Raw genomic sequence first — 72,089 nt, 5'->3', positions numbered from 1 at the left:
TATTGTGGCCGGGTTTGCTGCTATGGGGTATTCTGCTTGCACTATGTTGTTCAAGGGCCTGAGGTCCTGGATGAAACGCCAAGACCCTCCTTTAGCTTTGCGCACTGGATATACAGCTGTGTTACATGGTGATTCTGATGGTACCAATATGCCATTGTTTATAAGGGCCGTTATTGTTTCATATATGCCCTCATCTGCCTCTTTTGATAGTGGGTATTACTTCACTCTATTGCACCTTTTTTCAATTTTATTCTTACTCCCCCTATACTCTTTATGCACCCCACATCATAGGGACTAGTAGTCCATAATGATGTTGGGACTTTTGCCATATCCTCCTCAAAGAAGGCAACTGGGGTGGATGTGGGTGTTTCAAGTGCCATTGCAATTTTCTGTGCCACTTGTTTGTATGTCACTCTTAGCCATATTTCTACACTCATCATAAATACCATTTCATCTTCTCCCTTTTCTTCTGAAAAGAGCTCCTCGTCTGACACCTGGGTGAGCCTGCATCCCTCAGCTAGGGCTATCACTGCCCTCCATGCTCTTCCTTCCCTGTCTTGGGCATGTACTGCGATATAATCAGCAGTTGCTATAATGCTCTCCATGCTCACTGAAATCACCTTTCCTTCTGGTTCATTGGCTGGTGTTTCTGGTCTAAACAAATAGGCTGTTGGCCTCCTCCAGATCTTTCCTTCTATTCCTGGCATCCATGCGAATGCCATGTCTGTTCCGTACTGGAATAGTTCGCCATCTACTGGCTCAGCCCTAATCACTGTCTGTCCACAATATGCTTGCATGATTTGTCGTGCAGTGAGCATGTTTATTCCAATAGTGGAGCAAATTATGCCGTCCTCCGTAAAGGAGATCGTCATATTCAACCTTCTCATTATGTCTCTCCCGAGTATGTTTACTGGTGAGGCCCTAGAATATAAAAGCGGGACGGACATGCCATAATCCCCTATTGATAAGGGAATGTTATCAGTAAAGGGAACCAACCCCCTAACCCCAGAGAATCCTTGGGTGTTCATGGCTTCACCTGACATCTTAAATTTACCTTCCCTTATGCAAGACCGGGTCGCCCCGGTGTCAACAAGGAATGACAATTTTTTGTCATCTATCGTTACCTCTATGCGTGGTTCCTCCGCACTATTAGGTGTTACTGACAGGATGGGACACACCAAGGCCGTCTGTGGGCTGTCCTATTGTGGGTATAATGATTGACCACTTCCTGTGTAAGGGTTGTGTCCCAGGACCGTCACCCTTCCCAGTTGTGTTTGCTGTAGTTGTGTATTGGTAGTGGTTATGTTATGGTCTTGAATTTGGGCAGTTTGCTGTACTTGCTGCACTTGACGTTGTTGTGTTATTGCTACCTGTTGTTGTGGTAGTGAATATGCCTGTGGCTGTTGTTGTGTTACTAGTTGTTGCTGCACATTTCCCGGTTGCAGTGCCTGCTGTTGTTGGGTGTCCTGCTGTTCCCTTGTAGGTCCTTGTTGTCCCTGTTCTCCCCATGATGGTGTGCCTGGTCTCATTCTACATGTGCGTGACATGTGCCCTAGTAACCCACAAATCCAACATACCAGTGGTTCCCTGTTCTGCCATGGAAAACTCCCTGAATTGTCCTGGTATACTGGTTGCCCGGTGGGGTAGAAATTTCTGAATCCTCCCCCTTGCTGTTGTGTGTTATAGCCGTATCCCCTCCCCCTCATCATTCCTCCCCTTCCCCTGTTATAATTATAATATCCAGCTCCTGGCGTTGAGTATCCTCCTCCCATGTTAGTCGTGTATGGTTGGGGTGGTGGCAGTTGTTGTGCTACAATCTGTGATGATTGTATTTGGGAGGGATCTTGTGCAGCCACTACTTGTGTGGGGTTTTGAATCATTGTTGCAGGTGTAGTTATTAGTGCACCTTCCATCGTGTATTTAGTAAGTTTTTTCTGTACCAATTTAGCCTCTTCCGCTTTTCTATCCTCTTCCTTTTGTTTCATCTTTTCTTGCCATGTCCTACAATGATGTACTATCGTCAGTTGTATTTCTGGCCATGCTTTTGCTTCCATCCCCACTACCTTCTTCAGTTGTTTCTGAACTGCTTCTGGGAGCCCTTGTATTAGTATATGATAGAATATTGCTGGTGTTTTGTCCCATTGTTCTCTAGTTTCCATACGCCACTTCTCTTGAATTTCCTGGATATAATCAACAGGATCTTCGTTGTCACGCATCTTGCGTGAGGTAATTGCTCCTATGTCTGATGTGTCTGGGTACTGTACCCTCAGCGCTTGCCATAATGCATGTCTACAGTTTGCGAATGGTGCCCCATTGTGTGATGTGTTTGTTATTGTGACCCCGGGGAAGCCTGCTCTCTTCCAGATGTCATCTGCTGCATCCCCCAATATTGATATTAGGAGGCCCTTTTACATCCCCCACTGCCAGTTTCTGTCCTGCGGTGTGTTTTTCCATTTCATATATCCATTTTCCCGCACCTCCACTTAATGATGGGAGCCTGCACTTTATATTTTCCTTGTCTGCATGCTTCCAAGGGACGTATTGTGGTCTAACCCCTCCCCTCTCCAGAAGTGGCATTAAGTTGTGTCCTGTTTGACCCCCTGGGTTCCACAAAATCGAGTCTGTGCACCCCTCCTCTTCTTCCGTGTCTTCTACATCATCAATTGCGTCCATATTTCCCCTGCTCGTAACTGTTTCTCCTCCATCTCTTCCCCTTCTTTTATCATTTCCTTTATTTAATGTGGGCGTGTGTATTCGTTCTCCCTGCCTGCGTCCAGGGAGGTCTCTAACCATGCCTGCATAGGGTGTCAGTTCGTGGGGGAAGGGTGCGAGTTTAGGTGGGCATGTTGCACGTAATGAGTGTGGGGTGGTGGAGCATGTTGGACGGGATGATGAGGTTGTAGCTGCACGTGTCTGCCTTCCCGCCATTCCTTGCTCTTCCCCCTCACTTCCCTCCAGTTCTTCCTTTCTCCTGCAGGCCCATGGTGATTCTCTATTTGTCCGGGTAATGTATAATTTATCTAGGCTTTCCCTTTCACTATTTCTTCCTTCCTTCTCCATTCCTTCCTCTTCCTCACTACAAAAACCATCCAGGAATGGCAACCCCCAATCTGTCCTTTTCCCCTTAATCGTTACTGTTTTTAAGTCTATTAGATCCGTTCCTCCCGTTTCTTCTTTACCAATTGCTCCCCTTTGTGCTGATGTTGTTGCTACTTCTGTGTCTCCGTGTACATACCTCCTTACTTCACTCTCCCCTCTCCTATCTTCTCTTTCCCCTTCATTTTTCTCTGCTATTTCTCTACCAATTTCCTCTCTTTTCTTTTTCAATTCCTCCATTACTTCACTACTCATCTTTTCCAATATCCTTTCCTCTTCTCTCTTCCTTTCCCATCTCGCTCTTTCCCGTTCTAATATACTCTCTATCATCCTCCCTTCTTCGTATTTCCTTGTTGTTTCTGATAGTAATCTCCTCTTCCATATTTCCATTTCTTTTTCTTTCTCTTCTTCCTCTCTTTTCCTGTCACGCAGTGCTGCTCTGGATACCCTTTCTGCTACTGCCTTTACCCTTTCGGCTTCTCTCTTTTGTTCCTCAGTTCGTTCCCTCATTATTTCCAACTCATTCTTACTTTCTTTCCTTTCCCGTGCTCTCTCTCTTTCCTCTCTCTCGAGCTGCTTGATCAGTGCATTCTGCTCATCCCTTAATTCTGCTAATCGTTCCTCCAAAATCTCTTCCTTTTGTCGTAACAGCTCTTACTCCTTTCTTTTCCCCTCTTCCCCTTTCATTTCACTCTTCCTGGGATTATCCTCGTCCATTTTCCTTACTACCTCCTTCTCTTCTCCTGTTAATGAACCTCGTAATTTTAATAGTACCTGCGCAGCTACCCACTCATCATGTCCTATTTCCGCGATCTGCTCTTCGCCAGTCCTCCCCTCCCCTGCGGGCATCTTCCTATGAGCTGATCCCGTCGTACTAGTCCGCTCCCCTCCCGTGTGGCCACCTGTAGCTGTATATGGTGGCGGGCTGTATGCCGGGTTCGAGTACCCCTCAGCCGCCCTTAATTGTTCTCTTACTATTTCTCCTAGTTCTCTTAAAGAATACAACCCCCCTCCCTCCGTTTTCACTACCTTCGCTAGGGGCATATCGTCGCTCTGTTCCTTTTTTATTTCCTTTTCGTTTGAGTTGTTGCTCTTTTCTCCTCCCTCTTGTCCGTTCCCCGTGTTCTGTGTGCCTTCACTCTCTTTTTCCCCATTCTCTCCTTCTTCCTTAATCTTCGCTTCCGTTGTTTCCCCCATAGTGAACATTCCGTTTGGTCCTGGTCGGGACCCTTGGAACATCCTCCATAAGTTAAACACCTCCAGGTGGTGTGTCAACTTCTTCCCCTTGTATGTGTTCTGCAGATGGGTTAATAGTGAATGTTGGGTATATGGATCGAAACTGCCATTAGGCGGCCATGGTGTCGTCATTTTGTTGTCCGTACCCTGTGTCCATTCTATGCTGTATTTGATCAGTTTCTCCCTATGGGGTGACAGTGTTTTACATATATGCTGCAGCGGGGTAGTGAGGGTGTTTCCCCACCCTCCCGATCCTGTCCGTGTGACATAGTAGCACTTCAATTGTTATCCTCCCTCTATATAGTAGCGGTTATCTTGCTAATAGTGTACGCTATACAATTTCAGATCTTTACCTGGCCCCGTAATTTTGGGGACTTGCGATTGTCCGCTAAAACAAAATAGTAAAATATAGCATTTACATTTATATATTCTTTTCTTTCTTTTCTTCCTTTACCGAACACCTTTACGGCCCCCTACGGCCGAGGCGCACGTAGCCCCCTACGGCTGCGTGCCCTGTATGATGTTCTTATGCAGCCGACCCACTTTGTTTTACCCCTCCTCCTCTTTCTTCACTCGTCGTGGCCGGCGTTCTCCGTGCGCAGCCACGTCCCCCTTTTCACCTTGCCCCGATCTACTCGTTACCGTTTATCTCTGTCTCCACTCCCTTACCATTATTCTCTTCCCCACCACCCTCCGAAAAATGCCTTGTGTTCGAGATATCCTATGAAAGGCCTACTGGTGACGTCACCGATCTCTTCCAAAACTACTGGTAAATTCTTTACATGTTTTTTAAAAGGCCAAAATACGCTTGCAATCTACCCCCGTTAACCCCACAGCTGTCCTCTTGTCACGCCTGGAACAAGGTAATCAACAATATAATCGGACTGCGCACACTGCGTCGCCTCGCGTGTGATACGCCCCTCGACAGGAGGGCTTAACCAGCCAATTATCTTCCGTATTAGGCAACCAGCTAGCTACCGCCTACAGGGAAACGTCATCTATCTATCGAGTTTCCTGCTCGATCAATAGGGATCCTCATCTGCTCATTGATCAATAATCACCAAATCGTAGGAAACCGCACACACACACACCCTTACACGTGGTCGCGACCTAGGCCAATCAGTTTCTACGAGCGGCCGCACGTGATGTTTTTGTGCTCCGCCCCCTCCTCTTCCGTAATGTAGCAGACTGCTCTCGCACTTGTCCAGCTACCGTTCACTTCACCGTCAATACTAATTTATCAAACCTTCGCCGCGCACCTGTGTAACACCTCCCGCCTCCCGTATTGTATTCCTCCCCCCTCCCTCACAATTTCACATTGCTTGTTGGGCGTGGCATACTCACCAAGTTCTCTTGATGCGGGGCCGCTCGACTGCGTGCACCCCTCCAAGCGGCTCGCCACCTCCCCTCGTCTGGACCACGTCCGGACACTCACCAACCGCGGGCGGGATACTTCTCAACCGGCTCACGAAGGCCAATATCCGGATTGCGCTGTCCGGTCTTCTCGCAGTTCCGCGATGGTCCTATAGTCCTCAAAAGGGGGCAGCGGCAGAGGGGGCCGCGCCGCCGGGCCTCCTCGCAACGGGAGCACTCGGAAAAATAAAATAAAAGCAGATCTTAAACAGATCTCAGCAGTGCCTCCAACTTGTCAGGGGGAAATTCTGCCGGGGTCAGCTGGCCGTCTGCGGACCCCCGGGCAGGGAGGCCCCAACTCCTCCCGCGTATCCCAAAAATGAGTATGAGGCACACGCAAGAAGCAAGGTGGTTCTGCTGTTTATTAAAAAATGGCAGGGATGAGTCAAGGATCGTACGCGTCCGTCCTGACTCTCTCTCTCCGTGGGGCTCGCAGGCCCTTTTTTACCTCGGTATGACGCGCTACTAGCGTCACCCGGGAAAGTTAGCAAAAAACCTATCGCCACTCTGGATTGGTTCCTCGAGTGGTAGGGTTAGTATAGCATACGTATAGAGAACGCTGTTAGTGGTTGAGGGTCAGTCAGGTGGTATACTTGGGTTGTCCCTTCAATTAGATACATGAAAACTGTTACATGAAGACCCCTGAGGATTGGCTAATGTTAATGGCGTCAGTGATAAGTGCCCCATGTTGTGATTGGTCCACTCGCGAGCCCCCCAGTCTGGGACCATCGCTGTTCCCAGCTCGCGGTGCACCTGTCATTTGCAACAATGTATAACTATGGGTATGTACAGACAATGCGAGGATTTGTTCATATGCTGGAGGGCAGACTACTCCCACCGCCGCAGATGTCCATTGAGTCGCTTCATTGTTGCTGCCTGTGTCTCAAAACGTGGGATCCAGGCGCCTCCTTCCTCCTGCGTCTGGCACCCTGTCAGGTTCGGCTTGGTCACGAGAGGAGAGACCGTGTTTGAGGAAGAGTTCTGCACATTTAATATTGCATTTTCCACTGTGTGTCTGGCTTAGTTTGCAGGTGCGACCTTGGCTTCGGCTTGTGGCATGCGAGTTTGCAACATTGTGCGCTTGACTGTCTGTTCTCGCCGGGCTCACTCTGCAGGGTCAGCAATTGTACTCTTGCTCGTTCAATGTTCATGGAGGCTCTTGCTTGCGGCCTACTTGGGCCCGGTGCATAGGTGGGGATGTTTGATGCACGGCGCTTTAAGTTACGGTGTCATGTTGCTTTATCGCCAGTATCATGTCTTCGTTATATTTCTCATTGCAATGCATGGGTTAGGAGAAGCGTCAGCAAGCATTTTAGATGAGTTCGTTGTGCGTCTTGCGTTTCTGCATTTTGAAAACCTATGTGAAAAATAATAACGATGCGCGTCAGTGGGTGTGTCCGTCACCTATGTCATATCACTGAATATGTTCTTCGTGTGGATTGGTGTGGGAGTGACCAGTGTGCATGTTTGCACGGGTGTGCTGACCGTTGGCTAGGTCGTCATGGCATCTCTAATGATGTGTTTATTTACTGTTGAATGGTTTAGTCGAGTTCATCCATGCCGCAGGTGTCGGCATGGGCAGGGCAGGCTGGTGGGCACATCCGTATGTTCCTGTACCAGGGTATTTGGTCGTCTGGTAGATAGGCAAACTCCTCTTGTGGCGGGTGTCTGGGCCGCGATCCTCTAGGCCAGGGGCGTGAGGGGATTGGTGGGAGCCTTTTGTTCCATTCTCCCACTTCAACACATTGTTCTTGCATATAATCGAAGACTGTCCAAATCTTGTAGGAAGAACAACAGACACACTCATGTTTCTTCGAGATCCCGCTAATGCAGAACACTTAAGCCAACTCCTAAATAAAATTGTGATCTTAGCTGCACTCCACGCGAACAGACAGTGCAGATATTGTTTACATTGAAGAGAAAGTATACAATCCTGAAAGACTCAGCAAGACAGGACGGATGTCCCTGTCACTAGAAGACAGCAGGTTAGCTCACAATGTCCTCTTTCGTCTAGTCACTGACTTTCCAGAGCTAGTGGGGAGACTGATTGATGTTGACGTCCTCACATTCATCAGAAATCCAGCTAACGTTGCACAAATGGGCATGCTCTTGCATGGAATCGTACTACAAATAGAACTCTCAAACCATCAACAGAACTATCTGAGGAGATTATAAAAACCTTTCCGCCGAGGGACAGATCGAGGAAGCAGTGTCAAGGGTTTCCCATTCTGTCATTGTTTTTATTTTTCTCTATTCTTCATACTGCCCAGGATACAAAATGTCTTCGGGACTGAAGCAATTCCGATGCGTGGACTGGGAGTTGACCTACTTTGAACATGCACAGTGAAAGGACGTGCCGAAGTGTTATTTGATTTGATTTTTAGATAGTTTAGCAGAGGAACTGTATCCTGAAATAAGAGACAATTCACGCCCGCAAGAGGAGGGACACTTGTCGGACACCTGAACCTCTTAAACACAGAATCTGACAGACAGTATTGGTTAACAAAGTATAGTAAAGGGTAGACATTTGCAAATGATCGAGATGGGGATCCAGAGCAGCAATCTGGTCCTCCAACAGGAGGAGAGATGCCCACGGTTCTCTGGAAGTAAATGCTGCCACCTGACTTACAGGGGCATAATGTATTTGTGTATCATATTCATCATTGTTTTACTGTCACTAACGATCAGAACTGCATTTTTTATTGGTGCACAAAGCGTTGCAATTCCAGTGTACCCACCTAATGATGCACGCATGAAACCCACAAAAGCACCCAGACCTTACATAGTCATTCCAGTCCCTAGAAGATCTGATGGGGGAGTGAATGAAGTTGAAATGGATGTGATTAGCAATGACACACACACACTTGTGGTTACAACCAAACAGAAAAGCCGTAGAGAGGGTCGGCAAAGAATGAATGAAGAAAGGTTACTTACAACCACACGCATGCAAACACTGAATGCACACGAAAAAGGCCTAGTGCCAATGACTGCAGAACTACAAGCCAAAACAGTAGACAAGAAGAGACTGCCTGCCATAAGAAACTCCACAGCAGATGTTGTGGAAAGACAAGGAGAGTTGGGAAGAAGGCCAACAGAAACAGCCACGTCCGAAACTCTTAAGAAAACAAGAGCCAACTCGGGGAAGCTCTCTGCACGAACACAACTGATAGTAGACTCAGTATGGCCGTACATAGCCAAAGCAAGGAAAATACAAGAGGAACTGAAGAATAAAACCACAGAGACTGTAGGGCCAAGCATACATGTTCCAACACAGGAAACAAGTACCAGTTCTACGATACAACCATACACCGGACCAGTGTCAGGGTGGTTAGTATGGGCATTTGTAACCAGCAGGAGAAAGATGAGATGTATGAGGAGAGGGAAAGAGCTGCCAGACTCTTGTCCACTCAAATGGCAATGATGTGGAAGACTGCACCATGAACCGAGATACCTGAGAATCCTCCAGCAAGAAAAATCCATACAGATGAATTCAGGGATGTAGTCATATCCAACTACAGGAAAACACTAAGAATCAAGAGAAGCATGCATGGAGATGACCATGAACTAAACAACTACTTGGACAGCACAGCACAGCACATTTGGCAAATAACATTTGGTACCAGCATATGAAGGAAGTTGGAAGACGAAGTTCAGAAGGGGAATGCTTTGTTTGTACCCTCCTACTATACAGCTCGGGGAAATCCAAGATCTTCGTAGAAATTGATGTCCAGACAGCACACTGTCTTTCACACGTAGCCATGTGCAAAACTAGAGGCCAATTTATGGGAAGTGATGCTTCCCTAATATGGGCAACTGAAACAACATATCCCGATGAGGATGATTATGTTCAAGACATTAAGACAAGAAACAGAGCTCATACTAGGAATCATGTGATCAGGTACGAGAAGCCTGGAGTTAAAGGAGCAGAATTAAGATGGGAAGTGAACCCGAGACTACATGTTCAAGGAAAAACTCCAGAAGAAGCTTGAAAGTGGAACAACAGAGCCCAAATGCAGATTTGGGGAACAGTACTTTCACCAGATGGATGGGAGAAAGGAGTGGTGATTTTCAGAGCTTGGGTAATCAATCGACTCTACAAAGAAACTGTTGACATCGTGCAGAATGGATGCAAACCATTATGGCCAAGACTTGCAAAACTACTGACATGGGTCGAAGACAGAGGAGGACCCGTACAGATAGTCCCACTGGAGAGCCCAAAGTTCTGCTTCAGAAATAACGGCACAAGAAAGATGGGAGAGAATCAGAAGTGTGGACGAGTTTTTGACACTCCAGGAATGGTTTATGGCACTGCCGTACTTATGGATCATTATTGGGGATGCGGATCCAAAGCATACATCAGACTGCCGAAAAACTGGGGAGGCATATGTACAATAGGGAATGTCCACGTTACAGCATTGGTGATCCCGAAAAGTGACCTGAATATTGACAGTTTGCCGAAAGCAGATGCTCACCTGCGGAAGATGAGATATGTGGAACTGCTGAATCGAATGAAGAGAGAAAATTATTTCGCAGCTAAATCAGAAGAAGCCTTTCATGCAATCCCATATGAACACAGGCTGTTCAGCCTCACCTCATCAGTGTTCACTACGATCTTCATGCCGAGGATCCAAGTTGGAGTAAATACTAAATGGTTGCAGATAACAAACAACAAACAAACCAGATGGGAGTTACTGCAGACCATCAACACGACCATAAAAGGATTCAATGCGATCAAAGAAGAATTAAGAGCCATCTGACTGATTACTCTCCAGAACAGATATGTCCTTGACATGATCACAGCTATGGATGTAGGAGTTTGTGCAAAAATTGGAGAATCATGTTGCGCATTTATACCTTCTCACAATGAGGAGAATGGAACCTTAACGGAAGCCATAGGTATGCTGACAAATCTGCAGAACCATATGATGGATGAAACTGATGAAGTTGATGAAGACAGCTGGTTTGGATCACTATTCGCGTTGGTCCCACAATGGATGGCAGATGCATTCAAGTTCCTGGGAGCCCCCCTAGTGATGACATTACTAGGATTTTGTGTTATCAAGATAATAATCTCTCAATGCCAGAAGACTGCGAAAAAAGCCATAGAGGTGGAGATCATGATTGATGTCAAGCCAGGATGGGAGCCCAAAAACCTGACTGATGAAGAAATAAGAGACTTTGTGAAGGCCAGCATTCACGCACCAAAAGGAACAAAGTTTCTCTATCCTAGGAAGCACAGAAATTAAGTGGGAAGATGGATTTACTGTAGGCTAAATGGACAATGTCAGCTAATCACATGGAATAAAGACGAACATGTAAGGACAGCCGGAAGCCTGAAAGGAGTAATAAAACTATGGACTCATGTATAGACCCAGAAGATGAAGAAGGAATGAACCCAGGTGATGGAGTGAAGATAAATACAGAAGAATCGAGTAAGATGAATCCGAAGACGGAGGTGAAAGTGGTCGATGAATCGCCCAGAAGGGGGAGTGTAGAGGAGGTCCCAAGTAAAGCCTGCACTCCAGTCGCCCATTTTGAGGTACCAGGAATGTTCACACCAAAATATGTGACATATGATGAGCAAATAAACCAGCAGAGAGCCGCAGTAGGGCTCTTCCCAGTACCTATCAGAAGAGCAACACCTATTGAAGTACCGATACCCAGAAAACCAAGGACAGTAAGGTATCCATTAAGAAAACCCTACCAGCAGATGAGACAAAACGAAGAGTGCCTAAGTACAGTCCCGGAAGAAACAAAAAAGGTCTTAAGGGAAGACGAATTGTGACATCACTGGGACCCGGCAGACTCACAAATAGAAGAAATGACGACCCGAGAATGACACAAAGAGACAAAGCGTGATGAATAAAGATATTGTGAACCTAAAGTGGAAGAACAATGTTGGAATGCAAAGAAGTTCAAACTGTAAGCAAGATGAAGATATTCAACCAGTTTACACCTGTACATATGCTTGAAACCGCAAGAAACCGCAAGAAAGCTAAGAAAACAGTGCAGCTTGCTATGTAAAGTAGAAGAATAGTGCGGCAAGCGCCATTATACATTGATCTACCTCAAACGAAGTACTTTAGTATAAGTATATTCCACTTTGCACAAAACCAGAACCAACCCAGCTTACTAAAGGCCAAATGCAAGAAGATTCATATTCTAGCAACATGAGGAGAGACGGCTGAATCGAAACTCGGCAGAAGCAACTTGTGCCAGGAGAGCCAAGGTCATACCAATAAACGAGGCGAACAGCAGCTACATTTATATGAAACTTAAGAACAGAATATCCTGTCTCTGAAAGGTCAAGATCAGGAGGCGTAGCCAGGTGGCAAACTAAATAAGAATCAAATACACAAATTGAGAGAAACTATATATAATTCACGGTAAGGGAAGCACGTGACCAGCCGAGCAAGAAGAAGCATGGGTTCACACCTACGCTTGGCATCTGGCCAGGCAGAGAATCAGAACTTTTCCAGACAGGAGATACAGTTTTGAGGCCAACCACAGTGAAATAATTGACACAAAGTTGCTGAAGCGATGATTGATTGTAACCTTAATTGGAGAAAGGCTGGGTAACTAAGGGGCACCCCACACCTGGCTGATCGTTCTGCGTGCTGTTAAACAAAGTGGAAGAATGTGCTTGGGGTTGGTGCCAACCCAATCACAACGGACCAAATAATCTAGGGTCCTATAGTTAGTAGAACCAATGAGATGTACTTTTAGTGTGTTTTCAGTAGTCATTTTTGAAGGTAGGGCTCAGATGCCCACCTGACAGTGTTTACCCAATCCCCTCACTCCGTTACCATATACAGATATAGCACCTATATTAGTTACCTTTTCCTAACCAATAGAATTGCATGCTAACTTTTGAGTGTTAGACGTCAATTATGACGCGTTTTGAGTATAAATGTTTCAACTTGTATGAAGTTCGTTGGAGTTGAAGCGAGAAGGATGATCGCATCACTGCTGATTTCCATGACTCCCCGTTTTTTGTACTTGTCATTAAACGGACTCCCTTTGCCCTTATTGGTTGGTGTTGGAGTAACAAATCTGCACCCCCATCCATCTCAAGGGTGCAGCTATCTCGTCTTAAAGTACTTCGGAGCAAACCTCGGCTCTATGGGCCGGCCGGGGGTCTCCGTAGTACACCATAGCCCCAAGTTGATAGGAGAAACTTTAGAATTACAGGGGGGATAGATTAGATTAGTATAGTTTCGAAATTAAATAGATTGACTAATAGCCGGGAAACATGCAGACGGCATGAGCTTCATGTAGGGAGGAACAGATCATATTGTAAAAAGGAGAAACAGCGGGCCAAGCACGATGATGGAACAGTGATAATAACCAGCAGATGAAGTGGCTGGTAGCGTTGGCGTTGGTGGGACTGGTGAAGTAGTCAAGTGCAGCATCTGTCCGCTTAAAGAATAAGCACCCCAGTGAAGTACAACTCACAGCAATAGGCTGTGCCCTTCCGCAGACAGCCCAGACAGCAAGGTCTGACTTGTCCTGACTTAGCCTGGGCTTTGCCCAGACCAGATGTTGTAGTGGCCTCAATGCTGATGGATTGGTTGGAGCTGGGGGAGTGGTCTCAGACATCACCAGGCAACAGGGAATGCTGATGTTCGCACTGGAGCAGTGGGCGGGCAAATCAGTTCAGTAGCTGTACGCTGGTACAGTTGATGGAAAAAGGAATGTGTGCCTCTCGTGCTCTCACGGAGTCCGAGCAAAATTACTCAGCCATAGAGAAGGAGATGCTTGTGTGCATCAGGGCCATGGAACACTTTCAAAATTATATCTGGGGGAGGGCATTCATGCTCCGCACAGATCACAAGCCTCTTCTACATATCTTAACACCAGGAGGGACGAGCAAAGAAACATCAAGACAGGCTAGACTCGCAGCTAATCTGCTAAAATTTACATTCAATCTTCAGTGCGTTCTGAGCTGGGAAAATTTGCAAGCTGATTGCTATTCCAGGCTACCACTGCCACACCAGCCCGGAGATTAATGGGATGCCAACGAATGTGTTGTAGCATCAATAGAAGATACAGAAGAACACACTGCACACATATTGGCGGATCGATGGCTGCAGCAAACCAAGGCTTACTTTATGCTCCGACAGCTAGCAGACTACACTAAGTCAGGGTGGCAATCGGAGACGAACACTCAACTCCAACTGCGTCTCTATAGCAAGATACAAGCAGAAATCCCGGTGGAAGGTGACCTGCTGTGCAGAGCGGACAAGCTCATTCTACCAGCGTCACTCATGATGAATTGCTGGCTCTTGCTCATAAAGGTCATCTGGGCTGTATGCTCTTGAAAAGAAGGCTACGAGAGCACTATTGGTGGCCAGGCATGGATAGCGGTATGGAGAGGCACATCATGACATGCGCTGCATGCAAAGAAGGGGACAAACATCTTGTCACATGCACTTCACCAATGACATCGGTTGAATGTAACAGGCATCCCTGGCGTAAAGTGGCCATAGACTTCATTGGTCCCATGGATCAAATGCCCACAGAACACAAATACACTTTGGTATTGGTAGATTACACCTCCAAGAGGGTGGGAGCAGAATTTATGGGTGCGATAAGCATATGTTCAACTATTCAGGCTCTCACGAGGGTCTTCAGAAGGGAAGCATGTCTAGAGGAAGTAGTGTCGGATAACAGAGTACAATTTGCATTGGCAGAGATGATAAACTTCCGGTCCAGGAACGCCATGAAGCACATCTGGGTGTCCCTCTACCACCCGAGAGGTAATGGGCAAGTTGAGCGAGCAAATCGCATGATCAAGGAAGTGATTCAGCAAGCAAGAGCATGTGGCTCAAATTGCTATGAAGCAGTGCAAAGAACAATATCAACCCACAGAGTTACAGCTAATTCCATCACAGGAGTCACGCCATTCCAGCTAAGAGAACACAAAGCCAACACGAAGCTGAACCCAGCATTAACACACCAGAAAAACCATGAGAAAATCATGGATGTCTCATACATCATGAGAAGGGTGGCAAGTCATCAAAATCACCAGCGAGAAGCCTTCGATGCACGCAACTCAACGAGTGCTAGACAAATACAGGTGGGTGATGTAGAGAAAATATGCAGGCTTTAGAAGGACAAGGACACCTCATCCAAATACAGTGAACCATTAACTGTCATGGGAATACACCAAAACGCTATAACAGTTGAAGGAGGAAAGAAGAGGAAAATGGACAGTTTAGCAATCTACCAGAGGAAGAGAAGAAGCGAAACAAGCAGTGAAAGCACCCCATTGGGAATTCATAGTCCTTTATCTTACAGGACAAGCAAATAGATCAATGCGCCAACCGATGAAGAGCCAATCCTGCCTAGAACAGGGGAGGAAAAGAGCAGAGGCGAAGAAGGCGGGGAACTGCATGAAGAAGACACATGTACATTCAGGCGGTGGGAGTCTGGGTGGGAGTCTGAAAAGAAGAAGATGAGTTCCAGAGAGGTTCAGTAAGTATGAACGTTATTGATTATCGCCCTGGTGAACCTTTATGACAACAATTGTGGATGATGCAGTGGCACAACCGGACGTGGCAGCGCGCTACACTCCGCCTCACGACACATGTAGGAAAGCGTGAGCGGGGCACGGCACACACTAGAGATGGAGCGAGGAGTGGACAGAAGCAGATAGAGGCAGGCGGCTCCTGTGCTGTTCTCCCAACGGAGTAAATAAATAAAATAAAGCGTTTCACACCAGCCGTTGTCTGCAAATGAAGTTATAAAGATCAATAAAGTAACTTGTTTCATATACAACAGACCCACGACTATTCTTCAGTTCGTGTGGAGAATAAGTGAATGAATGCACTTTTCTACAATGGCGACGAGGATGGAATCAGAAGAGTGATCCAACATCACAAATACCAGATGAAGCAGAACTACAGAGGGAAAAGCACGTGCACCACGCAACACTGCACCAAGACAGCATGCAAGTGGTGTGCAACCACTGACATATCTTCAAACTCCAGGTGAGCCTCGAGTCCCTTGGAGCCAATGGAAATCCCAATTCCAGACGTATCTCAAGGCAGCAGACAGGACAGAATTTACGCCTGAGAGGAAGTCCGCACTACTGAGGAATGCTCTAGGCGTGGAAGGCCAAAGACTTTGCGTTAGCAGCGGCATCACGTGGGGCAGAAGTGAATGAATGCACTTTTCACAGTGGCAGGTCATTTAGAGAGGCCAATCTAGAAGAACGGAATGGACCACCTAGTTGGGCAGTTTCAATCACTTTAGCTGCTAAGGACAGAAAACAAAAGGCATGCGTAGGCTGAGCATGCATCTATGGGTGAAGTTCTGATCAGGCTAAAGGTGGGGGTCAGGCGGGCCTCAGTTGAACACGGTGTAGCCACCCTTTCATTTCCATATATTGTTTAGCAAAAGTATCCCAATATCATAGTCATTTCTTTAGTGGGCTTCGGAGTTTTTTTTAAAAAACATTATCTTTCAGTTAGTCTGATCTTCTGCTAAGTGAATGATCAGAAGAGCTCCCATGTCCCACCACTTTGATGAGTCCATATATTTTTATGTAATTGCCATGAATTAGGTAGGGCCGTTATTGGTCTATATTCAATGTTTGAATAGACAGCTGCTTGTTATGAATTTTAGTAATTTTAATGGTGAATTTGTCACATGTATATCTTGAGCTTTTGGGTTTTTTGTTTAATGATGATGTTTTGTAATCATTTTGTAATTGTGTGGTTAGTTACCCCCTACGAAAGAAACACTATGATGATGATGATAATGAGGTGGTGTTTTTGCCACACCTATAAGTCAAACTTAATTCCATTGAACTACAGATAGGAGGGAGACAGCATGTCAGGGCGATACGAAGCCTGTGGGCGTTGTTCGGTTATTTAACCACCCATTGACGGTTCATGGCCATTCTATTCCTTATATTCCCACCCCCTACCCGCCACTTTTCACCAAAATTACACCCCCATGGGGTCTCTTTGAGCTAGTTCTATCAAGCAGTAGCATCACGCTTTGGGGTGCATAGGACCTGTCAGTGTAATTTCTAAGCAGTCTTCTGAGAGTTAATGGCTTAATTGCGACCGTAAACGAGCTTCTGTTGTGATAAGAATTTCATTACCAAGTATGCCTTCAGCCCCATGATTTAGAAACAATATATGTGCCCACACTTCTGTTCCTTGCACTGAATCACTGTTAAAACAAACTATGCCAAAGCCAACAGTTTTGGGATGTGTATAGGTACTAGATAATTATTTGCCAGGCACTGACATCATATTCCCAGTCAATCACACACATTTGCCAGAGTCTGGCCAAGACCTACCCCAGGCGAAAACAAAAGCCAAAACGGCTGGTTTCGCAAATGCTTGTTTGTTACAAGAGGTGCACATATTTTTTGCTCCATAAAGCTAACATTTTCAATGCATCAGATATTAGTGGCAGTCCAGTTTTAACCCTTGAGTGCCCTCAGGCCAAGGATATACTTATATCCTAATTTGCAAGGGGAATTCTGAAATCTCGCCACTGAATCGGCTAAGGAAAGACTGGCACCTTAAGTCCCATCACCCGGTAGTTTGCACCGGTCTTCTGGTGGCTAACACATGCCATAAGCTCATTTCCTTACTAGCTAACAGGGCAATAATTCTCTTTGACAATGGCAAACCCTGCTCTCCTTTTGTTCCCCAGTGTTAAATCTGCCGGCAGCCTTGCTGTCGGTGCAGGCAGCCAAATGGACTTGTTTATACACAAAGTGCATACAACGTGCATTCCTGCGCAAGTGTGTCATAAAGAGATTCTAATAAATCTGTCAGGAATCTGGCCAAGTGCACTTCCGAGCCCCGCAGCCCGATGACTGAGAGAGCAGACAAATTGAGCCTTGTGTTTTCTCTGATGAACGACTGCCGAAACAGACAGGGCACGGGCCAGTCAAGAGGAAATGACATCATTGCTGTCCGTGCATTGTGAAAAGCTCAAGAAATTCCTTTTAAAGAAAGTCAAGCCTGGACCCCACGTGTCTTCCTCTGTGGTTGTGCGCTGTATCGGTCAGGACTCAGTGGTTCCCTGTGTGCAGACTGACTGCTCCTAAACATGCCATCTTTAGAATGGCTGGAAAGGGCAGTGCCACCTGCACCACCACCATACATCAGATCAGAGAGGTGGGTGCGGGTGCCAAGTTATTCCACCACTAAATGAATTACATCCTCACAACTTCATCGCTAATTTCAAAGTCAAACTTTGATATTATTGCCTACTAAATCTTATCTCCAGTTTGCCAAATTATGATTATAATATAAAAGGATTTTTATTGGCATCACAAGTTATACACATATTGCTAGCACAGTATGAGTGTGGAGAGCGGATGAGTGTGGAGAGCGGATGAGTGTGGAGAGCGGATGAGTGTCGAAAGAGGATGAGTGTCGAAAGCGAATGAATGTGTAGTGTGGATGAGGGTATGGAGCGGAAGTGTATGTTGAGCGAATGAGTGTTTGGTGCGGATGAATATGTGGAGGGGATGAGTGTGTCAAGCGGCTGAATGTGTGGTGTGGATGAGTGTGCGTAACAGATGAATGCATGGAGCGGACAAATACATAGACCAGATGAGTGTGTGGAATGGATCGACACGCAGAACAGACGAGTAGTACTGTCAAGCCAACGAGTAGTATGTTGTGCCGATGAGTGGGTGGACCGGATGAGTGCTGTGTACTGGACGAGTGTCTAATCTGGACGAGTATGAAGACTGGACGAGTGTGCTGACTGGACGAGTGTGCTGACTGGACGAGTGTGTGGACTGGACGAGTGTGTCGACTGGACGAGTGCGTGGACTGGACGAGTGCGTGGACTGGACGAGGGTGCGGACTGAACGAATGTGTGGAGCAGACAAGTGTATATGGAGCAGACGAGTGTGTGGACGGACGAATATGTGCAACGGATGAGTATGTGCAACGGACGGACATATTATGTATGTGCACGGAACTGCGTGACATAGATATTATGCTTTGGAATGAAGGGAACATTTGAAAAACATACATCATACCACACCCCACGCTTATTCTCTCCCTTGCACCACCATTCAACTAGAACACAGAGATACTATGACACCATTTGGTATAACTGTTCTCATATCTACATCTCCCGCTCACTCCACATCACTCTAAGTAAACATTGCTGGTTTCACACCCCCAGCCAGGCGTTCTCCTCAGGCCTAACGCAGCCACACTTGTTCTGGATAAAGCCGGCCAGAGCGAACACATACTCCTGATATCTCAACCACCACACCTACCGCTAAGAAGCAGCTACCACTCGAACTCCGCACCAGCTGCACACATACCTGTTGCGCACATGCACTTTTTTGACTCTCCCTACTCTCTCTATTGACCCGAACTTCGGTTCCCAAGGGCGTTCAACCTACCAGCGCCTTCACACCATACCAATGGTATATAAGGCGCTATATAAATGCAAAATAACATAACATAACAGAATGATGTGTTATTTATATAGCGCCTTTATCCAAAGCGCTTTACAGAGCACATATTTACGTACAAAATCACCCAACCGAAATTGGTACTCATTTTTCATCCTCGGAAGGATGAAAGGCTGAGTTGGTCTTGCCGGGATTCGAACCTGCGACCTGCAGATCATGCTCAGATCGCAGCAGTGAGCGCCCAACCCGCTGAGCTATCTTACCGGCAAATAAAAATTCATAATATTAATTCAACAGTACAATCCATATTACAAGGATTAACACAATCCACAATGGCCCAGTAAGCACACTGTCCATTTTGCATTAAAGCAAAGTTAGCACACATCAGGAGTTCCAATAATGCACTAGTAAGCACACATCATCATGCTTCATCATGCTCCATACTGACCCACTATATGCGCATCACCAGTTTCCACATGTCTTCGGTAGGTTTTCATTACAAGTTTCCATAATATGCATTGCAGCATTGGTGGGCCCACTGCCCAAGGCAACCACTGGATTTAGGGAACATTCACTCATTCATTATGCGAGTGTCCTGCCAGTGCATAGTGCGTACACAGAGGTTCCCACACTGCTCCGTGTGTCTTTTTTTTTCATAATGCACAGCAGATGGCAACTCCAGAAGAAAGGAGGCCATTTTCTGGGGTTTGCGCCAAATGGAAAATGAGCATTCGTGCTGGATTTTGTAGCAGGCAAAATGGAGGCAGTGCGAGTGCTGTGTGTCCTGCTGTACCCACTATGCGATGAAGGGAGGATGGCTCAGTGGCGACGCGCGGGTCTTGGAATCAAGACCACCCTGAGCAACAATGGTTCGAATCAAGGATCTGCGCTTGAATTGAGATCTATCTTGGGTATTAAGGGCATTATAAATCCCTGCACTTGCACGATCCGAATATACAAAGCTTAGTGCGATCGTCACCCCACACCCCTTTGCCCTGTTGCGCCTTGAGACACACACGTTTATAGGCGCATTACAAATAAATAAATAAATAAATGGGAGAATAATGGAAATGTGGCTTCCAAGGGACGTGGGTCACTTGAACGTCGTCTCCCTAGCAGAGGGATTCCAGTGAAAACACAGTGAGGAGCTGACACAGGTGCTCCAGATATTGGGCGCTAGAGATCTGATGAAAGCGGGTGACCCTGGTAACGGCACTGGTTACCTAATGATGAATGGTGGGCAAGTGGGGAATTCCAGGGGGTGGGGGGGTCACCAATACTTAAGATGAGATAGATTGCTTTGGATCTGAATGAAGAAGAGTTATAATGGAGGCCGCACAGGTAACGATGCACCAGTGACTTATTGGGTTGAAAGTGGGTCTTGTTGCATTGAGGGGGAGGGTGGAGAAGTGTGGCAGTGTAGGGGGCCTGGTGCTGTGGGAGCTCTTTAAATCTGGTGTTCAGGGCATCTTATTAGGGTGAGGTGGGCCTGAGGAACCCATTGATGGATGATGACACTGGGCAATTGGCTAGAGGAGACGGTGAGCAGCAGAGAATGCACTGAACTTGATCTGGAGCTATGTAAAAAACCTACATATGAGTCCAGGGTGGGGTGGGGGGGTCGGTTGCTGAGGATCCCATTGTGAAGGAGGCCAAATAAGGCCTGCTACAGTGGTGACTTGTCAGAGAGATTTAGGGTGGTCTAAGTTTATTCTTTTTTAGGTACCTTCAGCCCAAGCATACACCACCCTTAACCTAAAATCAACCACAGTGTTTGTCAAATCACTGGCCTACATTTCTGGTGGTGAGGCTGAACAGTCAGGCTTTACTGTTTAGAAGGTGGATGGGTGGACCAATGGTAATCAATAGCACAGAGAGCCAACTGTACTAAATAAATAATCAATGCCACTGCCTTTCACCCAGATTGGCCATCTTCTCAAATCTGCTCCATCTCCCTTCTTAGCTCCCACCACCGGAGCTCCCTACCCCCGAAATCAAAACTGTAAAAGCACCCCTCAAAAAGGAACGCTCTCAGGGAACGGTCTGTTTTGCAAAATAAAACAACAAAATTCTGTAACTCAGGAAGGAAATCAATTTCCAGAATGATGACACTGGTAGACATCAAGATAGCGAGAGAGCACCTCTTACATAAACTATTTGTGAGAGGTGAGTGGACTGAGCTGGACCAGAATGTGGGGGTGCAGGCAATCACACAACAGGTCTATGCAACTGGGTTAGATAACTGGAGAGATCAGGTCCCCTTACACGTGGCCCTGAGTGAACTATATATGGCCCCTAAAGCCAAAGATGAGCACGGCAAGATTGTCAGGATAGCGGCATATTTATATTTATATATGAGAGCCATACAGAACAAATGTTCTGAAGGCCAAGATCTGGCAAGTAGGCAATTGTTGGCATTGGAGAAGGCCCAATTTGATCTGGACTCTTCTGAGCAGAGGCTGCAGAGGAGCCAAGAGTCAGACAATGATAGTAGGCAGTATATAATTAAAATAAAAGAGGATATGGGTATCCTGCAACAGGAAAGGGCAGACCAGGATACCAGAATTCTGGCCTTGAAGAAGGAGTATCAAGAAGGTTTGGACTCCCTACTGCAGAGCCAGAAATAGCTGGAGCAACAGATAGATTTCAACAGAGCATGCACACATGCACAAAGCAGGTAGCCACCCTGCAAAGCCAATTGGGTAAAGAAAAAGAGGAGAGCAATACATTGATTTTGAAAGATCTGGATACCCAGGCAGAGTTTGATGAAGAGCGCCAGATGACCTGGTGGCACAGAGGCAGGCTCTTGCTCAGGAAAGGGACACCTTAGGCCAGGAAGTCTGCCACTTAAGAAGGAAAATGGAAGAAAATCACCTGGCCCTACATGGACTGGGTGATCGCCAAAAAGAGCATCAAAACTTGTTGGAGCACACCAGGAGGGTGGAAGATGCTCTGGCGAGTAAGGAGCAGGCCAGTAGGGATGGGACTCAGGAGGTAACCCTCCTGCAGCAAAGACTGGCCCAGTACTCCAGAACCAACCAGGAAGCACAGAGAGAGAGAACGAGGCTCTCCGCCAGCACAATGACAGGTTCCAGCAACAGGTAGCCATACAGGAGAGACTGATAGAGTCTACTAAGGCCTTGATTGAGGAACTGAAAGCACAGGCTCTGGCAGGGCAACAGGGAGCAGGGGCTGATAGAGATGAGGTTCACTGGGAAAGGGAAACACCTGAGTATAACCTCAGGAGCCCTAGTACCAGAAGCCTCCATCTCTCCCAGTCCCTGGACTCTGCCAACCTCATGTCCCCTGGTGCACATGAGCCCAGGGCCACAGGGATAGCAGATTACTACCTAGTCAGAAGTATGGGGCTCATAGGCCATTACCTCTCAGGAATGGATGGGCGGGCATCCGGGTATGGGAACCCATGTACAGTGCAATTTAGTGGGGAACCCCGGGAGAGCAGGCCCCCTAAGGGCATTCTGAAAACCTCTGCCCAGTTAGGTCAGTGGGGGTGTACCCATCAAATACGGGCAGCAAGGAGGAATCTGAAGACTCCTCTGAGCGTCAGAGGACACAGGAGACCAGGTCCCCACATTCTGCTGGCCATTCCCAGGCTCGCAGAATCTGGGAAAACCTGGAAGATCAGACGGGCACCTCTGGGAGCAGTGCTTCTTAGTCAGAGGATGAATGGACCAGGGTTACCCGAACCAAGAAGGCCAATAAGTCAAAAAAGGGCCTTGCTTAAGGACCCCTTAAAACAGATCAAAGCAATAAGGAGTGTCATCACTCCTTATCATAAGAACTCCAAGTATTCTGTTTGGGAACACTTGGAGCTCTTTGAGCAAATGATGGAGACTTTCCATTTGAAGGACATAAGTAGCTGCATTCAGTATGTAAAATGGACATTCTCCCCAGAATACTCCAGTTTCTTTGCGGGGCTGGAGGACCAAAATCATTCAAGGTGGTCCACATATAAGGCAGCCATCTTGAAACACTTTTTTGTTCACCGAAATCCCCAAGAGGCTCGCAAGGCAGCCTACAATTTGCAATGTGGGGAGGATCAGGCCCCACAAGAATTTGTGCAGGAGTTGAAGCGTGCCTTCGCACAGACTTCCAAAAGGGTGTGCACGGACACTAAAGAATTTGTAAATACCTTTTTCCTTGCCTTACCCAAGTACATCATGACCCAGCTAGTGAGAGATTTTCATGAGAAAAGGTCACTAGACTGGGTCATTGAACAGGCCACCTGAATCTATGAGGTGCAGAAGCCCATAGAAAATAAAAATAATGCTCAGAAAAACCCCAAACCGACCAGCACCCCTGCTGCTGCCTAGGTGGCAGAGGTAAAGGTTGCCCCCAGTTTAGATTTGGAGATGGCGGGGGCCTAAACACCTGCCTGCACAGAATAATACCAAGCTCAGAAGGCCCCCGTGCCAGTCACAGACAGGGAGCCAAGGAGGTAGTCCCACAAATGGGGTCCCTCACTCCCCTGACTATGCAAGTCCCTGCTACAAGGGAAACCGACCCATCCTGGGTTATGTGTGGACTCCTCCAGCCCAAGGGGGGGATCCAACCAAGCACCTAACCCAGGGAACTTCCCTCCTAACTTCCCCCAGGAGGGCAGAAATTCACCAAACCCCTGGCAGAACTTTTTCCCCAGGTATCCACCCAACTTCCAACCCCAAAATCATCCATCCTTCTTTCCCCACTTTCCTGAGCCCAGACAACCTAATCTGGGAGAGGGGAGGCCAAGGGTGGAGGGGTACCCAAATCTTCCCAACCCGGGGTACTACCAGAGAAGGGATAGCTACCCTTCCCGGGATCAGCCCAGGGGAGAAAACAGAACCCTGTATCAGGCTGAGCGGGTTTCACAGTTAGAGCGCCAGGTCCAAAATATGGCATAGGATCTGGGTTGCATGCTGAGGGCTCAGCAGAACCCTCAGATGAGCATGCCGACGCAGAATGCCCCAAACTCTGGACCTGGTGTTTCAGAGCAATGATGGGGGCAGCACCCTGTCAACCCACCGGTTCCCAGGGAGGAGGCACAAGGGGAAGGGGGGTGTAAAGCCTTGGAGGATGCTTCCTTCCTCACTTGTAAACAGCCCCTGGAAAACCAGGAACTGGAAACATAATCTCCCACCCCTGAAAGTCTGCCACCCAAGGAGCAGAGGGGGGGTAGGAGAAACAAAGGACCCAAACAGACCCATTTTGTGGAGGAGATACAGATCTTCCAATTTGAAGGAGAGGGATCCTCAGAGGATCCTGGGAAAAGAATCTTCTCCTTCAGAGATGGGGAACTCCTCCCAAAGAAAAATGGGTCCCAAGGGATTCACATCCAGACTGGATAGATGTGGGGACTGAGCTAGCGCCGCTAATCATCCCATCCCAGAACCAACAGCAAGGAAATCCTGGTGACTGCCTCCAAAAGGGGGGGGGCGGCCCAGAAGCAGAACCAGGGGAACCCGAAACCTCTCCTATCTCTAGTTGCCAACTTTTTCTTTCAGATTCCCGAGACTCTCCACAGAATTCTGCCCAAATCTCTTCTCTCTCTGTGTCCAAAACCAGAAAATTAGCCCACCAGTTGTACAAAAAAGTGCATTATCTGTGCCCCCTTGCGGCGAAGGAGGGAAGATACTATGCCCCGGTACAAGTACAGTGGCAGGGGACAATTGTGGCACTGGTGGACACTGGATCCCAAACTGCCCTTCTGTCCAGAAAGGCCTTTGATAAACTAAATTCAGGAAGGGGGGAGAAATACCAAATTCCTCTCACCTCTCTTCCTGGACAACTTCAGAACTTTGACGGGAAGGAGATTCCCGCCGAGGGGACTGCGTATTTGGACATTAAAATTGGGTGACACAAGGTGAAACACCCAGTTATAGTAGTGACTCCAGAGGGTACCCCTTGTTTACTAGGGAATGACCCCCTGAGAAGGTTGTCACCCCTAATAGATTGCATAAACAAGGTCCTCTGGACCCAGACTAGCCGACCAATAAAATTGAAACAGAGTGTCAACCATGTTAGTCTAAACGGCACATGCCACATGGTTAAACAAAAATCTGACCAAGTCGAATTTCACTTCCAGAACAACCAAATTCCAGACGTGACAATAATAGTAGTAGGACAACAGACTGGTGATGGGGGGTCCTCTCTATTTCTGAAAATCAACCTTCCTTCCAGATTAAGGTGGTACTCCACACTGGAAGGAAACACTCTGAAATTCTTTAACAATCCACAATCAGACATTCCTACTCCAATAGTCCAGAAAGATGTGAAATCAGCTCAGAACCTGGCTGATATTCAACAAATTGGAGAGCAGTTGTTCATCCCCGTTCAGTTAAATGAAGAGAAGGACTCTGTTCTCGCCCGAGTGTGTGTGAACAATAGTAAGAGCTTCATCAGCGAAGCCATGTTCCGCCAACTCCCAAAAGATCCAGCCATCCCCACATTCAAACTGATAGACGAATGGGAAATGGATCTGGAAGCACCCAATTCCAAACATCTCCTGCCAAGCAGGTGTATGCTCAAAATCTCCATTGGCAACAAGAGCATAGTCCATAATTGTTGGGTCGTGCGAGACGTCACTGCCGCCTTTTAGTTAGGCAGTGATATTCTCAATCGCTTTGCCATTAGTTTGGACCTACTAAACTTCAAAGCTTGGTCCCGATTAGCGGATAATCCCATGGGCTTTGATGACCAAGAGAAAGCATTTAGGTCAGCTCAATTGCTACCTTATGCAGTTGAAATTCAGATTGAAGAGGAAGTCACCATCCCAGAAAAGACCTGACAATTCTCCCTGGAAGTGAAAGTTAAAAGAGGACAGAAATTGAAAAACCCTGATGCTTATGTTCATCTAAATGCTTCTCTCCAACAGCAAGGGTTGGGGGTAAACTTAAAGAGTATCACGCTAGCCGCAGGCACCATTATTGGAATGGCGGTTGATGACCGACATTTTTCCATTGATCTAGGTAACAAACTGTTAGGACCAATCCCCAAGGACTGTTTTGACAGTGACAGTGAGGACAACACAACACCAGACTGGATCTTTACCCGGCATGGGGTGAACTTCCTGGTGTACACTTCCTGCCCTTATGGTAAGGAAGATGTGACTTGTGACTTCAGGAGAGATGAGGTGATTTTCCAGGTCCATGAGGGCTGCCTTTCCCACCTGAAGCCACCAGTCCAAATCAGCACTCTGACCAGGGACCTCTCCACCCAGCTGGAGGAGGCTGCTGAAATAGCAAAACCAGAAGTCTTTCCAGGCTTCAGGCAGATGGTTGAAGAGAGAGTCAACCTAGCTGATGCCTGTGTGACTCTGGAGCAGAAGCAAAAGTTGAAACGAGTTTTCTTGGATTTTCAAGATCTCTTTGCGGTGGACTCATATGACTGTGGTCGCACCGACATCCACACAACAACAATTCCCACGGACCCTGGCATGACTCCAGTGTTTGTGAAGCAATATCGCTTGCCTCTCGCATCAATGGAGTCCATTACTGAAATAATTAAGAACCTTCAGTCCGCGGGATCATCCGTCCAGTCCACAGCACCTTCAATAATCTGGTGCTGGGAATACTGAAGCCAAACAGCCAGTGGAGACTCTGCGCCGACCTTAGGGAGCTCAACAAACGGGTCCATACTTCCCGATGGCCTCTTCCCTACATTGACCAAGGGCTGGCTCAGATCCAGGGGTCACAGTTATTCATTGCAATAGACCTGACCAATGGATACTGGATTGTGCCTGTCAGTAGGGAGGGCCAATACAAGCTGGCTTTTACCTTTGGGGGCCAGCAGTACACATGGACCCTGACTCCCTTCGGATACCTCAACTCCGGTAATGAGTTCAATATTTTCCTACATAAGGCCATGCTGACCAGGGTGCAAGGGGTGACCTGGCTTATGTAGATGATGTCCTCATCAAGAGCTCAACTGTTGAGGAACACATAGCGGAGATCTGTTATGTTATGGCCCAGTTGAGGGCCGCCGGAGCCAAACTTTCCTTTCAGAAAGCACAGTGGTGTAGAACCCGTGTTAATTTCTTGGGGCATGAAATTACTTCTTACTGTCTCTGTCCCCAGGAAACGAAAGTGGAAGCACTCCAGAAAATGAAAGACCCCACAGCTCTGCGGGAACTAAGGAGCCTCCTTGGACTGACTAATTACAGCAGAAAGTTCATTGAGAGCTACGCAGAGATCACCAGACCCCTGATTCATCTCTTGAAGGTGGGGGTCAAGTGTGAATGGGGTCCAGAACAATCTGAGGCAGTAAGACAACTCAAAAGAAGCCTCTCACAAGCGCCTTGCCTAGCTTATCCTGTCAGAAACAAGGAGTTCTTCCTGGAGACAGGGATCTCTAATACATGCTTGACTGCAGTATTATACCAAAAGCATGACAAGGTCAATAAAGTAATCTCCTATGCGAGTAAAACTTTATCCTCTGTGGAGGAAAAATTCAACGAGTGTGAGAAGGCACTCCTGGCAACGGTGTGGGCATTGAAGTATTACCGCCCGTTTATCCAGGGAGAACACATCATAGTGGAGACTCCACACCAGCCTCTGCAATATCTCCAAAGTTGCAGAATCCGGGCCGAAAATGTGAGTAGTTCCCGAATCACTTCCTGGATTCTGTCAATGCAAGGCTTTCCTGTGGAGGACAGATATGGCCAAAATAAGAAGAGTCCCCTCGCGCAAGGTCTGGCTGACTTGCATGATTGGGCCAGAGAAAACTGTCTCGAGGACGAAAGTCTAAAAATCAGGGACAACATGGAGGCATACCTTAATTCCCCACACAAAGTCTTTGAAGAAGACAAGTGTGAGGGAATGCCCACTGTCTATGTGGATGGATGCTCTTACCATGTTGACAACAACGGGGAAAAAGAACTTCTGGCCGGCGTAGGGAATGAATGGGTGAATGTGTCCCCAGAACCCTCCGCTGGGTACAAGATTGGTCCCCGAAGTAGTCAAGTGGCAGAGTTGATGGCTGTGCATCAAGCCATCCTCACTGCTGTCCAACATCAACTCTACGAACTGGTCATAATCACAGATTCGGATTATGTACGGAACGGGTTCGTGGAGCACCTGGTTAATTGGAAAACCAGAGGCATGCTATGTGCTAATAACAAGCCCTTGAAACATGAGAAGTTAATCCAAAATATTGATGATCTGGTCACCTCGAATGGGATGACCATCTACTGGAAACAGATCAAGCGTCATTCCAAAGTAGAGGGACCAGACAAAACTGGAAATGACTTAGCTGATCAGCTGGCCAAAACCGGGGCCATCCAAGGGGATCTAATAGAGATTGAGTCCCTGTTGGGGGAAATCCAGATCACTGCTATCACTAGGTCCCAGACAAATGCTCACAATGATCTTTCAACTGCACAATGGAGTAAGGAGACCCCAGATGCTGATTTGGTTACAGCTCAAAAAAGGGGATCCAATAATTGGTAAGTTTTACCAACACATCGCAGACCCTAAGAACTTTCCGCTGATGGATACCGATTACATAGGGAAAGAGGACCTCAGAGTGTTGATGAAATGTCCAAAAATATTCTGAATCCAAGACGGTTTGTTGGTAAGGAAGTCCCAAGCTGGTCATGATCAGTGGGTGGTTCCTACCTCATTCCGAAGCCTGATGTTAAGTCACACCCATGATGCGGCCACAGCCGGTCATAGTGGGTTTCATACAACATTTCAGATCTTAAGAGAGGTTGTATACTGGCCACACAGGGGGCAGGACCTCGACCAATACTTGAAGGGGTGTCTTGTGTGTGCACAATTTCAGCCAACATCCCTCACACAGCGTGCGCCTCTCCAAAAGAGGGGGATGACACTGCCATGGTCAGATTTGCAAGTCGACTTTATAGGGCCTGTGATTTGCTCCTCCAGGGGGAATAAGTACATGTTGACTGTGACATGCTTGTTTACTAAATGGGTGGAATGTCACCCAGCCCCAAACTACAAGGCAGAAACAGCAGCTGCCCTGATGATCAACCAAATCTTTTCGCGTTTTGGACTACCCCAAAGGATTGAGTCAGTCAGAGGTAGCCATTTCACCAGCGAAGTAATGACAAAGATGTGGGAGATACTGGGGGTTAAAAGGAAGCTACATATTGCTTACCGGCTAGGCTCTAGTGTAGCAGTCGAAAGTTACAACAAAACCATTGTGAGCATTTTAAAAAAGTTTGTGGCAGATTCTGGGCCAAGTTGGGATATCCGATTACCTCTTGTCCTAATGGCCATCAGATCTACCCCTTCATCTGCAACTAAAATGTCACCATTTTTTTCTGATGACTGGACGCAGGATGGTGCTTCCCCAGCATCTGCTTTACAGGACCCAAGAGCAGACATTGATAAATGCCTCCACAACTCATGAGTATATTGAAAATTTAAGAAAACACCTTCAACATGCTTTTGCCTATGCTCAGCGAAATCTAGAAAGATCAGCCGATAGCATGAAGACCCATTATGTCTTGAAGACTAGTAGGAAAGAATACAATGTAGGAGACCGGATTTATCTATACAATTTCCAAAGGAACCAGGCCAAACAGCGAAAATTTCTACCTACCTGGAAGGGACCTTTTGAAATTGTAGACAAGATCTCACTAGTCGCCTACAAGATTTGCATCCCCAAAGGCAGTTTGGCAGAGGGGGAAGATAAGTGGGTCCATATTAATCAGCTAAAGTGTTGCCATCCCAGGCACACTCTGCAGCAACTGGAGGAGTCCTCTGGAGCCCCAGAGGGGGCCACTCCAGATCCATAAAATCCCACCCCTAAAATATTCCACATATAGGCATAAAATATAATAATAAGAATGCAAATGTCTCCTGATTTATGAAATGTATATGCCCGCCCCATTACATTAATAGTGGTGGGGAAATGTCTACGAATATGTTTCTGCCACTTTGCTTTGTCATCCTAGGAGCGATAAACCATGGAGACTGACCGAGGAGGATGACCCAGGGACCGGAAGCAAAGATCCGAGGGGCCAGGGTATCACTCAATACTCCCATCAGGACTGGCGAGGAGAACCGATTGATCCACCCCTGATGGAGGAAAAGATGCTGAACTTTGCCATTTATGGAATCCGGAGAGATGATGTGGACATCCCAGTCTTGCGAGTTCCATCGATGAAAGATCGATGGCCCTCGCAAGAGGGGGGTTTGTGGGATGTATTAACCCACTCATCCGAGCCCTGCAACAGTACTGTGCATTGCTGGCAGCAGAAACATCAGAATGACCACTGGAAAGCATGCTGCTCGCTCAAAACCATACAAAAATGCGCAGTCAAAATCTGAAAGATAGGCTGCCATCCACTTTTGCCTATCTTAGTGAGCACAGGAGATCACTGCCAAAAATCACCATTGGGCTATCCACACAGTAGCCTGAAACCACTTGGAAATAGCAATACTGATTGCCAAAAGCAACCCCGAGCTGTTTGGGAATTCATTTTCTTGATTGTCAAAATGTGCTAAAATCATGGCTCACAAATCACCAAAAAAATCCAACCTTCTTGTCGGGTGTTCCACATTATTCTACTGCAAGAATCCACAGCAATACAATGTCAGCAAGAATCATATGCTATCAAGCTAAATATCCTTTTAAATATACTGATGTAAAGACAGCTGTCAAAAATGAGTGTAGTACAGTTGCTCACCACTACCAGAAGCCAGCATTTTAAACCATTTCTTTGTAAAAGTTAAACATGGAACCCCAAACTATGCCAAGGAATACCGGCTATCAGAAGCCTAAGGGGTAGAGACAATTTAAAACTATATTCTGAAATGACTTGAAGGAAGCAATTGTTTAATGTATGTATTAAAATTGTGGGTTATATTGTAAGAAAAGACAAATTGTAAACATTGGTTGCAGAGTTAAAAAGTGTTCCCACACTGGGATCAAACAGAGTCCACACCTCCCCCCTGGACAAAAGAAGCTTCCTTCTGTCCATGGGAACCCTTCACACCTGGCCTTCCTACCAACAAGAGAGGAGGAGATTTCCCCTGCTGGCAGCAAAAAGAGACAATTGATTCTTTCAGCTGAATAGAATATGCTGATTTGGGTGTGCCTGGTCAACAACTCCTGGCAGGAAACAATACATGTGACCTCTGAGTCAGAGCCAAGCTTCTGGAGGCGGGGACAAAACATGTGTGTGTATGGAATTGAAAGCAAATGTATGTTTTATAAAATTGCGTATAGCAAAGCGCACCAAGCAGACAGAAATGTCAAAATTTGAGACTCTTAAAATGACAAATTCACTCACAATTCAAGACTAAGCTGGACGCCGGGTGATGTTCTGAGACCAAACCCTGGGATTTATTAATATTGTAGATACAGTGTTTATGCTAGAAACATAGAAACTTACAGTCATATGCTCAGAGAGGGTGTGTATGTCTGTGTAAAATTTGGTGCAGAACCAATATTAGGGAATTCACCAAAAACGAAAATAAGTCGTCATTTCTGAACCCAAGCTCGTAGGAACACAGGGCTTGAACAGAGCCCTGCCTTAATTCATCTGTGAGGTGTATATGTATTCTCAACAACTTGTGTATCTGGGAAATATGTTTTTATGAAAAAATGATTTTTTAAGTAAAAGCAAAGGGGAGTTTCTTCACTAGATCATAAAACACAGCATCACTCTGACACGCTAATCCTTTCTCCAGTCAGGTCACAGGGAATCCTCTAACCTATCAAATCCTTAGGGGGGTTGGGCATGTAGAATCAGCCTTCCCACCCACTTTGAAAACACATAAAAAGAGACTGCTTAGGACAGGCAAGGACGCACTCATTTTTCCACTTCAACTGATTCCTACGCAGCACCCTGCCAGAAGACTCCAGATCCAGATAATATCCAGACAGAGACTCCAGATAGATCCAGAGACCAGACTCTAGAACCAAGCTCCAGAATCCAGAATTCAGAACTTTGAAGCAAAAGCCTAATTCACAAGCTGAATCCTTCTCAGCAGGCTCAGAACTTTGCAACCTGATTCTCAACAGCCGGGCTGAGCTGTTTTGCTGTTCTAGCTAAGAACCCTGTGCTAGAACCCAGATCCAGAGAAAGCAGCGGCGTATCCAGAACCCATCAGACCCCGACCAGAGGCCATGCTGTGAGCAGAACCAGTGCCTGAGACTGTCCGGTGGTGAGTGAGGTTAAACCCTTGACCAAATCTTTGACGAGGCGCATTCCATTCCAAAAACTAGGAGTGAGTATCTAGTCTAGAACTGTCCATAGTCATCTCTAGTCTAAAGTAATCTTATCCCATCCATTTCAACCTGTCCAGAACTGCATTTAGAATTTTGTGTCCATCCTCTGATTCCAAATCTGTAAAGCACATCTGTCATTTCTGAAATCTTGACTTTATTTCTGAAAATCTTCCTTCACAAAAACATCCGTATCTTTTGAACCGCATGTCCTAGAAGTGAAATTTAACTGTTATTTTAAAGCTAAGATCCTCAGCTATCCAACAACCCTGTTCCAGTTCCTTAGAGTCGTTCTTTAATCACGATCTATGCACGCAGAAAAAGTGCTGCGAATTGCAATTTAGCTCAATTTCACCACATGTTAAAAATAGCTGCTTCTTGCTTTCCACTGCTGAATTTCGTTTTCAATCTGATAATCACTCATGAATCATTGCTAGTGTTGACCTGAACTAATCCAACGTAACTCTCACTTATCCTGAATATCCGTTAGTGAATTAAAAGCATTTTAGTATATTTTCCCATCCTTTGCAATTACATTCAAAAGCATTTTGACCTGTGTTTTAAAATCATACCTGTTCTCTCTAAGCTTGCTGGGAGGAACTGGAATTGAACTGCATTATTGATTGTATTCTTGAAACCTGTGTACACTCCTTCCCATCTCTTCATACTGCATAGTGGGGGAAGTGAGTAGTCACAGAGGAAAAAGTGATTATATTATCTTCTGATTGAATTCATATCAAGTTTATTTCTGTGCTGCATTCTTTCCCATCTTGCATTTCCTTGAACCATAAAAGTATTCTCTGCTACCGTATCCTTCCTCTTCCGACTCCTTTCAGATTAAAGAGTTTGTGCTATTGTAATATTACCCATTGTTGATTACCGCCCATATTCATAAGTGTGCTATTCAAATATTATTTTATCCATAAAAGTGTGCTATATATATATTGTTTAATTCTCCAAATAAATCTTTTAATTTGCAAAACAAACCTACTTCTTGGCCCAGTGAGGTCAGGGGGATTCAAAGAGAGGGGCGTTATATAAGGGTTCATCATCCAGATTTAAGAACTTTGACATAAAAATATATAAATAAGGGCTTCCATTGGCATCCCAGACTAGGCACTGACTTAGTTGGAGTGCTTCATTGAAGTCACTTACAACACTATGCTAAACTAAATCAAAGGGTATCTTCCTGGTCTGGAGGAATGCTTCCTATCCCATGGACAAAAGGTAGTTCTGTATTTGAAAGGTCCCAAAGTTCAGTTTCAACTGGCAGGGACCTGTTCTGGTCCCATATATATTGTTCTGAGAACCTGGTTGGCAGGCCCTGTTCACCTCTCGCCCAGGCACTGCGACGAGGAAGTGTGCCTTGGTTACTCCTCAGATATACTATGGGTCCCATACCCTGTTTGGCAGACCTGGTTCTTTCTGCTACCAGGTGCTGCGATGAAGAATAGTGGTGTAGATGCTCCACCTAACTGTGGTGGGTCCCTGCCCCTGGTTGGCAGTCCTGGTTCCCTTCTCTACTGGACACTGCAACAAGGAAAAGTGGCCTGGAAACTCCTCTTTTTCATGGAGGGGACTCCAGACCCTTATGGGCAGACAGGGTTTACTTTATTTCCTGCCAGGTACTGCGGTCCTGAAAAAGGATTGAACTTCTGTTTCTTTCTTGTACACCTGGGTCACTGTTCTGCCAGGTGTTATCGGGTGTTACTGTTTCTTGGTTTTGGTATGGTTTTCTAGACCCTTTCATTCCGGCTCCCCTGCCTTTCTGACCTTCCCGAACAACCCCAGTACCTTCGGGTTAAATGTTGGGTTTCCTCGCGACCAATGGAGGCTTTCCAGTTGCTCCGCTCGGTTATCCATGGTCTCTATCTCGCCCGGGATCTTCGCTCTCTGTGGCAGCTTTGCAGCAGTATTAAAACTGCCAGGGTTTTGGAGGGAAATGTGATTATGCATAAACCTCTTACCTTCTTTGTTTTCTTTTCTTTTTTTGTCTTACCCCCCATTTTTTGTTTGTATTGATGTTATCATTTCTATTAGGATTTAATGTAATAAGTGTTTAGCCCTGACGACAGACAAAGTGCGCAATGTGTTGGCCTCAACAGAGTCATATATTGATACTGCTTCACCCAATAACAGTTTTTATGAAAATATTGTTTAATATGATCATATTAGCAAAATTGAACATTGACAATTGAAGATACATCGTCATGAATTTGCATTGAGATATGGAGCTCGAATAGGGCATAGCAAGATCATGTGGTTATTCCAAGGGCAACTTTGGGATTGTTGCTGTGTATTTTACACACTAGTGCCTAGAGATTTTGCCGCTGTGTTTTCCAATTATTACAAGGAACGGGTCTGAATTCGAATGCATTTGCAAACATTTGTAAACATAAACTCATTACTCTGCGCCTCTTTCTGGTCTCAGTGATTGTTAGCAGTGTGGCTTTCAACTCCTGCCTATTCTTCTTCGTCTCAGTTCTTTCTACATCATGAGTCTTATAGAAGTACATGTGTAGGAGGGGGAGAGTGGGGGTGAAGGAGAGGTGTAGGCGTTAGGCCCATGCTGCATTCTCCCACAATAAGTGTCACTGGTCTCATGGGGGTTTCCCTCCCCGTGAGATCCACCCACTGAGTACCACCCCCAGGGAGAGTATCGGGTAGCGGGTTCACGTCTCACATCTCATGGGACGGGATGACATCCGGGGATTCGTCACAATATGTCCTGACAAAACACCATGTCCACCTCAGTCAATATAATAGATTTTTACCAGATCATTATGAAAATATGGACTTCTAATGTAGACTTTTATTCATAGACACTACAGAATGATGCCTTAGCTAGGCTGTGGATAATAAAAGATATTTAAATACAAAACCTGTATTGATTCTAAAAGGAAAAGCAAAAATAGGTTAAAAAAGCAAAAAGTGCACAAGCCTCTGACTATAATCTGCTCCTCTGAGCACCCTAAGCAGCCATACCTTCTAGAATAGTCTCTAGTCAAGCTTTAGCCTAACATGGCTCTGTTGCTTCCAAGTTATATCCTCACTTTAGGAATATCTTGTCCAATAGCATACAACAGCCACATTAGGAGTGTGGCAGATTTTTGGGCCGGTTTTCTGTATGTGGTCATTACCGTTACCCCATGAGGGAATCTTCGTATCACTGCATGATTGTGGTTTGCTATTGCTACGGTTGCAAACTCATATACGCCGTGATACCCCTGGGTTTGGGCGTACAACAAATGCAATAAATCAATTAATTAAACGAATAAAAAAAATAAATAGGGCGTATACAGGGGTTTTAGACACCTGCATGAGGTATATTACAAAATGTGCATGTCGATTGTGTCATTTTCCATTTCCATCCTTGTGTGTAAGATGGAAATATTTGGGGTATAGCAGCAGATCATGTCGCTACAGCATCATATGAAATAATGCTTGAAAAGGGGAGTCAGTACATTCAGTGCATTCGGCTGCAGAGGGGGTGAACAGGTGGACATTTGGGATACCCATATTTTTCCATTATTTGGGACCCCCTCTTTCACATTTAACTGCCTGATTCATGGAACTATTTGCGCCAAAAACGGGGATTTGTGTGCCATTCTGTCCACTCGATCGCACCTGCTCAAGACCAGGCAGCGTCCATGGGAGTCCCATTAGTTAACGCTGTCTGCACAGCATCGTTTGCAGGCTATGTTTAAATGGGGCATAAAACTGAAAAATAAAGGCCGGAGAACCAACAGCACGTAAATGCAAACAGTGGTGGCCCACTGCATGCATTTTGCATTAGTTGTCAAAATGAGGATGTTATAGGCAAAACCTGCCCTTGAGGAAGTGGCTACAGAAAGAAAGCTGGTTTCTTGCTAAGAATACGATCTCTTACACCAGCGGAAATTTGGTGAATTTTCCACAGCATGAGTTATTTAAGGTAAATTTGCATATGATAGTACAGTGTGTGTGTGCGCGCATGCGCGAGTGTACGTGCGCGTGTGCGTGGGTGCTCATGTTTACGTGAATTGAATATCAACTTCAAGTCCTTAGCGCGTGGTGAAGGAAACAGGCAGTGAGTAATTACTAGCCATTTTTCTAGGTCATTTAAGCTGTTGCCATGTGGATCCAATTCAACGGACTCGGCGAGAGTAGGCGAGAGTGACATGACTCAGGTCCCGGCTTAGTGCTGTTAATATGAACCACATGTCCACATGGGAACCTGCATGTAGCTCGGCGGTGCAGTGTGATGGGATGCAGGCAGCGTCGAATTTTCCGCACAGTGCTCTGAAACCGTTTAAACAAATCCGCTGCTTCCCAGATCGCGCGCACATTGATTTCTTTCAGTCAGTGCGCATTGATCTTCATTTGTAAATGTTCTTGTCAGTAATTTGTGAAAAATTGAAATATGCTGCAGAAGTTAATATCCGAAAAGGGAAACAGTTCTAGCATAAGCACAAGTCAATACCAATCAGTGAAGTGCTTTATGCGCTGGAGAAGGTTAGTCATGCCCGGGAACCCAGCGGGGATTAACGACTGCTCAGAACATTAAACATTTCATTGGCAGAAGTGCCGTGCTATGCAACGTTTGCTGAGAACTCGAGCTGACGGAATCTTAGCGTCATGACGCAAAACTTAAATAAAATACTCCAAATTTGACATTTACGACGGAAACCTAAATCCCCCTGCATGCGCATGTCATGATTTCATCTCATCACTGATGACATCAAAAATAGCACTGACAATGGCATCACTCATGACATCAAAAATAGCACTGACAATGACATGATATGATATCATAGTTTATTTGTATCGCGCTCGTACACAAGTGTTTCAGAGCGTGACTAGGCAAGGGCGGGGAACAAGGGAGAACACAGCACAACATAAAAACGATCTTATTAGGCCCAGTGACAGTGCGAACGCGCAAGTGCATGAGAAAGGGAAAAGGGAAAAAGTGCATGGAAGGGGGAGAGTGGAAAGTGCAGAAGCCGAGGAGCGCAGATAAAAAAAAAAATAGAAAATTGAGGCAAACTGTGGTAGTGCAGCCAGCAAGTGGCAAGTGCTGTGTTTAAGGCAGCAGACTGGGTAAGTCTGCATAAGTGCAGAAAAAGAAGAAAAATGGGTGGGGCTGTATGGGTACAGATAAAGTCCCGAGTGCAAGGGGTGGCCAGGAGGCAGTGCAGGAAGGTGGCAGGGTGAGCAGGTACCTGGGCCCAGGGGGCAGAGGGTGGCCAGGTGCACAGTGCCAAGAGAGCAGATCAGCAGGGGAGAAGGGGAGCGAAGGCAGAAGCAAAGAGGAAGGTTTTGAGGTGCTTCCGGAACCGGAGATGGTTCTCATCAAGTTTTAGAGTGGCGGGGAGGCTGTTCCAGAGGGAGGCCCAGCCGAAGATAGAGATCTACCCCCAGCTCGTTTCTTTGAAAAACGACTGACCCTGAGGGAGTTAGAGGTAGAGGAGCGAAGAGCTCGAGAGGGGAGGTAATTGCGGAGGGATAGCTGAAGTTATTTTGGACCCAGGCCCCAGAAAGCCTTGTGGACAATGCAGAGGGTTTTGAATTTAATCCTTGCATCCACTGGGAGGCAATGGAGAGATTTCAAAGCTGGAGAGATACGATCCCAGGGCTTGAGGCCAAGGACAGAGGGCGGAGAGTAGAGGCAGGTAGATTTAGAAAGAGGCTGTTACAATAGTCCAAGCTAGAGAGAACCAGAGCTTGGGATACCATGAGCTTCTGGGGGGAGGAGAGGAAAGGCAGAATACCTCTGAGGAGGTGCAGTCGGAAGTTTGACTTTTTAGAGACATCAGAGATAAGGGCCGAGAAGGAAAGTGTGGAGTCAAAGATGACGCCAAGGTTCTTAGCCTCGCAGGTAGGGGTAGGAGGAGGGCCAAGGGAGGCCGGCCAGAGAGTGAGGGAAAAGGATGGAGATGGTGTGCCGATGAGGAGGATCTCCGTCTTGCTGGCATTCAGATAAAGATCATTGGCAGTACACCAATTTTGAATGGCAGTTAGGAAGTCAGAGATGAGAGAGGGAGAGGAGGTGGCAGAGGGCAGCCGGAAAATGAGTTGAGTGTCATCAGCGTAGCACTGGAAATTTGAGCAGAAAATGGCAATGCAGTGAGCGAGAGTTGCCAGGTATTGGTTGAAAAGCCAGGGTGAGAGTTTAGACTCCTGGAGAACCCAACAGGTGGAGAGGAAGATAGATGATAGGAAAGACCCCAGTTGGACCTGGGAGGGTTGATCAGAGAGGAAAGAGGTCAGCCAGGCCAGAGCCTGATCAGTGATACCCAGATTATCACAGAGACGGTTGAGCAGGATGGTGTGGTTGACCGTGTCGAAGGCAGAAGAGAGATCAAGAAGGATGAGGCCGAGGGAATGTTAGAATCAAGGTTGGAGAGCAGATCTTCACGGATATTGAGTAGAGCAGTTTCCGTGCTTCTGGCCGCTCTGAAGCCAGACTGGTGGTCATGGAGACAACCAACAGAATCTGAATGAAGGTTAAGCTGAGAGATGGCCAGCTTTTGCAGGAGTTTGCCCTGCGCTGCATCACTGATGACATCAAAAATAGCACTGACAATGACATCACTGAAGGCATCACTGATGACATCAGAAATCATGCTCGAGAGTAGAGTGAAAGTTTATAGAGCACATTGACAAAGACATATTGCCAAGATCCGATTCATGCTCGAGAGTAGAGAGTTTGTAGAGCACATTGAGAAAGACGTATTGCCAAGATCTGATGCATGCTCGAGAGCAGAGTGAGAGCTTCTAAAGCGAATTGACAAAGACATATTGCCAAGATCCCCTGCATGCTCGAGAGTAGAGTGAAAGTTTCTAGAGTACATTGAGAAAGACATAGTGCCAAGATCTGCTGGGTGCTCGAGAGTAGAGTGAGAGCTTCTAGAGCGAATTGAGAAAGACATATTGCCAAGATCCGATGCATGCTCGAGAGTAGAGTGAGAGCTTCTAGAGCAAATTGAGAAAGACATATTGGCATTTTTTCATCTACTCTTAGCAGATTAAATTTTGGAATGTACATTTTCGTGTCAAAGCAGGTGTAGTGGTGCATCATAACACTCTTGATCGTAGTTTGCATGCATATTTTACGTCCATGCATTCTGTGCGCTTTCTGGTGATAACGTCACGTGTATTCATGATATAACTGCCTGAAACAGATGGGGATTACGCATGTATTTTCAGTATGGTTTGACCATGGGTTTCTGCCATTATCTTGCAGTGTATAAAAATGTATTTTATTTTAAACATCGTTTTTACGCTCCGATTGCCTAAAAAAATGGGCATCTGTATGGTTTGTGGACTACGCAGAGTTTTCTACCTGCATTTCCTCGATGTGTCCGTCTATAAACGACTGATGCCGGAATAGACACTTCCAGGGCTCAAATGGAGGGGCCAGTTACCCCCCCTGTGGTACATCGCTGCGTTCAGTTGAGATAAACAGTGACGCAGTCAAGATTGAAACCCAGGTCATGCAGCAAAACCTAGCCACAAGACCATTTGATCCTCTTATAACTAGGTTGTAAAATCTTCCGGTTTTGAACCCTGAACACTAGTGGACTGATTGAGCCATCCCCTTGCATGTGAGGCTGCAGACCTGCCTAACATCACACTAGTTGTCAGCCCTGTGGGTGTGCGTCGACCTGTGTTGATCAGGAGTTAAGGTGCCCACAGGAGTTGCAGATTGAGGTTCATCCCGCTTTTCTGACTTTGTAGGGGGGGGGGCTAAAGCTGAAATGCACGTCCTCCAAGAATTAAAGACAAAAGCCTGAGGGAAGGGACCAGTACAAGGGCAATGGGCCCGGTACTGGTTCCGGGACCTGAGGTTAAGGGAGTGATCACACTCAAACTGTGGCGGAGATCCTTGAAGTGTCTACTGTTTACTATCAATTTTAAGAAGTTTCATGACAAACCCAAACACCTCTAGCCGGCTGTTCAATCCAGAGTCATCCTAAGGAGGCTAAGCTATTAAGTGATTGATTCAGAAGATTCGGGCAAACCAAAGGGGCATTGCATAATTGCGGCCCGGCGACTGAGAAGTGGCAGCGTCACTTCAAGGTGAGATGCAGATTCTGCACCTGCTAAAATCTAATGTTATCTCTGGGTTGGCAACGTAGGGTTTATGTAGGGCACAGCCAGAACTAAATGTGACTGTGTCCTGACCTCTATCCAGTAGATTTTATTTTATTTTTAAATTTATTTGTATTGGGTGAATTAAATCAACCTTTCAAATTGACAGGTAAATAAAATACATAATTGGAATAAAAAATATTAAAACAGAAATATTAAAACAAAATTATTAAAACAAACAAAAATATCAAGACAAATGAACAACTACGTAAACACATGAGTAGCAATTTACACAACACAACTAGCATGCCAGACCTTTGCTAGATTTGTAAGAAACTAGCAGAGTAAATTCAACATCTTACGGAATCTCGCCAAAATGACGTGGTGTCTGAATTGCCAATGAATGGATTGGTGCAGTATAGCAGGCAAAAAAACAGATAGAAATTATTCAACATTTCTTAGTTCAACTGTTTTGCATGTAAGTCATCTTACACAGCTTCCAATTTTAAGCTTGATAAGAAATTAATAGTTGCAATTTGCAATGACATATTGAACGAACCTAGAATTATAGACCAACATTCATGTGATTCTAAAGAACCCAAGAATTTACAGTGTCTTGCAAAATAGGTCTCTCTCAAAGGGCAAAGTTCACAACATTCAGTGATCAGGTGAACTAGGGTTTCTCGTGAATCATGATCCAAACAAAATCGACAAAATCTACCCTGTGCAGGAAGGAGTTCGCGTTTGGCTCGGATATCATTGGTAATCCATAGATTAAAACACAAACATAATATGCCAGCACTATGCTTGTGTGAAGGCGAACGCACTAGGTATGGAGGCAAAGTGTGAACTTTTTTAGGAGGAAAGCTGGTCACATCTCCATCTCCATCCCTATATGTTAAGCATATTTCTCTAGTTTTAATCCAGTCAGCCTGAAATATTTTTAACTTGGCTTTATCAGGATTGTTAAGCAATAAATCAAGGGAAACCTCTGCAGTGGCTAGAGTTTGATAGACTTTCGAAAAGCCAAAAGCATGATTCACTGAGAACATGTAATGGGTTAGTGTTTTCAAAATAACATTAAGCTCTGTCGAGAGCAAACATTTCTTAAACAAAGCGCATAGTCGCCAATTATAGAGCACCTGGAGGGAAACCAGCCCCAGTTCATATCTGATCCAGGCAGCAGGCGTGCATTGAGGCAAATGTAATAATTGCCGCCAAAATTTGGCTTTCCATTTCACAAATTGAAAGGGAGAATCACTATGCAAAGTTTCTAGACCATAAAGCAAAGATGGAACTACCTTCATGTTCCAGAAATGCCATACTGGCATGACCGAGAATTTCCCATACCTGTACATGATGATACAAGCCTGGGAAATAGCTAAGGCAAGTTTAACCTCCACACGCTCTAAGTGGCCTCTCGGCTGGGGTTTGCCCTCAAACAACATCCCCAGGTAGGTATAGTGTGGTACTACCTTCACCAGAGACTGGTTGATGGTCCATACATGAGCTAACGGTCCAGATTGCCTAGGAGAGTAGACTACGATTTCTGTTTTTACAATATTAGTTTTCAGTTCATTCAACTGTATCTAACCATAAAAGGCATCCAATAAACGATGAAGACCCATCTGAGTCTTAGAAATGAGAACACGGTCGTCTGCATACATAAGTGTTTGGATCGGATGATTATTGAATTTAGGGGAATCTGACATGACACTAGCAAAGGAACATCTGACATCGTGGACGAAGTAGTTGAAAAGGGCAGACACCAACAATCAGCCTTGTTTCAGTCCTCGCGCAGTAGTGATATGCTCTGAAAGTAAGCCATCCATGGCAATACGAATGCGGATGGAAGTATTTGAATGCAAGGAATGGATTACATCATAAAGCGTAGGTGGGCAATGGTCTCTGCGTAGCTTTGACAGTAGGATCAAGCAGCTAACTGAGTCAAAAGCAGCATAGAGGTCCACGAATGCAAAGAAAACTTGTAGTTTTTGCATCTGACATTGTGCTTTGATGGCATTAAGGGCAAACAGGTTGATGTTGGTACCCATGCCCGGCCACAAAGCCTGTTTGATTAGGATTGCGCAGATATAATTTTAAGGTCCAAGCATTAAAGTCGTGCAAGACCAGTTTGGTAAATATCTTGCCCGGTGTGTCCAGTAATGCAATTGGACGATAATTTGAAGGGGTGTTGCGATCTCCCTTTTTAAAGATGGGGATCATAATGGTCATTTTCCCGGAAGGGGAAATTATATGTGACCTTACTATTTCACAAAATATTTTATCCAAGTTGAGGGCCCATTCGTATGGGTTTGTTTTGAACATGATGTTTGATAACCCATCTGGGCCCACAGCCCTTTGAGGAGCTGGCCTTCATTATCAAAGCGTGGATGGTACCAGGTGAAAAATCCCTTTGCTATGGTAGTGTGGACACCGGCTCGTATTGAAGCTTAGCATATTTGGGATCAGCATACAAGTCCGTAAAATGTTTAACCCAGCTTCCTTCATGTACACCATTAATTTGCGAATCACCCTGCTGATGGTGGGTGTGGTTTTGTGATAGGTCCCACATACCTGCTGAGTTTTTGTTAGCCATTGCACTTGCCATGGCTTCACTGTCTTGGAATAAGTAAGCTTTTCTACATCTTAACCAGTTTTCGTACCTGCATTTAGCAGTTTTGAGATCTTGCCAACGAGACAGGTGGTCGGAGGCTAAAAGATCTTTCTTTATTTTCCTGAACTCAGCTCTAATGCGCTGAGTTTCAGGATCAAAAACGTGAGGGTGTCGTACTCTATTATGGCAAGGGATAGTTATGGTCTTAACAAAGGGATGTAGTAATTCTGAATACTGTGCTGGAAAGTCTGTTATGGCATTATGCTCTACTATGCTCCTGAAGACGGCCAGCGAGGTCATATTCCACCGCAGACGAGATCTTGCTGAATTGATAGTAAGCTCGGACGAAAAGAATATTTTTTTGACCTGGGAGAAATTCCAGGCAAGATGTAGGGCAAGTAGCCTATGATCACTAAAGATTCATTGTTTGACACTCTGAAACAATCTGCGATCGACATAAATGTAGTCGATGATACTCGAGCTTAAGCCACAATGCCACATGTGTTGAGGAGGAGAGTCACCTGCAACTGCTTCATTAACCATATAGAAATTGCGCTCATCCATGAAAGCAGTCCATTTGCACACATCTCGATTGTTTCACTTCTTGTTCCAACAATATAATTTGAGATCTCCCAAAATAACAGTGTGTGTAATTGCAGAGTTCATTAATATCACGTCAAGAATTGTTGCTAGGCCAGTATAGAAAGCATCATCAGTCATGGCTGCGATGTTGCCAAATATATTGACCAAAGCTATTGTCTGGTAGTTGTTAGTCATTTTGGCTAGCTGAATGTAGGCACCTAAAGAGGCCCAGGGCGAGATGGCGAAGCCCGTTACTGTGTTGACAGCCACAAGAAGGCCTGAGGATAGTCTTCCCCCACTAGGGATGTCTGGAATCAAGACAAGGTCATAGCCGTCCCATAACGGGGGTATACTCAGCCACGTTTCTTGTAGGGCTATGACATGATAAAGGCAGGGCAGATTTGTGATGGATAAATGTAAAGGAGCATGACCTCGGGTATTCCAGCTTGCGATTTTTAAAGTCGATGTTGCATCAGGGCTTGATGGTTAATTACACTGGATGGAACTCACCGGAGTATCTGGGCCTTCTCTAGTGTGTGTGCCCTGATAGATGTTGAGTTTTGGTTTAGAAATTTGAGCCCTGGCCGGTTCGCGCTCTGGGTCCCCCGCTAAGAGATAGCCCATATCAAATAACTGCATTTTGCAGCGCCAGATGGAGTTCCAGACAACCCCAGAGGGAATCCATAGTCTGACTACGGAGCGTATCAATTCTGACACAAACTCTATTTGATCAATTTCATTTGTAGAAATGTCTTGCAGCTCCTCTATATCACCAACAATATTCAAGACACTCTGACGATTAAGATCATAGTTACCCTCCCTGCATTTTAAGATTTCTCTCCTTGAGCAATATCCTGGTAGAACTTTGGGTAAGGCAGACACTAGACATTCATGTGGCATTTTGGGAGAGAATCCTCGAGCTTTGTAAGAGTGTTAAAGGGCCTCTGCTAACCCATTGATCAAAATGGCCCTTCAACGTTCCAGAGTTACAATTAAACAATAACAACACATTTCGAGGTCATTACTAGGTGGTAACGGCCCTCGGTTCACTTAGACCTTTAACAAGGGACAAAGGGCCTTACCCGTGGGTAATGGCAGAGGATGGGGACATTATTCCTATTAGAACACTCTACCCAGTGAGGTTAGAGTGTTCTGCTTAAAACTAGGATGGACAAAGAAGAAACACTGGAAGATTTGGACAAAAGGCACATGCCAGCCATTATTACCCTCTGCCAGTGCATTTTCTGTACTGAACTGCCAACACTCCAATGTTTTGATGGTGTTGGTGATACTTCCCACAGTGATCGTCCAGTCTGTTTGCAATGATTTGTATAAGGAAGTCGACTGTATTATGGCTTTCACTCCCGCTATGGGGGGGCGGACATGGCCGTTAAGGGACAGCCAGACTGCGCATAGGCGAGTGCTGGCGGCCGTTACTGGCCATGTCTGCCCCCAACCGCAAGGATGAAAGCCATTCACACCCTAGGGTTTATCCGGCATACAAATGGTTTATTTTCTTTCCTCAGGAGATTGGCTGTGCAAGTATGGAATAGAGATTAGTTCCCTTTTCCATTTCTATGGTGGTGGAAGGTGTGCTGGGACCGGCACACAAAGCTCCGGTCCAGCAGGTAAGTGGGGAGGGTCCCTGTTGCCTCCACACATAAAATAAAAAGATAGCACCACCCGGGCAAGGGCCCCAAGTGGCCGGAATCAGTGGGTGGAGAATGTGTATTCTCGCCCGCAGTTCCAGCCACTTGATTGGCTGAGCACCCTTCCCCAGGTGCGAATGCTGATGACTTTCTGCTGGTTGAGGTTTGCATGGAGGAGGAACCACAAGTCGCCGAGTGGTGCCCTCCATTAAAGGTAGAGAAGTTCCGGGCCCAGTGGCGTCATGCTCAATGTAGGACGTTCCGTGCCATCCATAATTCGCAATGTTCAGGGCAATGTGTGATGTTATTGTCCTCTTTCTCGGTTCCTGCCAGGCTTGGATCTAGCTAGCACTTGGCAAAGCGTGCTACTCACAGCCCAGCCCACCCCGGCTCATTCACCTTTGAGGGTTTACACGGCTTAGCTGAGTTTCTTCCCATAATCCCTTGATTCCTGGACGCCTTTCATCCAGGTTCCAAGCGGTTTTATCTGTGCTCGGCACGCAGCCCTTACCTCGGAGAGCGGACCCCTTTGAAGGCATTGCTCTGGGGGCTTCTCAACTCGCCGGCTCAGCAATGCAGACGCGCAGAACCGCGCTGTAATTTACAGTTTGATCCAAAAACCAATTTGCCAGAAGACATTTTTCAAACTTTATTTGCATATACAAATGTATGATTGAGCGGCAAAGACTTGCAATTGATTTAGCACGAATGTTCTTTTTTTAAGAGGGTGGGAATGTCCTGTCTGGCTCCTCGCATTAAAAATGGTACCCGATGTGTAACTTTACCCTCCTAGAGCGTTCTGTCTTTAGAGGCTAGAGAGGTGCTGGGTGGGGGCAGGGCTTCTGTTGTATTCAGTGCATCATCAGGCAAATATGGCACGTCATGCCAGAGTCCAACCTCTAAGCTCAGTATTAGGTTTCGAACCCAAGCTGCTCAGTGTTGTCTTGTTTCCAATAAGAGCTTGTTGTCCCTGAGCTATCTTCCCAGTCAGCTGAGGGCTGAATCCGATACTTAGGGCCTGCTTCTTGAGATAGTGGGACTCAGGGCAGTTAGTGCCGCCATTAATGAGGGTGAAGAACCTTTGATCATAATAATTGGTTATTTATAACGGCTTAATACCTAGAGGTTTCTAAGCACGGCCCAGGGGATCGAACCTGTTTTGCTCTGCATTGTCTTGTTTCCAAGGCGACCGTGTTGCGCCTGAGCTATCCTCCTGAGACTTTAACAAGTGCTACAGCCCACAATTGCACCTTGTAGGTATATCAGCACTCACACAAATGTCCAGGTAGGTGACATTCTCTTAGACGGGGAAAATTGTTTGCGCTGCTTTGAGAGAGGGAACATTGTGGACACCTTGAATGCAAAGCGTTCAGAGCCGAAATGTGTATCAAGACTGAGAACAAACAAGACAAGTAACAAGCATTGGCAATGCCAATGGTTTTGGCTTATAAGTAGCCATGGCAAATGCATTTGCCAGTCACTGCCATAGTGGTATTAACTAGCCATCAATGGTAGCATCTGCAAAATGGGGCCTGGGTATATAGATGAGCAGTGCCTGGGAAATGCCCAATGCTTACACACAAGCCAAAATTGTTGGCTTTGCCCTGCTTGTTTTTTAATAGGACTTCAGGGAAGGACACACATAGTGCTTATGAATGGAGTGGCTGAAAGCAGGCATGGTTAAGCCATTTTTTATTACACCAGTAGCGCGTTTACAAATATTAAAACAAACAGCAACAAAACAAAAAAAGCTTGTAATTCAGAAGACTGCTTTGAAAAAACAATGTGAGGCACTTTGAGCCCAACGTTTGATGGTAAGGCTTGCTAAAGCTACCACAAAGAGATCCCAGGAGGATGTGTTTTGGGTGGGAAGGGGCAGGAAGCGGGTTGGTATGGCCATAGGGATGAGCATTGCCATGGTCAGTCAATGGGTGGGCAAATAACCAAACAACACCTACGAGCTTTGTGTCACTCCTTATATGCCATTTCTCCCTAGCTGTACTCTACTGCAATAGTTTTGGCGTGTAGGTGGCGCTTTAGCAGCACCTAAAAGCCACAACTAAAAAGAAGCCAAACTGCTGGGAGCTAGAGTAAGCGTTTTTCTACCTTAACTAAAACAGGCGCCGCAGTGGAAGCAGCGCTGAAGAGAAGAGGTCAAGGGGGGCGCTGGAGAGGAGCAGCGGGGCCCATGAGGAAGGGGCGGAGCAGACTAGTGCTGGCTGTGAAAATGAACGTAGACAACTGGGTTCTGGATGTGGCTTTTGCAGAACATATGGACATCAATTCATAAAAATGCCGGGGGAATTGGAAGTGGCATGATACAACGGTCCCAAGTCAAGAGGTCGTTTTTAAACAAAATGACACAAAAAAAAAACGATTTACAAAGACTGCTTAGAGACTGCATGGAGCGGTCTTTCTAAGTCGAACTGTCAGGCCCCTGCCGCGCACAAGGGCGCGCAGGGGCTGACAGACATGCCAGGACCTGGAAGCAGTGTCGATGGAGAACGGGTACGTGTATTTGTGCGGGTGTATTTGTGTGCGTGTGTGTTTGTGGGTGTGTGTTGGGTGTTTACATATTTCTAGACTGGGGGAATCTTGGGTGGGGATGGGGGTGGCAGGGGCTGAGAGAGGGAGAGTTTCACCCCCAATTTCAAGTTGATCCTGCCAGGGGTCGGGGGGGGGGACATGAGGTTGGAGGGTGATGAAATTTGTTTTTTTCGTTTTTTGTAGGCCGCCTAAAATCGGCTGAAAATAAATCTGTCTTTTTGTTGGACCACCCACACAAATCGAAAAAAGCAAATAGAACTACACCAGAAGAGATGTCACCTGTCCTTTGGTGACACACCTGGAAGTGGGTTGCAGATGTAAAAACAACTTAAGTAAGTTTAATAAAAATAATGTTTTCCAAAGCAGACAAAAGACTGCCTCAGTTACAAACCACATTTTAACTAGGGTGCTTCTTGATTGCTATGTAGGTTCTGCCACCAATACAACTCAAAGACGTTTAGTCAAAGCAGTGATATTTACTAAAGCAGAGAAAATACTGCTTTAGTTACAAACCACATTTTATGTAGGGGGCTACTTCATATGCCATGTCTACAGTGGTCGAATTGAGCGGGAGCAGTCGGAAGCGGTGCTCCTCTACTTTTTTAAATTAGGTTTTGCAGCTCCTATACTTTTATTTTAAAAAGAAACCGTTCCGGAATCGTTACATTTTAAAATAAAAGTGTAGGAAGACATTGCAGCTTGCACTTTCAGTCCACTGGAGTGAACGTTCCCTTAAACAGCAGGTGCACGTGTGTTTGGGTTTGTATTGTGTGTAAGAGGGGTTGTGGTGATGGGATCTGTGGCGAGTGGATGCAGGCCAGCAGGGAACATAGTTCCACTACTTAGTCACCATAACCAAGATAGCCCAGGAGCACTGTGTTAATGTGCCAATACAGATACATGACCATTTACTGCCATCTGACCTCATGCCTACTATAGTTGCCATATAGTCGACCCTCCCTTTCTGCACCCCTCTCCCTCACCTCTTGTTTTTCTCCAGCTCTACCAGAAATGTCGTCAGGCCTAGTACATTAGTCACTTGATTTGTTCCTCCCCTCCCTTTCTGCGCCCCTTTCCCCCACCTTTTGTTTTTCTCTGGCTCTACCAGAAATGTCGTCAGGCCTAGTCCTGTAGTCGCCTGTCTGTTTCCATTCCTTCCCATTCTCCCCCTCCCTTCCTTATCTATGTCTTAGCTCTTGCACTATCTGAAATGCCGTCAGGCCGAGTACGATAGTTAATTTCACATCCTTACTGTTCATGGCCTGTAAGAATGTCATTGTATTTTCCCTTGTTCCCTCCCTTGCCTTGAAGCGCTTTGAAACATGCCTCATTACGAGGTTGGAGGTAGCCTTGCCAGTTATACCGGCAAGGCTACCTCCAAATTCGCATCCGTGTCCGGTACCCGCAAATGGGCAATTACCAGGTTATTCCGGCCCAGCCAGACCCGGTAATTGCCCTTTCGCAGGTGATGGGCCCGGTACATCCCCATTCCCGTTTGGGCCCCATAGGGCTCAATGGAAATGGGGAGGGTGGTAGCACCGGTACCGTTAATAATGGTAGCAGTGCTACTATCATGTTCTGCTTGCGGGTGTCGGTACGGCCACCAGGTCAGACCTGGTGGCTGCTAGGGCACCCGTGAGCAGAACTCCTAGTATGGCGGTACGGTAGCAACGGTGCCAGTAGTGATACTGGCGCCGTTGTTGCCTTACCGCCATACTTGTAATGAGGCCCGTTGTGTATAGGCGCTATATAAATAAACTATCATAGCATATCATATGCATGGTACAGTATCACATTCCTTGGGCTGGCACTGAATGCAAGTGTATCCTCGGATGCCCCAGCAATGCCATCTAATATCGTTAATAACTTCAAATGCCTCATAGACTCACCATGTGCCAGGTGCAGTCTGCAGGTGCTGCCATCATATGCTAAGCAAGTATCAAAGGCTTCAGAAATGGCATCTAATGTGGGTAACGCCTGGTATAGTCGTCATATTCAAGGCAGAGCCTCGCAAGCCCAGTTACTCTGACACTGTGCCAAGTCCCACTTCATTTGGCTCTATAGTGCCATCCAAGTCCAGATAACGCCTGGTATTGATATCAGGATGTTATGTAGTGCCTCGTGTCGGTTCCTCCTGCTTCTAAGAGCTCTAATGATATATGTTATCATAACCACGTGTAATTGTATTGAATTGGCCAAACCTCAGAGTGATGAGGGGCTGAGTTGGCCCTGCTGGCTTTCAAGCGTGTGCAATGCATCCTGGGCTCATGTGAGAGGCGAGTGCCTTCCTTGCTGAGCGACCCACCACCGCAATCAACATTGCACAGCCACCCGAAAGGCAGGTGCAGCCTCAAACATCCAGCTGCTACCATGGTACGCCAAGGCAGCCTCCATCGCCCAGTGCCAATATAGATGCAACATACTACATCCTGTGAAATGATTCTGCTAAGATATAAAGGCGGAGTGAGCGTGCCACGGTGTGACCCTGCGATCCTGAGATCAGAAAAGAAGCCTGTAGTCACTGGGTACCTAGATCCAGCTTAGATTGTCAGAGAATGCCTGTCTCAGTGTACTGCTCATCTCACGCATAATGCATGCTGCAGGCTGTTGGTAACTGCGAATATTGCACACAGGATTACAAGAGCTCAGCAGCCTGGCTCAGATAGGAAGAGGTCGATGCCTGGCCAGCAGTAAAAGGGTTACCGGAGGAGCAACCAGGCGTGCAGTGTGTGATGCATTGATCTCCCGTCACAAGTGCGCAGGCCCTGCTGTGTGCCCTTCCTTGCACAGGCTCATGCTGCAGAGGACCTGCCTGTAGAAGCTCTGGGTGGCAACTTATTGGCCACCCTTGAAAGGCGCCCCTGGCGGGGACGCGCAAAAGCACATCTTTTTTAGAAGTTAAAGAGTTGTAACTGCAGTTATAACTCGCGTTATAACAGAGCTGATTGGCTGAACAACCAGACAGCTTGCGTTCCGGGGTCTACTAGGCTATAAAAGTGTTTACTGGCTATAATAAGCAATCGGAGTGTGTGCAAGAATCAAACAGAAAACTAAGCATGTTGTCAAAAGCAAAACTATTTACATTTCTAAAAGGTTTAGAGCTCAAACCCGGAAAAGGAAAAGAACACAGAATTGAAAATGTGTGCCAGCCTTCTTTCCCAATGCCTGCAACCCCAGGTCAATCTGACGTGTCGCGCAGTCGAAACACATTCCGAGACTGCCTCTTTTCATTATTTCTATAATGGGATACAGACTGGAGGTAGTCCATATTATAAGCCTGGACAATATTGCACTTATGTTTTAAGGTACTGAGCTTAGAGCCCTTCTGTCAACATGCATGCAATGGATGGGATACAGAATAGCTCTGACACCAAGTAATCGAACCAACTCAGGAAGATGGCAAAGTTTTGCAACGGACATCAACGGACGTTCGAGCTCTCATACATTTCATAAAAAAATCTAATTCTCATACGTGACGTCATACTACATGGCAAATAAGAGAAACCTACGAGGGGTTGTGATACCCGCAAGGGGAACATCTAAGTTTACTTTCTATAAGAGGTTGGGTTGTGATTGGGTCTCTACTGTCAGGTGGACATCTTGTGCCCACCTCTAGTACAAGTCATCTCCAACTTTATGAAGTACACGATATATCATTGGCTCTCAAAATATAAGACCCTTTGTTATATGGCCCTCTACAATGGGTTGGCAAGCTCGTGTCATGTCTGGAACATTCAGTTCACTTAGCAGCATGTAAGCTCGTACCCAGGTGCCAGGAGGTGGACTCGACTTTACCTTCCCATCCAATTTGCCCAACGTCTCTCATCAGCCATACCTCCTGCCAAGAAGATTGCCTTTGAACTTGGCTTTGCCGTGTATTCTTGCCTCTGGGAATATAAGGGTGTGTGAGCACGCACTATCTATAGAACTCCATGCTCAACTCTATTTTCATCCTTTGCTCACATGATGGGAAACCACAATTTGGTTTATTTTGCTGCATTTAATTTTCTTAAATTAATAAAACTTGGCACGCTTGGTGTTCTCTCTTGCACCTTAACAAGGAATGCCTGCCTTGCTTTATATGCTGCCTGCCCTGTTTTGTCTGCTACCTGTCCTGTTTTGTCTGCTGCCTGCCTTGCTTTGACTCCTGCCTGCCCTGCTTTGTCTGCTGCTGTCGCTGCTTTGTCTGCTGACAATGCTACTTTGTCTCCTGCCTGCCCTGCTTTGTCTGCTGCATTCCCTGCAATGTCTGCTGACTGCCCTGCTTTGTCTGCTGCCGGCCCTGCTTTGTCGGCTGCCTGCCCTGCTTTGTCTCCTGCCTGCCCTGCTTTGTCTCCTGCCTGCCCTGCTTTGTCTGCTGCTGGCGCTGCTTTGTCTGCTGACGGCGCTACATTGTCTCCTGCCTGCCCTACTTTGTCTGTTGCCTGCCCTGCTTTGTCTGCTGCCTGCCCTGCTTTGTCTGCTGCCAGCCCTGCTTTGTCGGCTGCCTGCCCTGCTTTCTCTCCTGCCTGCCCTGCTTTGTCTGCTGCCTCTCCTGCTTTGCCTGCTGCCTCTCCTGCTTTGTCTGCTGCCTGCCCTGCTTTGTCTCCTGCCTGCCCTGCTATGTCTCCTGCCTGCCCTGCTTTGTCGGCTGCCTGCCCTGCTTTGTCAGCTGCCGGCCCTGCTTTGTCTGCTGTCCGCCCTGCTTTGTCTCCTGCCTGCCCTGCTTTGTCTCCCGCCTGCCCTGCATTGTCTGCTTCCTGCCCTGCTTTGTCTGCTGCCTGCCCTGCTTTGTCTCCTGCCTGCCCTGCTTTGTCTCCTGTCTGCCCTGCTTTCGCTCCTGTCGGTCCTGCTGTGTCTGCTGCCTCTCCTGCTTTGTCTGCTGCCTGCCCTGCTTTGTCTCCTGCCTGCCTTGCTTTGTCTCCTGCCTGCCCTGCTTTGTCTGCTGCCGGCGCTGCTTTGTCTGCTGACGATGCTACTTTGTCTCCTGCCTGCCCTGCTTTGTCTGCTGCCTCTCCTGCTTTGTCTGCTGCCTGCCCTGCTTTGTCTGCTGCCGGCCCTGCTTTGTCTGCTGCCTGCCCTGCTTTGTCTCCTGCCTGCCCTGCATTGTCTGCTTCCTGCCCTGCTTTGTCTGCTGCCTGCCCTGCTTTGTCTCCTGCCTGCCCTGCTTTGTCTCCTGCCTGCCCTGCTTTGTCTCCTGTCGGTCCTGCTGTGTCTGCTGCCTCTCCTGCTTTGTCTGCTGCCTGCCCTGCTTTGTCGGCTGCCTGCCCTGCTTTGTCTGCTTCCTGCCCTGCTTTGTCTGCTGCCTGCCCTGCTTTGTCTCCTGCCTGCCCTGCTTTGTCTCCTGCCTGCCCTGCTTTGTCTCCTGTCGGTCCTGCTGTGTCTGCTGCCTCTCCTGCTTTGTCGGCTGCCTGCCCTGCTTTGTCTGCTGTCTGCCCTGCTTTGTCTCCTGCCTGCCCTGCTTTGTCTCCTGTCGGTCCTGCTGTGTCTGCTGCCTCTCCTGCTTTGTCTGCTGCCTGCCCTGCTTTGTCGGCTGCCTGCCCTGCTTTGTCTGCTGTCTGCCCTGTTTTGTCTCCTGCCTGCCCTGCTTTGTCTCCTGCCTGCCCTATTTTGTCTCCTGCCTGCCCTGCTTTGTCTCCTGCCTGCCTTGCTTTGTCTCCTGTCGGTCCTGCTGTGTCTACTGCCTCTACTGCTGTGTCTGCTGCCTGCCCTGCTTTGTCTCCTGCCTGCCCTGCATTGTCTGCTTCCGGTCCTGTTTTGTCTGCTGCCTGCCCTGCTTTGTCTCCTGCCTGACCTGCTTTTTCTCCTGTCGGTCCTGCTGTGTTTGCTGCCTCTCCTGCTTTGTCTGCTGCCTGCACTGCTTTGTCTCCTGCCTGCCCTGCATTGTCTGCTTCCTGCCCTGCTCTGTCTGCTGCATGCCCTGCTTTGTCTCCTGCCTGCCCTGCTTTGTCTCCTGCCTGCCCTGCTTTGTCTCCTGTCGGTCCTGCTGTGTCTGCTGCCTCTCCTGCTTTGTCTGCTGCCTGCCCTGCTTTGTCTGCTGCCTGCCCTGCTTTGTCTTCTGCCTGCCCTGCTTTGTCTCCTGCCTGCCCTGCTTTGTCTGCTGCCTGCCCTGCTTTGTCTCCTGCCTGCCCTGCTTTGTCGGCTGCCTGCCCTGCTTTGTCTCCTGACTGCCCTGCTTTGTCTGCTGCCGGTGCTGCTGTGTCTGCTGCCTCTCCTGCTTTGTATGCTGCCTGCCCTGCTTTGTCTCCTGCCTGCCCTGCTTTGTCTCCTGCCAGCGCTGCTGTGTCTGCTGCCTGCCCTGCATTGTCTCCTACCTGCCCTGCTGCTTTGTCTCCTGCCTGCCCTGCTGTGTCTGCTGCCTCTCCTGCTTTGTCTCCTGCCTGCCCTGCTTTGTCTGCTGCCTGCCCTGCTTTGTCTCCTGCCTGCCCTGCTTTGTCGGCTGCCTGCCCTGCTTTTTCTCCTGCCTGCCCTGCGTTGTCTGCTGCCGGCGCTGCTGGGTCTGCTGCCTCTCCTGCTTTGTCTGCTGCCTGCTCTGCTTTGTCTCCTGCCTGCCCTGCTTTGTCTCCTGCCTTCCCTGCTTTGTCTCCTGTCGGTCCTGCTTTGTCGGCTGCCTGCCCTGCTTTGTCTGCTGCCTGCCCTGCTTTGTCTGCTGCCGGCCCTGCTTTGTCGGTCTGCCTGCCCTGCTTTTTCTCCTGCCTACCCTGCTTTCGCTCCTGTCGGTCCTGCTGTGTCTGCTGCCTCTCCTGCTTTGTCTGCTGCCTGCCCTGCTTTGTCTCCTGCCTGCCTTGCTTTGTCTCCTGCCTGCCCTGCTTTGTCTGCTGCCGGCGCTGCTTTGTCTGCTGACGATGCTACTTTGTCTCCTGCCTGCCCTGCTTTGTCTGCTGCCTCTCCTGCTTTGTCTGCTGCCTGCCCTGCTTTGTCTGCTGCCGGCCTGCTTTGTCTGCTGCCTGCCCTGCTTTGTCTCCTGCCTGCCCTGCTTTGTCTCCTGCCTGCCCTGCATTGTCTGCTTCCTGCCCTGCTTTGTTTCCTGCCTGCCCTGCTTTGTCTCCTGCCTGCCCTGCTTTGTCTCCTGTCGGTCCTGCTGTGTCTGCTGCCTCTCCTGCTTTGTCTGCTGCCTGCCCTGCTTTGTCGGCTGCCTGCCCTGCTTTGTCTGCTTCCTGCCCTACTTTGTCTGCTGCCTGCCCTGCTTTGTCTCCTGCCTGCCCTGCTTTGTCTCCTGCCTGCCCTGCTTTGTCTCCTGTCGGTCCTGCTGTGTCTGCTGCCTCTCCTGCTTTGTCGGCTGCCTGCCCTGCTTTGTCTGCTGTCTGCCCTGCTTTGTCTCCTGCCTGCCCTGCTTTGTCTCCTGTCGGTCCTGCTGTGTCTGTTGCCTCTCCTGCTTTGTCTGCTGCCTGCCCTGCTTTGTCTGCTGTCTGCCCTGCTTTGTCTCCTGCCTGCCCTGCTTTGTCTCCTGCCTGTCCTACTTTGTCTCCTGCCTGCCCTGCTTTGTCTCCTGCCTGCCCTGCTTTGTCTCATGTCGGTCCTGCTGTGTCTGCTGCCTCTCCTGCTGTGTCTGCTGCCTGCCCTGCTTTGTCTCCTGCCTGCCCTGCATTGTCTGCTTCCGGTCCTGTTTTGTCTGCTGCCTGCCCTGCTTTGTCTCCTGCCTGACCTGCTTTTTCTCCTGTCGGTCCTGCTGTGTTTGCTGCCTCTCCTGCTTTGTCTGCTGCCTGCCCTGCTTTGTCTCCTGCCTGCCCTGCATTGTCTGCTTCCTGCCCTGCTCTGTCTGCTGCCTGCCCTGCTTTGTCTCCTGCCTGCCCTGCTTTGTCTCCTGCCTGCCCTGCTTTGTCTCCTGTCGGTCCTGCTGTGTCTGCTGCCTCTCCTGCTTTGTCTGCTGCCTGCCCTGCTTTGTCTGCTGCCTGCCCTGCTTTGTCTCCTGCCTGCCCTGCTTTGTCTCCTGCCTGCCCTGCTTTGTCTACTGCCTGCCCTGCTTTGTCTCCTGCCTGCCCTGCTTTGTCGGCTGCCTGCCCTGCTTTGTCTCCTGCCTGCCCTGCTTTGTCTGCTGCCGGTGCTGCTGTGTCTGCTGCCTCTCCTGCTTTGTATGCTGCCTGCCCTGCTTTGTCTCCTGCCTGCCCTGCTTTGTCTCCTGCCAGCGCTGCTGTGTCTGCTGCCTGCCCTGCTTTGTCTCCTACCTGCCCTGCTGCTTTGTCTCCTGCCTGCCCTGCTGTGTCTGCTGCCTCTCCTGCTTTGTCTCCTGCCTGCCCTGCTTTGTCTGCTGCCTGCCCTGCTTTGTCTTCTGCCTGCCCTGCTTTGTCGGCTGCCTGCCCTGCTTTGTCTCCTGCCTGCCCTGCGTTGTCTGCTGCCGGCGCTGCTGGGTCTGCTGCCTCTCCTGCTTTGTCTGCTGCCTGCTCTGCTTTGTCTCCTGCCTGCCCTGCTTTGTCTCCTGCCTTCCCTGCTTTGTCTCCTGTCGGTCCTGCTTTGTCGGCTGCCTGCCCTGCTTTGTCTGCTGCCTGCCCTGCTTTGTCTCCTGTCGGTCCTGCTGTGTCTGCTGCCTCTCCTGCTTTGTCTGCTGCCTGCCCTGCTTTGTCGGCTGCCTGCCCTGCTTTGTCTGCTGTCTGCCCTGCTTTGTCTCCTGCCTGCCCTGCTTTGTCTCCTGCCTGTCCTACTTTGTCTCCTGCCTGCCCTGCTTTGTCTCCTGCCTGCCCTGCTTGGTCTCCTGTCGGTCCTGCTGTGTCTGCTGCCTCTCCTGCTGTGTCTGCTGCCTGCCCTGCTTTGTCTCCTGCCTGGCCTGCATTGTCTGCTTCCGGTCCTGTTTTGTCTGCTGCCTGCCCTGCTTTGTCTCCTGCCTGACCTGCTTTTTCTCCTGTCGGTCCTCCTGTGTTTGCTGCCTCTCCTGCTTTGTCTGCTGCCTGCCCTGCTTTGTCTCCTGCCTGCCCTGCATTGTCTGCTTCCTGCCCTGCTCTGTCTGCTGCCTGCCCTGCTTTGTCTCCTGCCTGCCCTGCTTTGTCTCCTGCCTGCCCTGCTTTGTCTCCTGTCGGTCCTGCTGTGTCTGCTGCCTCTCCTGCTTTGTCTGCTGCCTGCCCTGCTTTGTCTGCTGCCTGCCCTGCTTTGTCTCCTGCCTGCCCTGCTTTGTCTCCTGCCTGCCCTGCTTTGTCTGCTGCCTGCCCTGCTTTGTCTCCTGCCTGCCCTGCTTTGTCGGCTGCCTGCCCTGCTTTGTCTCCTGCCTGCCCTGCTTTGTCTGCTGCCGGTGCTGCTGTGTCTGCTGCCTCTCCTGCTTTGTATGCTGCCTGCCCTGCTTTGTCTCCTGCCTGCCCTGCTTTGTCTCCTGCCAGCGCTGCTGTGTCTGCTGCCTGCCCTGCTTTGTCTCCTACCTGCCCTGCTGCTTTGTCTCCTGCCTGCCCTGCTGTGTCTGCTGCCTCTCCTGCTTTGTCTCCTGCCTGCCCTGCTTTGTCTGCTGCCTGCCCTGCTTTGACTCCTTCCTGCCCTGCTTTGTCGGCTGCCTGCCCTGCTTTGTCTCCTGCCTGCCCTGCGTTGTCTGCTGCCGGCGCTGCTGGGTCTGCTGCCTCTCCTGCTTTGTCTGCTGCCTGCTCTGCTTTGTCTCCTGCCTGCCCTGCTTTGTCTCCTGCCTTCCCTGCTTTGTCTCCTCTCGGTCCTGCTTTGTCGGCTGCCTGCCCTGCTTTGTCTGCTGCCTGCCCTGCTTTGTCTGCTGCCGGCCCTGCTTTGTCGGCTGGCTGCCCTGCTTTTTCTCCTGCCTACCCTGCTTTCGCTCCTGTCGGTCCTGCTGTGTCTGCTGCCTCTCCTGCTTTGTCTGCTGCCTGCCCTGCTTTGTCTCCTGCCTGCCTTGCTTTGTCTCCTGCATGCCCTGCTTTGTCTGCTGCCGGCGCTGCTTTGTCTGCTGACGATGCTACTTTGTCTCCTGCCTGCCCTGCTTTGTCTGCTGCCTCTCCTGCTTTGTCTGCTGCCTGCCCTGCTTTGTCTGCTGCCGGCCCTGCTTTGTCTGCTGCCTGCCCTGCTTTGTCTCCTGCCTGCCCTGCATTGTCTGCTTCCTGCCCTGCTTTGTCTCCTGCCTGCCCTGCTTTGTCTCCTGCCTGCCCTGCTTTGTCTCCTGTCGGTCCTGCTGTGTCTGCTGCCTCTCCTGCTTTGTCTGCTGCCTGCCCTGCTTTGTCGGCTGCCTGCCCTGCTTTGTCTGCTTCCTGCCCTGCTTTGTCTGCTGCCTGCCCTGCTTTGTCTCCTGCCTGCCCTGCTTTGTCTCCTGCCTGCCCTGCTTTGTCTCCTGTCGGTCCTGCTGTGTCTGCTGCCTCTCCTGCTTTGTCGGCTGCCTGCCCTGCTTTGTCTGCTGTCTGCCCTGCTTTGTCTCCTGCCTGCCCTGCTTTGTCTCCTGTCGGTCCTGCTGTCTCTGCTGCCTCTCCTGCTTTGTCTCCTGCCTGCCCTGCTTTGTCGGCTGCCTGCCCTGCTTTGTCTCCTGCCTGCCCTGCTTTGTCGGCTGCCTGCCCTGCTTTGTCTCCTGCCTGCCCTGCGTTGTCTGCTGCCGGCGCTGCTGGGTCTGCTGCCTCTCCTGCTTTGTCTGCTGCCTGCTCTGCTTTGTCTCCTGCCTGCCCTGCTTTGTCTCCTGCCTTCCCTGCTTTGTCTCCTGTCGGTCCTGCTTTGTCGGTTGCCTGCCCTGCTTTGTCTGCTGCCTGCCCTGCTTTGTCTCCTGTCGGTCCTGCTGTGTCTGCTGCCTCTCCTGCTTTGTCTGCTGCCTGCCCTGCTTTGTCGGCTGCCTGCCCTGCTTTGTCTGCTGTCTGCCCTGCTTTGTCTCCTGCCTGCCCTGCTTTGTCTCCTGCCTGTCCTACTTTGTCTCCTGCCTGCCCTGCTTTGTCTCCTGCCTGCCCTGCTTTGTCTCCTGTCGGTCCTGCTGTGTCTGCTGCCTCTCCTGCTGTGTCTGCTGCCTGCCCTGCTTTGTCTCCTGCCTGCCCTGCATTGTCTGCTTCCGGTCCTGTTTTGTCTGCTGCCTGCCCTGCTTTGTCTCCTGCCTGACCTGCTTTTTCTCCTGTCGGTCCTGCTGTGTTTGCTGCCTCTCCTGCTTTGTCTGCTGCCTGCCCTGCTTTGTCTCCTGCCTGCCCTGCATTGTCTGCTTCCTGCCCTGCTCTGTCTGCTGCCTGCCCTGCTTTGTCTCCTGCCTGCCCTGCTTTGTCTCCTGCCTGCCCTGCTTTGTCTCCTGTCGGTCCTGCTGTGTCTGCTGCCTCTCCTGCTTTGTCTGCTGCCTGCCCTGCTTTGTCTCCTACCTGCCCTGCTTTGTCTCCTGCCTGCCCTGCTTTGTCTCCTGCCTGCCCTGCTTTGTCTGCTGCCTGCCCTGCTTTGTCTCCTGCCTGCCCTGCTTTGTCGGCTGCCTGCCCTGCTTTGTCTCCTGCCTGCCCTGCTTTGTCTGCTGCCGGTGCTGCTGTGTCTGCTGCCTCTCCTGCTTTGTATGCTGCCTGCCCTGCTTTGTCTCCTGCCTGCCCTGCTTTGTCTCCTGCCAGCGCTGCTGTGTCTGCTGCCTGCCCTGCTTTGTCTCCTACCTGCCCTGCTGCTTTGTCTCCTGCCTGCCCTGCTGTGTCTGCTGCCTCTCCTGCTTTGTCTCCTGCCTGCCCTGCTTTGTCTGCTGCCTGCCCTGCTTTGTCTCCTGCCTGCCCTGCTTTGTCGGCTGCCTGCCCTGCTTTGTCTCCTGCCTGCCCTGCGTTGTCTGCTGCCGGCGCTGCTGGGTCTGCTGCCTCTCCTGCTTTGTCTGCTGCCTGCTCTGCTTTGTCTCCTGCCTGCCCTGCTTTGTCTCCTGCCTTCCCTGCTTTGTCTCCTGTCGGTCCTGCTTTGTCGGCTGCCTGCCCTGCTTTGTCTGCTGTCTGCCCTGCTTTGTCTGCTGCCGGCCCTGCTTTGTCGGCTGCCTGCCCTGCTTTTTCTCCTGCCTACCCTGCTTTCGCTCCTGTCGGTCCTGCTGTGTCTGCTGCCTCTCCTGCTTTGTCTGCTGCCTGCCCTGCTTTGTCTCCTGCCTGCCTTGCTTTGTCTCCTACCTGCCCTGCTTTGTCTGCTGCCGGCGCTGCTTTGTCTGCTGACGATGCTACTTTGTCTCCTGCCTGCCCTGCTTTGTCTGCTGCCTCTCCTGCTTTGTCTGCTGCCTGCCCTGCTTTGTCTGCTGCCGGCCCTGCTTTGTCTGCTGCCTGCCCTGCTTTGTCTCCTGCCTGCCCTGCATTGTCTGCTTCCTGCCCTGCTTTGTCTCCTGCCTGCCCTGCTTTGTCTGCTGCCTGCCCTGCTTTGTCTCCTGCCTGCCCTGCTTTGTCTCCTGCCTGCCCTGCTTTGTCTCCTGTCGGTCCTGCTGTGTCTGCTGCCTCTCCTGCTTTGTCTGCTGCCTGCCCTGCTTTGTCGGCTGCCTGCCCTGCTTTGTCTGCTTCCTGCCCTGCTTTGTCTGCTGCCTGCCCTGCTTTGTCTCCTGCCTGCCCTGCTTTGTCTCCTGCCTGCCCTGCTTTGTCTCCTGTCGGTCCTGCTGTGTCTACTGCCTCTCCTGCTTTGTCGGCTGCCTGCCCTGCTTTGTCTGCTGTCTGCCCTGCTTTGTCTCCTGCCTGCCCTGCTTTGTCTCCTGTCGGTCCTGCTGTCTCTGCTGCCTCTCCTGCTTTGTCTGCTGCCTGCCCTGCTTTGTCGGCTGCCTGCCCTGCTTTGTCTGCTGTCTGCCCTGCTTTGTCTCCTGCCTGCCCTGCTTTGTCTCCTGCCTGCCCTACTTTGTCTCCTGCCTGCCCTGCTTTGTCTCCTGCCTGCCCTGCTTTGTCTCCTGTCGGTCCTGCTGTGTCTGCTGCCTCTCCTGCTGTGTCTGCTGCCTGCCCTGCTTTGTCTCCTGCCTGCCCTGCATTGTCTGCTTCCGGTCCTGTTTTGTCTGCTGCCTGCCCTGCTTTGTCTCCTGCCTGACCTGCTTTTTCTCCTGTCGGTCCTGCTGTGTTTGCTGCCTCTCCTGCTTTGTCTGCTGCCTGCCCTGCTTTGTCTCCTGCCTGCCCTACATTGTCTGCTTCCTGCCCTGCTCTGTCTGCTGCCTGCCCTGCTTTGTCTCCTGCCTGCCCTGCTTTGTCTCCTTCCTGCCCTGCTTTGTCTCCTGTCGGTCCTGCTGTGTCTGCTGCCTCTCCTGCTTTGTCTGCTGCCTGCCCTGCTTTGTATGCTGCCTGCCCTGCTTTGTCTCCTGCCTGCCCTGCTTTGTCTCCTGCCTGCCCTGCTTTGTCTGCTGCCTGCCCTGCTTTGTCTCCTGCCTGCCCTGCTTTGTCGGCTGCCTGCCCTGCTTTGTCTCCTGCCTGCCCTGCTTTGTCTGCTGCCGGTGCTGCTGTGTCTGCTGCCTCTCCTGCTTTGTATGCTGCCTGCCCTGCTTTGTCTCCTGCCTGCCCTGCTTTGTCTCCTGCCAGCGCTGCTGTGTCTGCTGCCTGCCCTGCTTTGTCTCCTGCCTGCCCTGCTTTGTCTCCTGCCTGCCCTGCTTTGTCTCCTACCTGCCCTGCTGCTTTGTCTCCTGCCTGCCCTGCTGTGTCTGCTGCCTCTCCTGCTTTGTCTCCTGCCTGCCCTGCTTTGTCTGCTGCCTGCCCTGCTTTGTCTCCTGCCTGCCCTGCTTTGTTGGCTGCCTGCCCTGCTTTGTCTCCTGCCTGCCCTGCTTTGTCTCCTGCCGGCGCTGCTGGGTCTGCTGCCTCTCCTGCTTTGTCTGCTGCCTGCTCTGCTTTGTCTCCTGCCTGCCCTGCTTTGTCTCCTGCCTTCCCTGCTTTGTCTCCTGTCGGTCCTGCTTTGTCGGCTGCCTGCCCTGCTTTGTCTGCTGCCTGCCCTGCTTTGTCTGCTGCCGGCCCTGCTTTGTCGGCTGCCTGCCCTGCTTTGTCTCCTGCCTGCCCTGCTTTGTCTGATGCCTCTCCTGCTTTGTCGGCTGCCTGCCCTGCTTTGTCTCCTGCCTGCCCTGCTTTGTCTCCTGCCTGCCCTGCTTTGTCTCCTGTCGGTCCTGCTGTGTCTGCTGCCTGCCCTGCTTTGTCTCCTGCCTGCCCTGCTTTGTCTCCTGTCGGTCCTGCTGTGTCTGCTGCCTGCCCTGCTTTGTCTCCTGCCTGCCCTGCTTTGTCTCCTGTCGGTCCTGCTGTGTCTGCTGCCTGCCCTGCTTTGTCTCCTGCCTGCCCTGCTTTGTCGGCTGCCTGCCCTGCTTTGTCTCCTGTCTGCCCTGCTTTGTCTGCTGCCGGCGCTGCTGGGTCTGCTGCCTCTCCTGCTTTGTCTGCTGCCTGCCGTGCTTTGTCTCCTGCCTGCCCTGCTTTGTCTCCTGTCGGTCCTGCTGTGTCTGCATCCTGTAGAAATAAATCACAGAGAAAAGAAAGAACCATACAGGTATGACCAGCCGCAGTGCACCCCTTTCATGTCAATCATGGCTCTAAGGTCGCAGCTGCCGGGGGGGGGATGCCCCCCACCCCTGTATTTCCTTAGAGGGGCCTCTGCTCGCCACATAGTCAACACCATTGAAGACCCGTTGCTGTCAGGGCTCTAATTCTATACGATGGCCCTGCCAGTGCCTTTCCATTTTACGCCCATTCCATTCTATGAACTGCGCTTGTTGCCTGCGTGCTTGCCCCAAAATCGACCTTTTAACATGAGCACTTATTTATTTTACTGTTGTAATTTGGTATAATATTCTGTGACTGCATTGATGAATTCTCTACAGAGATTAAAATAATTATGCACACTGGCTTTAAGTGAAATCAGACACGTTGTTTGAAAAAGTCAATGCATAATCTGTGTATTTGGTAAACAATGCATTTTGCATTTGTACAGGAGATAGAGCCTTCACTGGACAGTAGCGCCTCCTTAAAGTCTATGCGCTCCCTCTGGCAATAACTAGAAACCCCCTAAAGGAAAACATTTATCTGGAGACATTTGAAATGAACAAAAACATGTTTCACCTTCTTCTTGGCAAGTGCCTAGAACGGGAGTCCAATTGTATGCAAATAATTGTGTGTTTTTTCAGTTTTTAATGAAATCCCACCTGCGTTTTTTTTAAAGGGTCTGTGGAGTATGTTCATTCCCATTTAATGATGTCATATTTATATAGCACCTTAACCCAAAGTGCTTTACAGAGCACATATTTACATGCGATATCGCCAACTGAAATTGGTACGCATTTATCGACCTCGGAAGGATGAAAGTCTGAGCTGGCCTTGCCGGGATTCGAACCTGCGACCTGCAGATCACGCTCAGATCGCAGAGCGAGCGCTCAACCCGCTGAGCTATTTTACCTGCTGTATTCTCTGCTTCACCTGCTGCTGGCAAAGTGCCTGGTCTGGGAGCCGCTCTCGAGCAAATTCATTTGTGCTGGACAGGTTTGAATGTATTCCCACTTGTTTTCAAAGGGTTTCCAAGGTGTATCAATCACCTGCTCATATCACCACTTCTCATATCACCGCTTCTCATATCACTGCTTCTCGTATCACCACTTCTCATATCACCGCTTCTCATATCACCGCTTCTCGTATCTCGTATCACCACTTCTCATATCACCACTTCTCATATCACCATTTCTCGTATCACCGCTTCTCGTATCACCGCTTCTCATATCACCGCTTCTCATATCACCACTTCTCATATCACCGCTTCTCGTATCACCACTTCTCATATCACCGCTTCTCATATCACCACTTCTCATATCACCGCTTCTCGTATCACCACTTCTCATATCACCGCTTCTCATATCACCGCTTCTCATATCACCGCTTCTCATATCACCACTTCTCGTATCACCACTTCTCATATCACCACTTCTTATATCACCATTCCTCATATCATCACTTCTCGTGTGCTCCAGCAACATTCCATCCACTTTGCGCCCGAATACCCTCCTGCTGCTTAGCCGTTTCCTGCCTAACTGGAAATGCCCCCACACACAGAGCATTCCCTTCCCAGTGATTCAGTGAAATATACCAACACCAGGAAAGAATTACTGGACAACGTTGGTGATTTTACATATCTAGGCACTTTGGTTGCCACAACCTATGGAATGAGCATCCTAAACATGCGTGCAGCAGACACGATGCAATGGGATATACCAGATTTATATCAGATTCACCAATCATTCTGGGGAGAAATTATGAAATATCCCTCTGAACCCACCTAACCAAAGATGGATTATATCATATCCTACGCAGAATAACTGTCAGCTGCACAGAACTCCCAAAACATATAAACCAATCAAAGGCTATTATTGACGACATCATCCTGCTTTCACTTTCAACAGCATGAGCCCCTTTGGAATAAGAATGTGGCTTGGTGCCAGTGGAAATCCGAGCCAGGAAAACAGGTCTTGCACAGAATGCAAAAAGAAGTGCCACAGCCAAGAGTTCAAACATTTAGGGCAGGCACATATGGAATGCCAATGCTATGAAGACAGGTAGACAAAGTAACCTTAAGCATTTGCTGGAGATATTGAGATCATCAACCAACAAGAGATGTTGACCATTAGGTTGAGTGATATTTCTACCGGTTGCAAATAAAGTAGCAGAATTTCTCCGGAAAGCCACAATGATGAGAGGAGAAGAGACAGCGAAAGGAGTGTCCAATCTAGGACCCAATAAAGAGAAATTCCTCCAGCCCGCTTTGACTCCAGTGGCATCAGCTACCCATGGAGAGAGCATGAAAGGAGGTGCAAATAAACTTACCAAGAACCGGCATCTATCAAATATTCAGCAGCGCACCGAGCCAAGCTACTGCCACCCCAAGATAGACCAATACGCTGATGGTCAATTTCATCCAAAAGTTATGAACATGCAGCCAACAAACGGGCAACATAAAGCACCCTGAGGGCAAATGCATCTTTGAATTCTTGAAATTACCCTCAGAATGACAGATGAACGCCAAAAGAAAAATACGTCTGCCTGCAGACTAAATGCAAACGCTTCGGGGGCCCAATCGCCAAACATGCAATAATTAGAGCCACAGGTGCCCTGAAGTCATTAAATGCAGACATCACCGCAGTGGTTGATGCTCTCACTCGGAAGAAAGCTCTCAGGAATAAGTGTACCACTGATACAAATATTCCTCTATATTATTCTAAAGAACTAGGGGATGAAAACAATAGGTAGAAAGGAAATGGCTTATCTCAAAACCTCCCATAGCTCAAATAACACAAACATTAAAAAGTAGGAATGTACTTAAAACATTCTTCAAACCACAAAATCCCATCTTGACACAAAAACATTCTTATCTACTAAGATCACTAAACAAAATATAAGATTCTAAGTGAATTGAGTAATCAAATCGAATAATTTCCTCAACTCAATTTAGCAAAGATTGGGCTGTCTACCACCATAAGGTCACTGCGATAAGAATGGGACTTCTAGCAAAAAGTTACAAACTGGTTGGGTGATGACATACTTTTTAATCATTGGGATTTGCTAACTCACTCACATTCATCTAATTGCTTTTGCATTCTTTTGACCCTCCAGAGCGCCTGCGGACCAATTCCGTTGGTGACGGTGCGCTATATAAGTACTGTTAACATAACTGTCAGGTCTGTTAGTTGAATCAGTGCTCTCTTTGTCAGATGAATCAGATTCTGAAATTACCCCCTCCCCTAACTCCTCACCTTCTTCTTCTTTCCAGGTACCCTTCTTTTCTCTTCTCCTGGAAGGTTCCTTTTTTTTATGGAGGTAAGGACGGCCCCGAAAGGAAGCCACCGTGTCTCCAAAAAGGAAGACCAGGGGGCTCCTCTCCCGGAATCGCCTAGGAGGGGAAAAAGCCTAGAAGGCACAAAAAACCCCTAAATCTTAGATTGTTCGTAGATTGGTCTCCGGAAAGGTGGGTAGAACTGTAGACCGGAAGTATTCCGTGGAGTGATACCTTGGAAGGACGGTAGTCCACGGACAACCAGGAACAAACACAGGCGTCAGAATTCAAATCGATAAACAAAGGCAGTTCACATGCAGGCAGGAGTCTGGTACACGGTGAGTAATAAGCATGTATCTTTAGGCGGCAAGAATAGGCAATCCGGAGTACAGGCAAGGGTCTGGTACACGGCAGGGCAATGGTAGCGATACTCAAAGGAACAAGGAGTGAGAAAGGAAGGAAAGACCTGGTAAAAAAGATATAATAAAGATAAGGAAAACAAGAAGGGGAAGACGGGAAAAGGGTAGAACGTAGAAGGAAGGAAGGGGGGTAACAGACTGGAAGGAGGCGAAGAAGGTAAGTGTAAGAAAAGTTACGGGAAAAGGGAAAACAGCAAAAGGCTAGTTAAATGGGAAATATAGGTGGAAAAAAGTGGCGCCTAGAAAGGCGCAGTACGACAAAACAAAAATAAAAAGGAATGGAAGTAGTAGCTGGCACGGGGGAGGCGAAACGGGAAACTAGCAGCAAGGCTCAGGGATACGAAAACCCGGAAGCGTTGCGACGCATCCCCGACCCGGAAGGAGCTGGTAAAGAGCCCGAGTCGGGGAGCGTCACAACCAATGAAATCAGGGCAGAGGGAAGAAAAACGTAGAAAAGGGGGCGTGGCCAAAACGGAGGTAAATGAAAACAAAACTAGCGTTCGTGTCGCCATCGGTTCCACAAACGCCAGGTATTCCGTGATGTGACAGTATGCCCCCTCCGATAAGCTCCACCCCCTGGCTTCCCCGGGTGAAAAAAATGGAACTTGCGAAGCAAGAACGGTGCATTAATGTGAGTGATGGGTTCCCAAGAATTCTCTGAGGATGGATAGCCTTTCCACTTGACTAAATACTCCAATCTACCCCTGCGATACCTTGAGTCACAGAGTTGGGCCACTTCGAACTCTGTCTGTGAGGAACCCCGAGGGATCGGGTTTTGTTTAGCCCGACGTGCCCAAGGGTCAGACTGGAAAGACTTGAGTTGGGAGGCATGAAATACAGGGTGAACCCTCTTTAGTGTAGTGGGTAGTCGTAAACGAAAGGCCACTGGGTTGATCTTTTGGATTATCTCATATGGCCCTAGAAACTTTGGAGAAAGTTTGGAGGGATGAACCCAGCGAGGGAGATATCTAGTGGAAAGCATTACTTTCGTTCCTACTTCCCACCCCGGAACTGGCCGACGATGTTTATTGGCTTGAACGCAATAGCGCGCTTGAGCCGATCGAAGGCCTTCCTGTGCCTTCTTATGGGTTTCCTTGAGAAGAGAGAGGGATGAATCAACAGCGGGTAAATTAGAAGAAAGATCAGAGATAGGAAGTATGGAACGAGGATGGTATCCGTAGGTGCAAAAAAAAGGACTATACCCGATAGCAGAATGTACTGAATTATTATAGGAGAATTCTGCTAGTGGGAGCAAGGTTTTCCAGTTATCTTGTTGGGAATTGATGAAGCACCGTAGATACTGCTCTAGCGTTCCGTTCAATCGTTCTGTTTGTCCGTTGGATTGTGGATGAAAACCTGAAGTGAGAGCTCTTTCGATCCCTAGTCTGGTACAGACTGCCTTCCAGAACCGGGAGGTGTATTGACTACCGCGGTCCGATATTATCTTATTTGGCCTACCATGCAACCGAAAGATGTCTTGGAGAAATATGTCTGCCATCTTATCCGCAGTGGGAACCCCTGGTAGTGGAGAAAAATGAGCTAGTTTGGTGAATGAGTCCACTACTACCATAATACAAGTATAACCTTGAGATGGGGGTAAATCCACGATAAAATCAGTAGAGATGGTGCTCCAGGGACTCTTGGGAACTTCACATGGATTGAGGAGACCGATCGGTCGTTGGCGTGAAGATTTGTTCCGAAGACAGACAATGCAGGACTGAACATATTGATCTACATCCTCTTTCATCTTTGGCCAATAGAAGTGTCGTTGGAGATATTCGAAAGTGTTGGTTCCTCCTCGATGACCCGCTAATTTGGAGTCATGGCACCAGTTTAGTGCCATTTTGCGGAAAGTTTGTGTGGGTAGGTACAGTCTTCCCTTGACTAGATACAGACCTTTTCTTACTTCATAAGACACGTTTTTGGGGTGTTTCTCCAACTCGAAACGACCTCCAGAGTCCTCTTGTACTTGTCTGAGGAATGATGAAACCACACCAATGGTTTTTGGCTTGGGGAACATGTATTCGGTAGAAATTTCTGTCTCTGACAGGTAGTCGCTTCGACGGGAAAGCGAGTCTGCTACCAAGTTCAGTTTGCCTGGAATGTAGGTGATACGAAAATCGAATTGTGCGAAAAAATGCGCCCATCGTGCCTGTCGGGTGTTGTAGCACTCAAATTGTTTTAGGACCTGTACGTTTTTATGATCCGTCCGAATGGTGAATGGAAACACTCCTCCCTGGAGGAGGTGACGCCATTCCAAACATGCAGCTTTCATGGCTAGCAACTCTCGTTCTATGACTGAATAATTCCTTTGACTAGTGGTTAAGGTTTTGGAGAAGTAAGCCACTGGATGTTCAACATTCTGTATCTCTTGAAGTAGGACCGCTCCTATAGCTGCTGAGGAAGCATCCGTCTCCAGAATGAAGGGCCGGTGTTGGTTAGGTTGCTGTAGGATGGGGGCTGAGCAGAAAGCGTTCTTGAGGGTCTTGAAACTCTTTTCGGCCTCGATAGACCATTTGAATGATGTTGTCGTCTTCTTTAGAAGAGAAGTGATAGGTAGGATTTTTTGAGAAAAGTTTGGGATGAACCTCCTATAGAAATTAGCCAAACCCAAAAACCGTTGGACCTCTTTGACAGAAGTCGGAGAAGGCCATTCCAGGATGGAAGACACCTTGTAGGGATCCATGGCGATTCCCTGGTCCGAGAGTATGAACCCGAGATAAGGGATGGAGGGGACTGCGAATACGCACTTAGTAAGTTTGACAGACAAATGATTCGTTTGAAGCCTATGAAAAACTTCTTTGACGTGCCTTTCATGATCTTCCGGAGTTTTGGAGAAGATAAGAATGTCGTCTAGATATACCAAGGTGGTTTGACACAGAAGATCCGAAAATAGACGGTCCATAAATCGTTGGAATATAGATGGAGCGTTAACTAACCCAAAAGGCATTACTCTGTACTCAAAAAGGCCGAATGGTGTCCGGAACGCCGTTTTCCATTCGTCCCCGTCTTGGACCCGAAGGAGGTGGTAGGCATTTCTTAGATCAAGTTTAGTGAATATCTTAGCTCCATGAACTGCTTGTAGGATTTCGGTGATCAAAGGCATGGGGTATCTATCCTTGATGGTGACTTGGTTGAGACCGCGATAATCTATACACGGCCTTAGTTCCTTAGATCCTTTCTTAGAGATGAAAAATAGTGAGGCTCCGGCGGGTGATTTTGAAGGTCTGATGAGTCTGTTTTCCATGTTGTGATCCAGATATTCTCGAAGGTATTGTTTCTCTTCTACAGTCAGGGAAAACATCCTCCCAAAAGGCACCAAGGCTCCTGGGGTTAGATCTATGCAGCAATCTTCAGGGCGATGTGGTGGGAGTTCGATGGGTATCTTTTCTGTTACCACCTCGTTGAACTCTTCAAGGTAGCATGGTAGACAATGTACTGTTCGTACTTCACAGCTGTTGGAGGTCTTTACCATCTCGAATTCGGGTTCAGGCAAGCATTCCGTCTTGCAATACGAAGATTGAAAGTCTAACAGATTACCAGACCAATCGATTTTGGGATTGTGTCTGCGTAACCAGCAGATACCCAGAATAATGGGGAAGTGGGCTGCTCTTATGAGATCAAATGTGATGCTTTCAACGTGTTTTTGGACAGACAAGGTAAGAGCTATGGTGGTGTGAGTAATCATGCCCGAACTCAGGGGCTTGCCATCCACCCCTTCGACTTTCTGATTTTCTTGTTTAGCAATCCACTTGATTCCTTGCCTGTCTGCCCATTGGATGTCCATGAAATTTCCTGCAGCCCCACAATCAAGTAGGGCTAAAGTGGTGACTTCCTTCGAGTCGATTCTGAGAGTGACTGTAAGTACCATCAACCGTGAATCTTCGGAGACTTCGGTTGAAGATACTGAGAGAGGAGCATAGGGACTGTAAACGGCCCCTCGGTTATGTGTCCCAACATTTACCGAGGGCGCACGTTTCCCGACTTTCTGATTGGTACATCAGGACAATCTCTGAGTAAGTGGGAAGGCGAACCGCAGTACATACACAGGGAGTTCTCTCTTCGTCTTTTTCGCTCTTCTGGTGTAAGTGGTGCTCGAGCCATTCCGATCTGCATGGGTTCTTCTTTAGTGGGTCGTTGGAAGGGTACCGATGAGGATGATGAATCCCCGAGAGGGGGTGCGTTCGATTTCCATCTTTTCTTCTCTTGACGTCTTTCTGAGATTCTGAAATCGATCCGCAGGGTCGCGGTAAGGAGCTCTGCAAAAGATCCAGGTCTTTCTATTCGTGCTAGCTCGTCCTTGAGATCTTCCCTTAAACCCCTCCGGAATATCGCATACTGGGCCTGCTCTTGCCAACCCGCTTCGGCGGCCACTTGTTTAAAGGTAGTAATGTAGGTTAGGAGATCTGAGCTACCCTGTCTAATGTCAAGCAGATCTTCTGAGGCAAGAAAAGTACTTTCAGTTCGTAGAAAAGTTTGTTGTAGTAGATTTCTAAAGGCATTGAAATCTTGGAGTACCGGATCCGGTAGATTAACAAGTGGAGTAGCCCAGGCTAAGGCGTTCCCGGTCATGTGTGTAATCATAAATCCTACCTTTGCGTGGTCAGAGGCAAAGGTCTGTGTGCGAAAAGAAAAATGTAAATTACATGCATCCAGAAACTCTTTGACTTTCTTTGGGGAGCCGTCAAATTTCCCTGACACCAGTGGGAGCGGAGGTAAGTCCGGTGAGAGTCTTTCTCGGTCCATCAGTCATTGTTGTAGGGTGGTATTAGCAGCCTTTAGGTTCTGCATTTCCAGATTTAAGTTTTGTACGGCAGCTACTAGCTCTTGTACCTGCTGTGGGGTGGCCATCACTTTCTTTAGGCGTCGCAATCTGTCAGGTCTGTTAGTTGAATCAGTGCTCTCTTTGTCAGATGAATCAGATTCTGAAATTACCCCCTCCCCTAACTCCTCACCTTTTTCTTCTTTCCAGGTACCCTTCTTTTCTCTTCTCCTGGAAGGTTCCTTTTTTTTATGGAGGTAAGGACGGCCCCGAAAGGAAGCCACCGTGTCTCCAAAAAGGAAGACCAGGGGGCTCCTCTCCCGGAATCGCCTAGGAGGGGAAAAAGCCTAGAAGGCACAAAAAACCCCTAAATCTTAGATTGTTCGTAGATTGGTCTCCGGAAAGGTGGGTAGAACTGTAGACCGGAAGTATTCCGTGGAGTGATACCTTGGAAGGACGGTAGTCCACGGACAACCAGGAACAAACACAGGCGTCAGAATTCAAATCGATAAACAAAGGCAGTCCACATGCAGGCAGGAGTCTGGTACACGGTGAGTAATAAGCATGTATCTTTAGGCGGCAAGAATAGGCAATCCGGAGTACAGGCAAGGGTCTGGTACACGGCAGGGCAATGGTAGCGATACTCAAAGGAACAAGGAGTGAGAAAGGAAGGAAAGACCTGGTAAAAAAGATATAATAAAGATAAGGAAAACAAGAAGGGGAAGACGGGAAAAGGGTAGAACGTAGAAGGAAGGAAGGGGGGTAACAGACTGGAAGGAGGCGAAGAAGGTAAGTGTAAGAAAAGTTACGGGAAAAGGGAAAACAGCAAAAGGCTAGTTAAATGGGAAATATAGGTGGAAAAAAGTGGCGCCTAGAAAGGCGCAGTACGACAAAACAAAAATAAAAAGGAATGGAAGTAGTAGCTGGCACGGGGGAGGCGAAACGGGAAACTAGCAGCAAGGCTCAGGGATACGAAAACCCGGAAGCGTTGCGACGCATCCCCGACCCGGAAGGAGCTGGTAAAGAGCCCGAGTCGGGGAGCGTCACAACCAATGAAATCAGGGCAGAGGGAAGAAAAATGTAGAAAAGGGGGCGTGGCCAAAACGGAGGTAAATGAAAACAAAACTAGCGTTCGTGTCGCCATCGGTTCCACAAACGCCAGGTATTCCGTGATGTGACAATAACATAACATAACATTTCTCCAAAGAAGAATGAGCAACTCCTCTATCCAAGGTAACATATTTGGGCTGTACAAGAAACCCTTAACCAGCAACTGTTTCTAAAATAGTAACACTGCCACAGACACAGAACTTAGAACTTATATTGTTAATTAACTTTCCATAGTCTGGTTCCAGCAGAACTAAAACACGCAATGGTATAACCTTGACTTAAGAAGCCATCTTTAAACCTCATTGATCATACCAACTTTAGATCCATGTCCAGATTACCCTTTAAGGAAAAACCTCAGTGACATTTCAGCTTCAGCTGCATGTTGAACAGATTCATGTCCTCACACCATTTCACAGGGGTTTGAGCA

Source organism: Ambystoma mexicanum, chromosome 2q, assembly GCF_040938575.1.
Source record: "Ambystoma mexicanum isolate Mex_15411 chromosome 2q, UKY_AmexF1_1, whole genome shotgun sequence".
NCBI classification, from domain to species: domain Eukaryota; kingdom Metazoa; phylum Chordata; class Amphibia; order Caudata; family Ambystomatidae; genus Ambystoma; species Ambystoma mexicanum.
The sequence above is the reverse complement of the archived record's forward strand: the minus strand, read 5'-3'. Positions refer to the sequence as shown.